Consider the following 72,089-nt stretch of genomic DNA (forward strand, 5'->3'; position numbering starts at 1 on the left):
TGGTGACAAGCAGTACCCTGCGGCACAACATTTTTTGTTATACCACAAAGGGGACAACATATTGCTAAGATTTTATTTATTTTTGGCCACAGACAGGGTACCACAAAGTAAGAGAGGAAGTGAAAACACACGCATATTAAGAGAGTCCAGGTATATTCTGGAACTGGATACTAAAGCCCCTCTGGGACTTAACACGAATGAAGAACTGCATACCCATTTGGGTTGAATACGGAGAACAGTGACTCATGACTGGTAAGAGTATTGAGATATATCTCAAAGATAGAGAATGTTATTGTTCTTTTCCTTCTCAAGTTTTTAATAATGTGTTTGGGTTTTTACATGACTTTTCCTTTGCAGGGCTATGGATGTGACGGGATAATGTTGACAGTATGCACATCTGAGCTAGGATTCTTTTTTTTTTTTTTTGGGGCCTTTTTATTTCTTTTTGCCCATTCGGGCATTACAGTTATACGTCTCTGTATACAGTGTTGTTTTGTAAGCTCAGTAATAAGTGTTAAAGTTTTCCAACATGTGACATAGGCTGTGAAGTGTTCATTGACCGCATTGGAGTGTGGCACAATGAGTTTTGACATCATTTGTGTTGGGGCAGACCCACAGGGTTTTTATATTGAAGATAGACATGCCCATGTATCAGGTTTTTCATTTGTGGGTTCTTCATCTACCAGGTTCAACGTGTGTGTCCAGCATTCATGATCAGGTAACCCACTTGGGTTTGCATATTGTTTCATGGTTATTTATTGCCCCTTTCACCTTTGCAATGCCAGCGGCATTCGAGACTCCCAAGTTGGCCAATGTCTGCTTTTCATTAATATTTTGTTGTTTTCTAGCCCACACTTCGTCAATTCAGCAATTTGGATGTGTCACGTAGACTCATTGATATAATTTATAATTATTTTCATCTATTTGTTTTTGCACATTGACTAATAAAGTTTAAGTCTGCGTGAAACACAGTGGGTCAGCTGTTGACCATCCTTTCCAACAGCAGATGTACTAGATTTCGAGATAGCCAAAGCATTCGACCACTATTTGCCAATAGATAGCTATTTATTTATGTTCATGTTTCACTCTATGGTATTTTTAAGTGTGGTTGGGGAGAACACCCTTTGCCTGTGAACAAGGAGTCTTTACGCAAAAATGTGTTGGGTGTTCTGGTGCCACTGCAGGGTGCTGGTTACCTGTGTAGATATATGGAGTAAATAAACATTATTCATGCAACTACAGAGTGTGCAATTTCTTTCTGTGCTTTGGAGAAAAGTGAGTGGTTGGTACTATTGGGTTCCTCATCCGGTCACACACCACTGCCACAAGGGTGCAGGGATGTGAGGACTTTGGTTATAATATAACTATTTATACATATGTATCTCCCTGGCCTCCATAGGTTCTTTGAAGGTCTCAGGTGCGGTTTTAAGAATGCATTTTGAGCATGGAGAGTAACTGAACCGAACGCTGACTGGTGGACAGTATTTTGACAAGGAAGTCCTCATCTTCCTAGATCGGGTACAAAGTGGAAGCCCAGGGAATGACCTTGTGGTGTAAGAGGTGGTATCATCAGTAGGAGATGTTTTGGAGGGGTAGAGGTCAGAGTCAGTATCCCCGAAGGGCCAATGTCATAGTTGTCCCACCATTTTTGTTCCTAGGACTGGGATCGAATGGGGCCTTCTTACGGATCTAGCAGGTACCACGTGCTTCTCCCATGACATGAGTTTTCTCCTTGTTTGCAAATGTGATTAAGCTACTAAGTCAGCTGCATGGATAGTCCCAAGATTATTTATTTTCTAGATAGAGTGCTTATACCTACTAAAAAAAACAACAACAAAAAACACAACAGGTATTGGTTGTATGTTGCAACCAGCTTGGTCACCTACCTGGCCAGAGGCTACTAGCAAGAGACTAAACCAGCAAGGGACTTATCCATAAACAAGGAAATTATTCCACTTCCCAAAAAATATCACAATTGTGTAGATGGAAACCCTGCAGGACATTTATTGCTCCAGACTACACAAGGCACTTTGGTGAACGCAAGAAGAGGTAACTGTTAATGAAATATTTTCCAGTCAACTCAATGTCATGTAAACTTTGGAGTGCTCAATCCAGGACTCCACTTTTGCGCATGCTGCAAGAAAGAAGAGTACCAAGAGCACCTCAGAGAAAACAAACCCACCACAGTTTCAGAGCATGTGCATTCAAGGAGAGCTGAAATCAATTTCCTGAGCAGTCCAATTGGATTAATTCTTTAGTTGATTCAGTCAGCAACTGTGCATAGCTTAAATATTTGCATACTATTTCCAGTGCTAGGATTCTGAAACTGAGCACATAGCCAGTATCCTCAGAAAGGAAGAGCCACCAGAGTCCATCTTTCAAGCCTTTGGTATTTGCAGGCACCAAGGTCTGTGTGATCACATTTTGCTTGATTTCACTTCTGAGGACATGCGAGATCATGAATCTGTACAGGTCTGCTCAGTGAATGGTCCCAATCACACTCAATATGTTAAGACATCATTCAAAGGGAATAACAGATACCTATAACTGATCCCCTTCCAAAACTCCAACGATTTCACAAAAGGAGAAGGTTATGGAATCTTCAAAGGCCAGTCACATTGCAATAAGGGAGTTTCAGACCAAATCGCAGCTCACAGAAAAGTACCAGATGTCACCATGGCATTGATGTTAAAACGCACTTGTCAGCACCTAAATGATTGAACAGAAAAAAAAAAAAATAAATCTGGCCAGTCACCCCTGCGAAGGCTCTCCACAAGGAGTCAGAGGATGCTCAGATCTTTGAGCCTGCAGGGAACACAAACGTCTTGGATGGTTGCAGAGTTCAGTTAGCTGAAATTAAAATAAAATAATAAAAACATACACATGACTTTCTATATGAATGCAATTCATGGCAAAGCTAGCAATCATGCAGAGAACAGAGTGAAACCATTGAATCATACTGCTAGTCAATGACAGAGCAACTAAATCCACACGACGGAATTAGAAGCGCTATTAATTGCTAGGAGAGACTAACAGCAAGCCCTTGTGACAATTCAAGTGTCATACACCTAGCAATAAATGATGACAGAGCAAACAATCAGGCGAAGGGAGGGCAGTGTTCACAAATCAAATGACCAAGGAAAAGCACTAATAAAAGAGACAGAATAAGCGCAGATGACACCTGGCAGTTAACTGGCAGTGTAAGAAGCCATGCAGATGAAAGAAGTGCAAGTGATTTTTCAATTGTGACCAAGCATAAAAGGACACTAATTTATTTTTGCAATAGTAGGTGAAGAGTCCTACATGCAAGTGGTGTGAGCGACTGTGCAGCATACAATAACATACATGCCCGAAAAGCTAAGCAGTGACAGAACAAGCATCACATACAGTGGAGAAAACATGGAAGGGCCACTGATGCTTACAAGTAAAGGACGGCAATGCATAGCTAAGCATTTTTACAATGCAGAGGACCAGACTCCAAAGCTGAGACTTGTGACAGAAAGCACACTCAAGCGAAGGCTGGAAAAGAGACAGAACCAGAAGTTCAGGACAGAGCAATGTCGGCATCAAATTCTATGCAGATCAAGAAAACAAATTCACAGCAAACTGAATGATAGTGAAAATGAGAGGCTCATTACTGAAAGCCGTGTTCTGTCACATTGGCCATGGTTCCAAGACAACCTTTAACACTTTCATTGCTGGGGGGTGGGAAGGGTGTGTAAAGAGTTGACACTAGGTGGAAAGACAATCAAATGGGTACTAAGTGGCCAGTTCCTGGGTGGTTTGACTTTCAGAGCAGCAAAAAGCTGCTATCCGCTCAACACAATGTGCCTGAATAGCCAAATTACCAGAATGTGGTCTCTACTCAGACAGAAAAACCACAAACAGCCAAAATGGCTCAGAAAATAAACCAAGTATCAAGATCATCACTTTTTTTTTTTTTTTTTAAGACTGTGGTTGGTGCTGCAGTGCCTAGGCAAACGCTGGCTTGGGCGAGGGGAGGGGAGGGGGCGGTCGGAGGGGGAAGAGTTATATAAAAAAAAAAGTGCAGTCCAAGGGCTACATGGTAACTGCAGTCTAAGTGCTCACAGGTCAGGTACATCCCACCCAGCTCTAATGTGCAGACACTGCCAGCTCTGCGCATTCACTGGCAGAAGACAGTCTTTTAGTTCTCCTTGAGACACTGTACAATCACAGTCAGTTCCAGGAGTTCCAGCCATCAGCTCCTACTCAACCATGCAACTCTATGCATTCGCCCCCCGCCCCCCGCCCCCCCCCTCAGTCAACACACATGCTATGGAACTATTAACAGATCCATACGCATCCATTGCAGTGGGTTCGGACATCAAAATTTTAATATATTCCTTTTAGTGCACAATGCAATCGCCCCAGGTTTGAACCAGTTCACCCCCAGTCAGTTCCTTTCACCACCCAGCCATACTACCAAGAGGAGTATGTTCATTAAATAAAGATGACCAGGTCTTTACATTTTGCTTTGGAGAACGCAGCAAGGATGCTGGCAAAAACCAAATCCGGGGCCTGGGAGGCATCCACAGCTGTGTGGATGCCCTGTCTGCTGTAGTATTCCACCAGAGGAATGGTCATCGTATGGTAGGCCTTGAGGCGGGACTTAAGAGTCACCTCATTATCATCTGAGCGGCGAATTAATGGCTCCCCAGTGACCTGTGAAATAAGAGTAAAAAAAAAAATTAAAAAAAAAAAAAAAAAAAGGTAAGGTGCAGTATCAGCACATGCTCTGCAGAAACAGAAAAATAATCAATTCCTATGACATTTGATAAACGTACAGTCTGGAACAGGAACTGCTTGTACAACATGCAAGGTGGGGGTCTGTCACCACAACGCTGCATGACAGTGATGAAGTACAATTCCTCAAATGATTGAGTCTAAGGAATGATCTACCCTCTCACCACTGCTCAAATTTACTGAGGGAGTGACTACCCCTACAACTACATGGTACAGTGAAGGAACATAAAATAGGTCTCCTGTAGCCCTCCGTTTGGCACTTGCAGTGCTGTGTGTTCACATTCGTTGCATACTCCTGCCATCTGGGGTTGGGTTGCAGACATGACAAACTATTTAGTTTTTAATCATCTGTTTTTAGATCTTGTGACTCCTTACACTCATACAATGGAGAAAAACACTGACATGGAGTATTTGACTTGGTACATTGTGATCTATGTGGAGAGTAGTGAAACAAGCAATGAAGGTGCCCTGTGCAATGCAAGTAGTAATATTAAGTGGTGATATGATTCACTGCTTGGTTCAGGGGAGGCAGGTGGCACAGTTAGTCACAGGGTAAGTAATATTCTGTTTGTAGCATGTGTTGCTGAAATCAAACATGCTCTGCATAGACGACACAGCGGTGCCTCATACCAGTTGCCAGCGACCTGATTTAAAAAAAAGAAAAAAAAAAAAAAAAAAAAAAACATATTTGCAATGCAATCGGTCTTGTATTTGTGAGAGTTAGAGCTATTGGTGGTGCAAATGAAAATGTCTTTTACATATGCAAGTGCAGTGGGTGTATACCAGGTATTACAGTAATCCTTCCAGGCCTGTCATTGCAGCTCATGCTTTGGCCCTCATAACTTTTTGTCCACATAAGCTACCCACGCCAAATTTGCACCCCCAACATCCTAGGGATTTTACAGGTACCCACCCAGACTTTGTGGGTTCCCTTGATGGAGACGAAGAAATTAGCCAAAATACAGCGAAAATTTCATTTTTTTTTTTTTAAAGGAGAAAAAGGGCTGCAGAAGGCAGACTGCGGTTTTCCCCTGAAAAGGGCATTAACAATTTTTTTTTTTTGGGCCACATTTTGAGGTTTGCAAAGGATTCTGGGTTACAGAACCTGGTCAGAGCTCCACAAGTCACTCCATCTTGGATTCCCCTAGGTGTCTTTTTTTCAAAAATGCACAGGCTTGGTAGGTTTCCCTAGGTGATGGCTGCGCTAGAGGCCAAAATCTACAGCTAGGCACTTTGCAACAAACATGTGAGATTTCAATGTAAAAAATGTGACGTGTCCATTTTGCGTTTCCTGTCGCGAGCATTAGGCCTACCCACGCAAGTGAGGTACCATTTTTATCGGAAGACTTGGGGGAACACAGAATAGCAAAGCAAGTGTTATTGCCCCTTGTCTTTCTCTACATTTTCTCCTTTCAAATGTAGGACAGTGTGTGTGTTTAAAAATAAATAAATAATCTATTTGAGAAATGCCCTGTAATTCACATGCTAGTATGGGTACCCCGGAATTCAGAGATGTGCAAATAACCACTGCTTCTCATCACTATCTTGTGCCCATTTAGGAAATACAAAGGTTTTCTTGATACCTATTTTTCATTTTTTATATTTCAGCAAATTAATTGCTGTATACCCAGCATGGAATGAAAACCCATTGCAAGTTGCAGCTCATTTACTGGCTCTGGGTACCGAGGGTTCTAGATGAACCTACAAGCCCTATATATCCCTGCAATCAGAAGAGTCCAGCAGACGTAACAGTATATTGCTTTCAAAAATCTGACATCGCAGGAGAAAGTTACTGAGTAAAACATGGAGAAAAATGGCTCTTTTTTTCACCTCAATTTCAATATTTTTATATTTCCGCTGAAAACACAAAATAGTAAAAATGGGGTATGTCCCAGTAAAATGCCAAAATTGTGTTGAAAAATTGGGGTTTCTGATTCAATTCTGCCTGTTCCTGAAAGCTGGGAAGATGGTGATTTTAGCACCATAAACCCTTTGTTAATGCCCTTTTCAGGGGAAAACCGCAGTTTGCCTTCTGCAGCCCTTTTTCCCCTTTTTTTCCCCCCACTGAGAGAATATGTGGTTGACCGTAGACTGATACAATTTTCATTCGTGACAGACTGATTTTAGTCTGCAGAGGGATTCTGCTATCTTGTTTTGATTCCCTGGGACATGTACTGTTCGCAGTATTACTGCATGCTGCTTGGCCCAATCCCAGATCTCCTGTGCTTCCCTGGAGTGGCGAAGGGATCTTTCACCTCCCTGTTTGTTAATGTAATGCATTCTAATGGTGTTGTCTGTTCTTATTAGCACCTCTGAATTGGCTAACTTTGGAAGGAACATCTGCAAGGCCAGGTGAACTGCTTTTAGTTCTAGTAGATGGATGTGCAGTGTCCGAAGCAGTGGTGGCCATTTGACACCGATTTGCAGGTCCTGAAAGAGCGCTCCCCCACCGTCTAATGAGGCGTCTGTGGTGATAAGCCATGAGCTGGTCGATTTTGAAATCAGAGGCCAATGGAAAGATGATGCTTCTGAGACCACCACCCCAGAGCCTTGATGATGGCCAGAGTGATCTTGATGTGGTCTTCGAAGCTCCCTGTGGCTTGAACCCATTGCAGGCTGAGTTGTTCCTGGAGGGGGCACATTTTCAGTCTGCAGAATGGAACAAGAGGGATGCATGAAGACATCATCCCCAATAATGACTTCTAAAGGCATACTGAAATTGATTTTTTTCTTTGAACTGACTTCGCCAGAGAAACTAGTCTTTGTCGTCTTTCTACAGTGGGGCAGGCTATGCTGGATTGAGTGTTCAGGTTTGCCCCTATAAAAGTGATCGTACGTGATGGTTGAGGTTTGGACATCTCCCAATTTTATAATTATACAAAGCAGTTGAGTGAGGCAATGCAGTTTGTTGACATGTGTGCTGCCAACAAGGTGTTTGCTTTTATCAGCCAATCGTCTAAGTATGGGAATACTTGGTAATTTCTTCTCCTTAGGAAAGCCAATATAGGTGCTAGGCACTTTGTGAATATCCTGAGGGCTGATTTTAAGCCAAATGCAAGGACTCAAAACTGAAAATGTCTGCCGCTATCACGAATCTTAGGTACTGTCTGTGGATGTATGGAATGGGATGTGGAAATATGCATCCTTCAGGTCTAGGGTAGACCGATCTCAGTGGTTCAACCGGAGGACGACGTCCTGGAGATTTATCATGCGGGATGATTGCTTTTTTCAAATAGGTGTTTAACTCTCTCAGATTGAGGATCGGTCTCCAGTCTTTCCTTTTTCTTGTGAATGAGGAATAATCTGAAGTAAAATCCTTTCCCTCGATGCAACTGTGGCACCTTCTCTATTGCACCCTGGAGAAGCATTTTGTTGATCTCCAGCTTGAGTTGGTGCGGATACTTTGGAGAACTTGCGTGAAAGATTGGGAGGAGGTATTTGGACAGACTCCAGTGCGTGTTCAACTTTCACCAGTTGAAAGACCCACTGGTTTGCTATTACTGGAGAAATAAGGACATTTTCCCTTAGTTTGAGGCAGATGTTTGGGGGTAGCCAGAGCCTTGGATGTATCATAATCTGCAAGCATAGTCTTCTGCTTGACGAGCTGGTCGTCCTCTAGAGTTAGCCCGATTGTAAGCTCCTTGTGGAAGTTGCATCTGGGAATATTGCTGGTGAAATTGTTGAGATGTGGATGTGTACAATGGATATTTATACTGTTGATAGCCTCCCCTTTATGAAGACACCCCACGTCCTCTCGAGCCATGAAAGGAAGACTTCCGAAACTGCAGCGTTCCTAAAGATTTGGCAGTCGGTGTGTCAGATTTTACTGACTGCAGTGCTTCATCAATATGCTTCCCAAAGAGCGCCTGCTCATCAAAAGGAAGGTTTAGTATTTTATTTTGTACCTCCCCGTGAAATGATGTGGCCTTCAGCCAAACTGGTCTACTGAGGACAGCTGCCCCTGTAAGTTGACGAAATGCAGGGGTGGCTATGTCCATTGCACAGTCCATGATTTCTGCCGATGTGCGTTACCCTTCCTGCAATTTCTTCTTAGCCTTTGGTTTAGTGTCCTCTAGCAGTTGTTCAATGTACTGGGCGATGTCAGCACATAATTGTCTGTCATATCTCGCTAGAACTGCAAGGGAGTTAGCCGCTATTACAGTTAGACTGGACATTGAAGAGAATCTTTTGCCGATATTGTCCAATCTTCCTTCCTTATCCAGTAGTGAAGATATTTCTGTGGAGGGATTTTTTAACCTCCTCTGGGCTACTTGTGTTACCACCGAATCTGGATGAGGGTGACCAGTTAAGAATGCTGGGGCATCTTCAGGTGCTTTATATTTTGTGTCTAAACGTAGAAGCACTGCTGACTGTCGCTGGGTTTGGCATGGCCTTTAAACCTTCTTCCCATATGTAACGGACTGTTGGCATGGAGCATATGGACTCCTTAAAGTCATAGAGAAAGCAGTCAGTTTGCTTGGATGGCATGGGAAGTGCAAATCGTTTGGCAGCCCTTTCCATAAGATTATGGAATCCTCCAATGTCCTCTGGAGGCAAGACTACCTTTAAAGTTGAAGGTGGGGCTGGAATTATATATTCATCCCATTCTGATTGGCTGTCGAGGAGCTTGCATTCCTCTTGCTCTCCTTCAGATGTGTCTGTCTTGTGGAAGGGTCATATCAGGTGTGAGGACGTTGGTAGAGTTGTAGGCCTCTGATGCAGGGTGGCTATATGAGGAGGTGCAGATATTTGTGATGATACTGACTGAGGCGGTACTTCCTCTGTGGGTGGAAACCACCTTCTATAGTCTGCCAGCATGGTCTGCAAGTATGTTATCAATGCATTCAGCATGTAAAAGTCCCTCTCGATATGGTTGTTCCTGCACATAATACTGCTGGTCATATGCTTCACTATACTAGTTGTCGTCGTCATCATCATCATCTTGGTAGTTGACTTTTAATTGTGAGGGACTGTGTGTTCTTCCAAATGGACCCTCATCAGATTCGTCGTCCCCCTTAAAAAGGTGGGTTAGTATCAAAGGGGTTACCTTACTTGAAGTATAGTCCAGTGTAATTTTTGGAGTTTCCTGCCTTATGAGCATTTTTTCACTCAGACGGTGTAACAGGGGCACTTGTCGATGCTGCCTTCATCGTTGATTTCGATGATATATTATCAGTCGATGGCTTCGTGGCTGAGGCTACCATCGATGAGGTAGTCGATGACGACACCAAGGTAACCATCATGGATGATGTATTAGTACAAGTCTTCGTTGACATCTGTAGTTGATGGTGGATAACTCGTCGGTAGGGCTGTCCTTGGGATCGATTAAGCCATCGTCGATGGTGGAACAGACCTAGTCGTTACTGCTATCGACGAGCTTGTCCTCGACAATGGGGATTTTATATATGGTCTGTCGACTGGAGTAGCAGAGGAAGCCTTCTTAAAAGAGTGAGACTACTTGAGAGGAGTAGGAGGCACAGATGATGACTTTCTAGGCCCTTCTGAAGTGCTAGTATGCCACTTTTTGAGGAGGGTTTATGAGGAGGTGAAGAAGGGCTGTGGCATTTGTAAGACCCCAAGGTGGTCTTTTTGTAGGCCTTTCTTGGCTGCCCTGTGGAGGACCCTGACCGAGGAGACCTCGCTCTTTTTAGTGATCTTCTGGAAGAGGTAGAAGAGTCCAACCTCTCAGAATCAGAGACTGGATTCTCTCTTGATTTAAGTTTTTGCAGCATTAATAATAACAATCTATCTTCTCTATCCTTCAAGGTTTTGGAGAAAAGGTGTGACATACCTTACAATCCTTTGCAGAATGGTTCTGATAAAGGCAGTATATACAGTTATGGTAAGGGTCTTCAGAATGCAACCTTTTCTTACCACAGGTTTTACAGGATCTGAATAAAACCTCTGTCAGCAAAGGCGAAGGCATTGTCAGGTATAAGTCAAAATCAGTTGAGAAGAATTACATTCTTTGGGTATCCAAAAAAAAGTGAAAAGCAGAGCAGACCTCTGTGAAGACTCCCTAGCACGACCTGCAGGAGAAATTCGGAGGAACTGGAGCGTCTCTCAGGAAGGTTCTAAAGAGTGGTGTTGTCTGATTGGTGAACTCTTAAGTTTGGTCCCTTTTCTCAAAATGACTCCGAGTGCTAAACAGAGAGGCCTAGGGCCTCTAGGTTTAACCCTATGTTAGTACTACTTGATAAAAGGTACCGGGGACTCCTATATCAACGACAGGGAATGATTCAAGCATGTGAATCTATGAAAGTTCCAATACTGGAGTAAGTAAACTCCATCTTCTTAACTTGTGTTGGCTCTGGTGTGTGTGTGTGTGTCTCATATGTAGGATGACAACGCTCACGGATCTTCCCTTTGGCAGCATGTTTAGAGTTTCAACTCAGATGATGGCTTGTTAAGGCTCTGATCCAAGCAGGTATCAGTTGATGCCACAGCTTAATGTCCTTCACAAAATTCCTGAAGCAGAGGAGCGTCTCTATGGCTCAAGGTCTTGGAGCCGGAAGCCACGCCCAAAGAGCTTTCGATGGCCTGGTCTCCACCTTAGCTGAAGACTCCTCCAGGAGTGGTGCTCTGCCTCCTGATGAGCCAGGTTGAGGCCAATTACCAAAGTTTCAGCCTTCAAATTGGGTATAGGGGAGAGGTGGGGTGAAGGGTGGCAGTTCAAGGACTAGTAGCCCAAAGGGCAGTCTTTATCCTGGGTCTGTGGATTGACTGGGTCAACAAAGTCTTCCTCAAAGTCAGAGCCCTCCAACCTGGTAACCTTGTGTGTTTCTTTGAATTGACCTCCGGCCTAATGGGTCCTTGCCTTCTTAATCTGTCTCACTAGCCTTCTCTTTTAGTAACCGGTGCTGTGACACTCCCGTTTGGAGCACTGATATCCTTGGTGCTGAATATAGCTGGAATGTCAGAGGGATCCTGTTGCTGTGGTGAGCCCGCAGCAAACTTGTCAGTAGCAAAGAATCTTAGTTTTTTAAAGTCTGGCAGGAGGTTCAAGAGGACTTGTGCTCAACACAGGTTGCAACCTGTGTTGATTGGACAGCATGTACTTGGTTTTACACATTGGGCAAAACTGGTAGGAGAAAATGCCCCATTACCCTCCCAGAAAGTCAATTCTTTGAATTATTTGTGTTCAGCAAGTGAACTGCATTTTGGAACTCAAAGGAGTGATCCCCCAGGTGAACTGTGAAGCTTGTTTAGACGATTACCAGAAACTTGGAGCTGAAGGGAACAGAAAATCAGACAAATGTCCAGGAGGTCGAGCTGAATTAATCCAATGGTGGGAAAAAAAACAATTTAGGGTGAAGCACTTGTCCTGAGGCATTGTGGGCTAAGAAAGGGAGCATCAGACAGAAGACTTCCTTGAAAAAATTAACTTGTAATGTCCACAAACCGATTCTATATGACAGGAGCATGCAGAGCACAGAAACACATACTACAAACATTGTCCTCAACAATGCATTCATCCATAGACTGAGGAAGGACTTGCTCATGCAATAGTGCACAGGCCCACATGGTTTTTACAATACAGTAAGGTGTGTTGTAAAGAAGAGAGAACACCTACTACTCCACCTGCCCAGTAAAAGAACAGCTAATCCAACAATGTAGGTTTACAGTCTTACAACACTACATGAACTGGCCTTGCATCCTTTGGAAAGAGATTACGAAAAGTAGCTTGCCAGTAACACGGTTTCTGCAGGATGGATATCATCTGCAGATTTAGTTTGCCATGAACTTTATATTCCAGCATCTGGAGCACCTCAGATGTCGAAATACTTGAATATTTTTGTAGTACCAATAAGCAATCAGGGGCATGACAAGATGTCACTTCCATCCCCAGATTCCTATTTAGAGGATTTCCTTGGTGATGATAAAAGCTTGGTTGAAAAGCTGTGAAAATATGTCAATAATGGTAAAACTCTTCAGCAGATATGTAGTTTTCTTTCTGTAGCAACAAATCTTTGTGTTGAATAACTACAGTGAACCAACTCATTGCAGTACAGAAACAAGCATTTGCAATGCAACAGGTCCCTCATTTGCTTGAGTAAGAGCTACTGGCACTGTAAATTCATAACTGGACTTTTCTTGCCATTTAAATTGGTCAACCCTGCTGCAGAATTTGGACCCCTCTGCCACAAAAATATAGTGGGCCTGCATATATCAAATGCACTTCCATTTATCTTCTTCCTCTATCTGCAGAAAAAATTAAAATATTGCCATTATTTAATTTGTTTTATATTAATATTTTGGGGTCCACCCAAATCTAGTGTGGGACCGAGAGATAACCTAGATAGAAAGAGCATGTGTGGTGAGTTATGGCAAATATGTTTTGTAAAAGAAATGGTGTGCAAAGCATTATGGGGAGATAGAGTGCAGGGTATATTGTAGTGTCTTGACTGTAATGCTCAGAAGAGCCCCTGGATGACACTAATAAAAATAGCATTTGTAAGAAAAATGATCATGTAACCATATAGTCAGTCTCTAGAGGGCACAATGACATGAAAACAGAAAAGCAGCAAAGTAAAGCAGTGTAACCATATATGCAGCCCTAGAGGTTGTAGTGCCTTACATGTTTTGATGCCTAGCTGGCCTACTGCAATACTATTACAAAGAAGGCCCTTAAAATACAACTACTCCCAGCTGTAAAACAAAAGTTCCAGCCAAGCAAGAGCTTTAAAGGCCATTGAATGGTGGAAGGTTTCTATTTTGCCCCCGCCCCCCCCCCCAACATAGGGTGGGGACGCAGAGATGACCTAGACAGAGTGCGTGTTGTGCTGACATTTTGATGGTGGTCCTATTGTCCTAGGACCACCACAGGCTGAGTTATGGGCAAAACAGTTTTGAAAAAGAAATGCCTGCAAAGCATTATGGGTTGAGTCCCCCCTCCCCCGAGTGCAGTGAATACTGTAGTATCAGCTTTCCCGCTGTGCCAGGAGAGCTGCGTTGAGGATTTCAGTTTTTTTCTACTGCTGTAACTGCTCCACTTTGCATATTCGCAAATGCTAAACTAGTGGTAGCCATATAAAGCGCTCCTTAGAAAAGGTGTGCGCTAGATGAAACTTCACTTATGTAAAGTGAGCCTCCGACTGAGTTTGCGCTTTACGAACCTTCATATACTCATGTAAAGCACTTCTTTGAGTTCGCGCTCTGAACATTTTAAAAAAAAAAAACATGAAGAAAAAAAAAACAAAGCTATGCCCAAAAACAAGGAAGAGGAAGAGGAAGAAACAACATCCGGCCACACCGCGTGAATGGGCAAGGTAAAAGAAAAATAGTGCACCACACCAAGGTATTTCACCGGTCGTGCAATAATCCATGTAATAGGGTCAGGCTCCAAGGTGGCAACAAAGCAGCCTCAAGGCGGGACAAACGTAAAGCATTTCCCTATGAAATCAAGGGAATTCTGAAAGGCAGGCCCAGGAACAAATTAAAGTGATGGGGTGAGATGGGTGTGGTTAAAGCCCACAGAATAGATTACAACAGGTCGAAAAGAGCAGTGCTTGTGCACTGCTATGCTTGACCTAAAAAAATGGAAAGTTACTAAGAATCAGAAATCTTCATCTCAGGTAAGCGCCAAATTTGGCACTTGCTTTAAAGTGATTACGCTTGTAGAACATGTCACGATCTCACAATAGCATGCCAGCAACTTCTGCTAATGGTACCTGCCCCCAAGACGGATTGAAACCATGGTAAACATACTAAAACAAAAATAAAACGGCATCTGAGCCATAAGGCTTGAAAGGAAACTTGAAACAAAATATGCTTGCATAGGGCATTATTTTAGGAAAAAAAAAAAAAAGGATCACTGGCTAAACCTCCAGGTCTGAATAAAAGATCAGGGTCAAATATTCCATTGCCAGCTTGTAAAGCATGGTTAAAAAAAAAAAAAAAAAAAAAAAAAAAAGGGGGTAGAAAAGCAAACACTGCTTCAGCTGTGGCACTTACCTATGTGTTCCCAAGCAGCAGTTAATGCTACTGAAGGGGCCAACCCAGACTTGTGGAACTTTCTCATGTACCTCAAATTACTAGTTAATTTAACAATTGCTCGCCAATTTAACTGTGGCACTTGCCAACTTGAGCTGCAGAAAAATAAAACCGAGAAGCAGGGCACTCGCTCAGGTTTGCTGAAAAGATTAAGACTGTGGCTCACCTCCAGCATTATCAATTGTGTGCTGTGTGTACTATGTCACAGGAAGCGTAAGCGGCTACTTAAAGGCCAAAGCAACTGAGTGTCTGTACATGTTGCTATCCTAAAGTGTGCCTGATTGGATTCAGCAGCTGCTCGAAGCAACCCAGTTTCCAACGCCAGACCTACTCCAGAAAGGACAACAATGACTCAGAGGGTAACCCAATATACCTGCACTACTGTCCACACCACAGAAACCTTAGAATGAAAATGGGAGGGTGCAGAGTTGGATGTCTCGAGTATTGAGGCGTTGGTACAAACTAACCTCCCCAAGAGGCCTGTACTGCTCTGCATCACTACTACAGAACAATAAGTTACTTACCGTTGGTAACCCTCTTTTTAGTAAATACTCTAACCACAAATGAATTTGGTGAGGCGCCAGATTGGATCAGGAAAATTTAAAAGGCAGTTGGTGTGTGATTTTGCATTAATGTCAATTCACTCTGCACATGACAAAAGGGGCTGCATATAAGCACCATCTATGCACGCCAACATCAGTTTCTTTCATCGGGTTTCTTGCATGATTAGACACAGAGTACAATAGCAAACTGAATGAACCAATGTGCAGATTCCTACATTGGGATCCTTTTAGAGGTAAGAGACCATACCACAGAACGGGGAGGAGGGTGGTGTGAAACCTGTGGTTAGATAGAGAATACTCCAGAAAGAAAGCAACAAGGGTAAGTATACTTGTTCTTCTGATGGGCACTTCTAACCACAGATTTGTCACCATTTGAACAGATACCAAAGCAGTAATGTCCAAGGTGGTGGGTCTATGGAATAGCTTTGACCTTTGAATCATGTATCGAAACCAGAGGCACACTTCATGGGGATCTGTCAGTCCCTACAATGTTTAAACCCCTGTTGCTTTAGTGGGCATATTCCTTGCACTGGAAAATCTGGAGGAGAGTTTCTTCACAGAGTAAAGGAGCATAGCTCTGGATCTACGTCTGAAGGTGAGATTCAGTTTGCCACATCCAGATTGGAACAGCATCTGAATGGAGTTGCAAGTAGTCACCTAACAGTGCCCAGAAGCACTGCTTTGGAGTCTTACAGTCTAGAGCCAGAGAAAATTCACAAAGTGAAGAATCTGCAGTTAGAAGCATCAGAATGTCAAGCGCTGAAGGGGTTATGCTTGGCATACTTTGCAGAGCCAGGGTAGGAAAGGCCTCTAGAACTTAAGACAACTATCCCTAGCCCCCAAAGCTGTGATCTTGGTTAGACCCAAACAGGGTCTGACAAGTTGTGTGAAACACTGAAAGTTTAGTGCAGGTATCTGAAAGGGGAAATCAGTAAACAGGGGAGAGGGCAGGAATACACATATGCAGTCTCGGAGTGCTGAATGAAAAAAAAAAATGTAGTTCCCTTAATGCAAGCACAGGATGTATACAAGTCATTCAATCAAAAGAACTCCGAAGAAGATAAGCTCCAGGGGAGGGACAAACAGAAGGAAAGCCACTGAATGAGAAGCATGAATTGAGTACAAGGAAGCCAACCAATAATAAGCAATAGGCTGCCAAGAGCTATGTTTTTGGTGTAGTCCACAAGAAGTCTTTCAACAAAAGACAGCTGCAAGCTGATTGAAGGCGAGACCTAATAAATGGTGATGTATACAACTAAACTAACATTTACTCAGACCTAAACGAGGTTCCTTCCATTGACCATTTGTCCAACCTGGGACCTCGAAAATATTCCTATTATAATAATAATAAAACCTTCCCTAGGTCACAAGTATGCATAGGCCAGAATATCAAGTAATGAAACAGATTGCTTAATACAGCATGCAATTCTGTTTAATATTCTATAATGTTGCAGTTGGAGCATGTGTCCTTCCCATCAGAACACTGAAAAATGCACAGAGAAACCTAACAGACTTTAGTTGCACAAAAGACATTTCAAGCTACAATGAAAAACCTCAATTGTGCAGCACACTCTTATTACATTAAGGTTCACACTTCCTACAACACTGACAATCAGATAAGCCAGTTCCCATAGACACAAGTGTGCATTTGTTTTTGCTCTTAGCTGCAAACTCTACTGCTAAGCAAGCAGTAAGAAAGCCTTATGACTGATACTGTGCCAAACTGCAAAATCGTGATCCAATAATGACATTTTTCCACAAACTAAAAAATGCATTTAAACTAGTGCGTGAAAAGAAGCATCTCCACTTTGTGGAGCAATAAACTATTTCTAATGGGGATGAGTGTTTTAACTCGTCTATAGATTCAAAACAGACTTTCAACATTTTCATTGTTCAGAATTTTTTTTTAAAAATAAAGGGCCCGTGTGTGAAAGGGCCCAGACGTCCATTCACACACGGAAAGCGAGTCTATTTTGATATTCCCAACAGGAATAGATCTGTGTTCTTCAAGTGCAAAGATAGATACAGGTATCACAACAAATAGGCCAGGTGGTAAACAGAATTGTTTAGCCAAATCTATTAAACTCCTATACTGCCTTTTATTACCACTGAACACAAATTCATCTGATATTTCTTCTAAAATGAGAAGGTGATCCGAAACCCTCCTATCCTTCTCTCACCTGTAAGGGGTGTAAATAGTTAAAAAGGAGGAATATGTAGAGTAGGGACATGGAGGTCTACCAGGATTTCATTTGATAGGCTTAACTGGGAGGTCCTTTTCTAGCTGACATTCTGTGCGAGCAGTTTATTTTTCTACCTCTGTACGCTTAGGTCGGATAAGCCGATGAAGCTGCTGCCATTCAAAATGATACTGCCACGGACATCCTAGGTAAAAAAGCAGACTAAATGCTTCTAAGTAACACCAGCTGTTTGGTTAATGTATGAAAGTCCTGAACAGTCAGTCTCGGTTTCTAGAGAGGAGTCCAAGTGCCTACCATAAAGGATGTTTTCTTGCTTTAACCCGTTCTGTACCGCGGACGTAATCGTTACGTCCTGCGGCACAGTGCTGCTGTGCCGAGGACGTAACCATTACGTCCTCGGCACACAGCTCAGAGGGAGCACTCTCGCTCCCTCTGTGTGCTTCCCCCCCAAAGGCAGGGATGGAAGGGGAAGCCCTTCCACCTCTCCCCCCCCTCCCCCCCCCCCATAATGACGTCCACGTGCGATCACGCGCTGGCATCGTTACAGGGTGCCGGTCGCGCAGGAAGCCATTTGCTTCCTGTACGTGATCGGAGGAAGAGGGGAGTTTCTCTTCCCGGCGGGTGGGGGGTTTCAAAGAAAGAGGCACCGAGGGAAAGGAAAGGGTTTTCCTTTCCCCCAGTGTTTCTTTGAGCATTCCTGCTGCCCGATCGCATTGCGATCGGGCAGCAGGAATGCCCACTAGACGCCAGGGATTTTTATTTTTCTGTGTTTGTTGTGTGTCGGGGAGCGCCAAGGGTCGCGCCCTTTTTTCGGGGCAAGTGGTTTATGGCCATTTCTGGCCTATTTTAGGCTGGTCTGTCCCCAATGGGGGCAGAAACCACTGGAACGCCAGGGATGTTTCTATTTTTGTTTCTGTTGGGGGGGGGGGGGGGGGGGGGTGCCCCCTTGGGCAAGGGATGCCCCCCCAAGGGGGCATAGAACTGTTGGCCTTTTGAAGCCACTTAGGCACCAGGGATTGTGTTTGGTGGATGGGGGGCGGCCCCATGAGCAAGGGTCGCTCCTGTTTGGGGGGCATGTCTTTTAGGGCCATTACTGCCCCTCTTGGGGGCAGATCAGCCTATTATTTTTAGGCTGATCTGCCCCCATGGGGGGCAGAAACCACTTACATGTACCAAGGCCATTTCTGCACCCCTTGGGGACAGCTCGGCCTATTATTTTTAGGCTGATCTGACCCCAAGGGGGGCAGAAACCACTAGAACGCCAGGGATTTTTTTTTAATGTTTATTTTTGTGTGTGTGTGTGTGTGTGGGGGGGGGGGGGGGGGGGGGTATTGACCTGTTGGCCATTTCTGACACCCCTTGGGGGCAGATGCCACTTAGGCACCAGGGATAGTGTGTGTGTGTGTGTTTTTTTTTTTTGGGGGTGTCCCCTTGGGCAAGGGTCGCTCCCCATGGGGACACACTACTAAAGGTATTTTCTGCCCTCCTTGGGGCAGATAGGCCTATTGTTTAGTAGGCCCATCTGACCCTATGGCAGAATCCACTTAGGCACCAATTTCTAAATGTTTGATGGTGGGGTGTTTGTCAACTGATGAAGTATTTGCATTTGTGATAAAAAAATGTTTCCTCCTTTTTGTTCTAGTTCAAAGCTTTTGCTTTCTTTGCTGTGGCTCCTTGTGGTTTTGGCGGTTGTTGACCTGCGGTTTGCATAGTTCATGTTTTAGGTAAGTAAAAACAATTTACTCCAAAGGAGTATTGTTGCCATGCATGAATGACATGTTTGTAGGGGGTGTACTAAATGCAGGATTGTGTGTGAAATTGTCCTTAGATTTGTGCACAATGATATTTGTTTGGTCTTATTTCTAATTTGCTTTTCTTTCTTTTTAGTGGGATATCATTGGTGATTGCTGTGTCTGTGCAGAGTAGTTGCTGGTGATTCAAGCTTTTTCAGGCAAGTGAGCGGTATATTTTTTGAGTTTATAACTCTTACTAATAAAGCTACACTTTATTACTTATCTTACACAGTGCTGGTTGTTGGTGGTGCATTTGTCCAGTTAATTTTAGTAGGAAAGATTATGGCTAGCCGCAGGATGACCGCTCAGCAGGTGGTTGGTATGCTTTTTGAGTCATTGTCTGATCATGATTATGAGACGGACTCTGCATCTGAGGCAGAGGAGGAGGTGAGAGATTCTGGCAGTGATGTTTCTGTTGAGAGGAATCTTCGGATAAGGAAACCACACTCAGTGCAGATGAAGGGCCTGTTTTAGAGGAGGACACTGATGTGCAATTAGTGCAGCAACCTGTGGCTGAAAGGTTTCCCGTTATAAGACCTGATCTCTGGGTTGCCCCAATCATGGAGCAGCCAGGGTTGCCTGCCTTTACTGGTCTCCCGGGGTGTAGCGCCAATACAGAGAACTTTTTGCCTGTCAATTTCTTTAAGTTATTCATGGATGATGTGTTTTTGGAAGAGATTGTTGAGCAGACTAATTTGTGTGCGGAGCAGCATTTGAGGGACAACGCTGCTAGACTTAGGACACACTCTAGAGCTGCCCAGTGGATTCCCACAAATTTGGAGGAGATGAAAGTTTTTGGGTTTGACTTTTTTGATGGGGTTGATAAGGAAGCCGTCATTGGCTTCTTATTGGTCTACTAGTCCCTTGATGGCAACAGCTATATTTCCTGCGACCATGAGTCGTAATCGGTATTTGCTTCTTCTTAGGATGCTGCATTTTGTTGACAATGCATTAGCCTTGCCACGAGATCACCCCGATTCTGACCGTCTTTTTAAGATTAGGCCTGTCCTTGATCATTGTGTAGATCGGTTTTCAGAGGTCTATGTTCCAGGCAAAGAGATACGTGTGGACGAGTCTTTGGTCCTCTTCAAGGGTCGTTTGGTTTTTAGGCAGTACATTCCTAGCAAAAGGGCACGATATGGAATGAAATTGTATATGCTGTCTGAAAGTAGTACAGGATGTGTATAGTTTCCGTGTCTACACTGGTAGGGATTCCAATATTGGCCCCCCTGGTTGTCCTCCCACTTTTGGAGTTACTGAGAAAATTGTGTGGGATCTTGGTAGACGACTGTTCAACAAAGGTCACCATTTGTATGTAGATAACTTCTACACTGGAGTGCAGTTGTTCAAGGAATTGTTTAAAGTGGACACTGTTGCTTGTGGCACAATTCGTTGTAACCGGAAAGGCTATCCAAGGGAGCTTGTTTGTAAAAAAAACTTGAGGGGACAGAGCTGTGCCTTGCGGAATGATGAGCTGCTAGCTTTGAAATTTTTAGACAAGGGGGATGTCTACATGCTAAGTACCATCCATGATGAGAGTACTTCCCCGTGACTGTTTGGGGCCAGGTTGCTGAAGTGCACAAACCTGTGTGTATTTTAGATTATAATAAAGCACATGAGAGGTGTAGATAGAGTTGATCGGAGGTTGGAACCTTATACTGTTATTCTTAAGTCTTACATTTGGTATAAGAAGTTAGCAATTCACCTCTTCCACTTAGCAACCTTTAATGCTTTTATTGTGTTTAAGGATAGGTCTGCAGAGTCAAAGATGACATTTGTGAAATTTCAGGAGTCAGTGATGGAGAGCCTTATTGTGGTGGAACAGGCCAGAGTTCCTAAAGAAGCAGTGGTGGAGGATGTGGCTAGATTGAAAGATCGCCAGTTTGCTGAGCACATTCCTCCCACACCCAAAAAAAGACTTTCCAGCTAAGAAATGTAGAGTGTGTTTTCGAAGAGGTATCCGGAGGGAGACTCGAATGTACTGCCCAGATTGTCCTTCAAAGCCTGGGCTGTGTGTGGGTGGTTGTTTTAAGAATTACCACACCCAGAAGAATTACTGGGAACAATCATGAGTGTAAACTCATGTCTGTTTTGTATTTTCATGTGTTCAGTTTCATGGTTAGCATTTCTGTCATGTACTTAGTTAGAGCTTTTGTGTTTGTAGTTTTGTAATTATTTCTACTTAGTTAGGGGTTCCATTGTTTAAAACAATAAAATAAAAAAGAATTATGCCATTGTGTGTGGAGTGGGGCTTGGCTGAGGGTGTACATAGTGTACATATTGACTTGCTGTTGGCTACTGCAACACACTGCCAGCCAAACACCAGTCTACACACTGCCATCAGCTGGTGTGATTGTTGTATCAGGCATGTGGGCGTATTTAAGTGAAGGGCCCTTGAGTGGCGCGGTCTGTCGATGTGAGTGTTGTAATGTGCTGGGCCCGTGGCTGGCGGTGTGAATGGTCTTGTGCGTGTCATGTATGAAAGGTGTGTGAATGGACTGTAAAGCGGTTGGTGCCTTGTTGCGGCTTTACAGCTCACGAGCTGTGAGTCACTGGTTCAGTTTTTTGCCTTTCAGTTCTTAACAGTGCATTTCATTTTTGTGAAATCTCTTGTTAATAAAATTTGATCCACTGACCCATCACTCACCCTCGTGCCAAATCCAACCAGTATGTGTGGTAAAAATGACAAAACCTTCTCCGCTGTAATCATGCGTCGCAGTACACCTGTGACACGCTAGGTGCCTCGGGTGGGACCCAGATGATGAAGCATGCCACCAACTTGGTTGGTGGGTGAGGGGTCTTTTTCACATAACCTAAGTGCGTTTCTTTTCACAATTTTAGTGTTTGGCACATCACAGACGTATGTGGACACATCAAAATGATATATTACAAAACTACCTGTGTTTCGGGGGGAGGGGGCACCTATGTTTTTGGTCCTGGGTGCGGCCTGCATCTAGGGAAACCTACCAAACCCAAACATTTTTTTAAACTAGACACCCCAAGGAGTCCAGGGAGGTGTGGCTTGCATGGATCCCCCAACATTTTCTTACCCAGACTCCTCTGCAAACCTCAAAATTTGCTTAAAAAAGCATATTTTCCCGACTTTCTTTTGTACGATCACTGCTCCAGCACAAAATTCCTACTCCCCAGTGTTCCCCCTCAGTCTCCAAGTAAAATGACACCTCACTTATGTGGGTCCCCAAAGCAGAGTCAGCCTAAAGATGTATAAAAGAAGAATATGTCCTTATAAAATCTCTGTGCTATCCCCTCTATCTCTACAAGTTTTGGGCCTTATTCTGTTGCAGGCACCTGGCCCACCCACACAAGTGAGGTATCATTTTTACCAGGAGACTTGGGGGAACGCTGAGTGGAAGGAAATTTGTGGCTCCTCTCAGATTCCAGAACTTTCTGTCACCGAAATGACAGGAAAAAGTGTTTTTTTGGCCAAATTGAGGTTTGCAAAGGATTCTGGGTAACAGAACCTGGTCAGAGCCCCACAAGTCACACCATCTTGGATTCCCCTAGGTGTCTAGTTTTCAAAAATGCACAGGTTTGCTAGGTTTCCCCAGGTGCCGGCAGAGCTAGAGGCCAAAATCCACAGCTAGGCACTTTGTAAAAAAACAGCTCTTTTTTCTTTCTGAAAATGTGATGTGTCCACGTGGTGTTTTGGGGCATATCCTGTCGCGGGCGCTAGGCATACCCACGCAAGTGAGGTACCATTTTTATCGGGAGACTTGGGGGAACACAGAATAGCAAAACAAGTGTTATTGTCCCTGGTCTTTCTTTACATTTTTTCCTTCCAAATGTAAGACAGTGTGTAAAAAAGACGTCTATTTAAGAAATGCCCTGTAATTCACATGATAGTATGGGGACCTCAGAATTCAGAGATGTGCAAATAACCACTGCTTCTCAACACCTTATCTAGTGGCCATTTTGGAAATACAAAGGTTTTCTTGATACCAATTTTTCACTTTTTATATTTCAGCAAACGAACTGCTGTATACCCGGAATAGAATGAAAACCCATTGAAAGGTGCAGCTCATTTATTGGCTCTTGGTACCTAGTGTTCTTGATGAACCTACAAGCCCTACATATCACCGCAACCAGAAGAGTCCAGCAGACGCAACGGTATATTGCTTTCAAAAATCTGACATCGCAGGAAAAAGTTACAGAGTAAAACGTGGAGAAAAATTGCTGTTTTTTTCACCTCAATTTCAATATTGTTTTTTATTTCAGCTGTTATTTTTTGTAGGAAAATCTTGTAGGATCTACACAAATGACCCCCTGCTGAATTCAGAATTTTGTCTACTTTTCAGAAATGTTTAGCTTTCTGGGATCCAGCATTGGTTTCACACCCATTTCTGTCACTAACTGGAAAGAGGCTGAAAGCGCAAAAAATAGTAAAAATGGGGTAAGTCCCAGTAAAATGCCAAAATTGTGTTGAAAAAAATGGGGTTTTCGGATTCAAGTCTGCCTGTTCCTGAAAGCTGGTGGTTTTAGCACTGCAAACCCTTTGTTGATGCCATTTTCAGGAGAAAAAAACCACAAGCCTTCTTCTGCAGCCCTTTTTTTGCATTTTTTTTTTTTTTTAAATGATCTTTTTGCTGTATTTTGGCTAATTTCTTGGTCTCTTTCAGGGGAACCCACAAAGTCTGGGTACCTCTAGAATCCCTAGGATGTTGGAAAAAAGGACACAAATTTGGGGTGGGTAGCTTATGTGGAGAAAAAGTTATGAGGGCCTAAGCACGAACTGCCCCAAATAACCAAAAAAAGGCTCGGCACAGGAGGGGGAAAAAGGCCTGGCAGCGAAGGGGTTAACACAACAAAAACACAATGAGCAAGTCTACCCTTTGTCAGAAATACGGAATCCTTTGTTGTGCATGTTCAATTCCTATTTGAGATGATTATCCCAGATGATACATGTGGGTCATTAGTAGCAAAGTTGTATCTGTAACCAAAAAAAGGTTCTATCTATAGCAGATAGGTGTTTCGCCCCTTATATGGCTCGACAGCCTCTAGGTTTGTCAAGGCTTGGCTATTAAAATTCAAACGTATTCAGTATGATATCCAGAGCTTAATAGATTTAGAATTAGATTTTGACAGGTACAATTACAGTCATGTTTTTTTAAGTAATGTCTTTTTCCATCAGTTCATTGGGATAAATCCCAGTCAACAGGACGTCCAGTGTCCCACTACAAGAACATTTAGCATGACGAAAGTGGGTCCAAACCGGAAACAGTAACTTATCCCACCGCCAGCACTAAGGGTATTACGAAACAGGAAAAGTGTGTTGGACCAATGAACTCAACTTACCATAAAGGAGGTCTGATAAACAAAGCACATAAGAAAAAAAAAGAAAAAAGAAAAACTATGTTGAGACTATTGAGATTTAAGTGAAACTCTTAAGGGAATTGTCATCATCTGTGACACGGTAGAAGCAGTTCACCCATCCCTATTTGCATCTATAGGTTTTGTAAAGTGAGGGCATAGTACCATATGTGCACTCAAGAGATGAAAGGCCAAGCCTTTGTGTAGTGGAAGGAGACCACTGTAGCATCTGCCTCGAAGCTTAAACGTCAGTGGCTAACTATCGTATCAAGAGATAGCAGGAGACGCAGACAACAGCCCTAACAATACACTTAACAGCTATCAGACGTACATCATCTTTCATGGGCTCCCGCGGAGGGTTGAACTCCTCATGGTAGGAACGGCCACTTGCACTGTGAATAAGCCTAAAAAACAAAAATAATCATACAATAAGAAAACAAAAAGGAAAAAGCTGAGGAGATGAGTCACAGCAGCACAAAGAAACATGGGTCCCGTATGGAGTATGTCCAAAGAGCCACACCACACAAGCACACCCTTACCGGCCACAGATCCTCCGGACAAGCAGAGAATCGTCCACCTTGAATTCAACTACAGAGTCCAGTTTCTCCTTCCGCTTTTCCAGAAGCTCATCTAGCTGCAGAGAAGACAATGCACATGAGAACAAGGGAGTTAGTTAATCTGCCAAATTTACCACAATCTCAAAAGCACCTGGAAAACACTAATTCCTGAATTCCTAAACTCCTGTCTAACGTTTCAGGATAAAGCCTCAGTAAGAGAGTCTTCTCCCTTCTTAAATTATAGAATGGATTAGCTTTAGGCACACTACTGGGCAAGAGCAATTTCCCACCTCTAAATCTGAAACAAAGAGGGTGCAACAGATAAGCTTTACTGCTTTTGAGAGTGCGCTGGCTCAAGCGGCTTTGATTGCACCCTAACTACTGAAGACCAAATGACTTGTCATCCCACGGTTTCAATTACATGGTCACCTATTAATTAAAGCCCACTTATTTCTGTAACCTCTTTCACAAACCTACAGACCTTACATGCCCAAAACCGAGCTCAGGCCACTGACTTACCTCACCCACATCAGGAAACAAAACAGTAATAACATTTACACTCAAAGAAGCTGTGCGATCACAATGTCACACGTCAATTCCTTTATCCAATATTGCAAACTTAAAAACGACTAATCCAGTCATGCCAATGGTCAGACTTCCATCTATTAAGTTTTAATCAAACACTCTAGTCTCTTTACAACTAGTCTGGGACAGGTGTCTTCTCCTTTTAGACGTTTACACAGAAACCAGTCAGTACTTCAAGGGCAACCTAACTAGGGTGAACTAATCAAATATGGAAACATCCTAATACAAGCTCATATGGTCAACACACAACCAACCAATCATGGAGAAGACACCTATTCCACATCCCTAGTTTTGGAAAAGAAACTAGCATCTTGTTGAGCCCCAAACTGGGTACAGGTGTTCATTCGTGCCCCAAGAATAGTTTCAGTTTGGACCACACACCATCTCAGCCTGATTGACTGTGCGTGGAAAGCCGTCCAACAGGAAGCCATTGTTGCATGGGGGTGTTTCCAGATTCTTCTCAATAAGCTCCACCACCATCTCGTCGCTCACCTGGTATAGTAGAAGAAGAGTTAGAGACATCTTACAGCAAATTGAGACTTTCCCATTCCATGGTTCAGCTGAGCTGCTCCCAGCACTGAGACTCGGCAGAGTTGGGAGCACACAAAGTCGAAGTTCTTAACTTCCCCGACTGGACCATCAAAGCCAATGCTATTGCCTTTGCCTGCAGCACCAAGGTGATGCATTTCAAGGGCAGCACCCCACCACTTACACAAGCAAGCTTCTGCTCATGGGTGGCTCATGTATGAAGGGGCATAGATTGGAATCATCTACAACCTGTAGCGCAGTTGTACCCAAGCACCCACAAAAATATGTACAGGCTCATGAAGAAATCAAAGGTACTTGAACAGCCACAGTTCAAGTATTTTGCACGCAATTTCCATGTTACGAGTTTGTTTGGTGAATTGGTAAAATCAGATTGCATAAAATGCTTCACAACTGGTAGCTGCCCTTGTACTGGGAGTGTCCAGCTGATCTGTGACATGGGGTTGGAAGTAGTCACGTCTCCTAGTCTGTAGTTTGCTCGGATTAATAACAAGCATTTGCAAGACCAACAGGTCTCTCCTATGGGGTGAACAATTGGACTTGACAATCGGGTATTGTGGGGAACAGGAGATAATGGGATGGTTAAAGGGCTACGAAGTGACCAGCGATGGTCGCTTCATAGTGAATTTTTTTCCCTTCTGTCAGTTGGGAGGTGTGTAATAAACAGACTGAGTAGGCCGAGACGGGGAGAAGAAACAGGATGTGGAGTGAGAAACGAGATAGGGGCAGAAACAAAAGGGGGTGGGGAGAAACAGGACATGGTGGGGGGGTATAACAAATTAAAAGTGCACCATTTGGGGCAGTCTTTCAACATCAAAAACACTACCACAGAGGAGCCGCAAAATGCTATAAGATGTACAATTCACAATGTAGGGAGACAGCCAAAAAATTGAACAGGCTAGAATTTCACAAGAACCTTAAACATAAAACTGACAGTTATTTTACTTAATTTTAGATGAGCACAGCTCTTAATGTCCACGAGCAAAAAAAAAAAAATCCTTTAATTAAGCTCACGAGTAGAGGAAATGTAAATATATAAAACAACTGACAAATTAAAGCTTTTATGAATGCATGATGTCAGATCACAGTAATAATTTTAGACTCCAAAAAATGAACGAGTGTAGGCAGACAGTTTTTTTATAGCACAAACTCGACCCAAAGGTATTGGAGTTTTTTTTTTTAAATATATAAAAAGGTACACAGATGTTCAGTGATTTGCCCGGAAAAATAGGATGTTGAGACAATATAGAGACTCAAACCTGGTTACCCAGTTCCAAAGTCAGCAACTCTTGCCGTTATATCCACATACAAATTTAAAAAAAAACCATCATGCACCGTGATTATCATAACTCCTTCCTTTGGAGCCCTGTACGGACAAAAAACAGCAATGTTCAAAGTACATGCATGGGCCATAGTGCATTTGATGATTAATTCCCTCCATCTGTGTCGAGGCTTTGGCATATGCATTTCTTACCTACAATTTACCCAATCAGTGAATTATTCAGTCACCAGTTCCGTGCTTTGCTAGATATGAAGACTTGAAATTCAAACAAAAATGGAACCATTAAATAAAGAATAAGAGGGCCTCTGGTCCAAAACAGGGTAAAGTAATGTTTATCAACACCTGTGACATTGGAAAAGCAAGCTTGACAAGAGTGCTAAAATGGTCATGTCCACATCCAATATTTTTTCAAATGCCTAAAAAATAGTATGTCAAAGGAGAGGTGAGTGAGGGGAGAATAAGGTGAACTTTAACAGGCAGAAACAAACTTCATTATGACGCTACAACATGAGAACTGTGGCAAAGGCACAGAAATCCATTTAGAAGAAATTAACAGAACAAGTAACTGAATTCCAGCGCAAGCAGCAGACGGTCAGCAGAGGGGTACTAATCAAAACTAATCTGCATTTGGTCTTGCGGCACAGCAAGAAAAAGTGGTGATGCACGGCATGCGCTGCCCAATGAGAATGACAAGAAAGAGCGACAATAATGTCACTGGATGGTAAGATATGGGCAGGTTCCAAGCTCATTATTAGACACAAGAATCTTGCAATAAAGAGCATATGCTCTTGCATGCTCGGCCGAAAATGCTGCCAACTCTACTGGTGAGGCAGTGAGATAAAACTTGTTCAGAAAGAACACAATCTCAATGTTCTACACATTGTCTCCAAATAAAAGGCACGTGCTGATGTCTGAAGCAGACTCACACAATAAGAGATACTTTCACAAAATAATCGGAAATTGTCATAAAGACAACTTCCTGGATGGTTGGTCAGTCTCCTACAATAAGAGGCACCTTCCTCAGCACAATGCCAGTGGGAGTCTGGAGATTTAGGTGACAAAATATCAGCTCTTTATAATAAGGCAGCAAGAGTTTCTGAAGACACTCACCACCTTCTGGCCCAGCCTCAGATTATCAGGCAGGAACAGCTTTAAGGGGACAGACTGACCTGGTTCCACCCATCTGCTATCAAATTGGAGGCAGTGTGTTTGGGGGGGCAGGTGGGGCACAGAGATGGCTACTCGCCAGTCCTTATGAAAAAAACAGAAGCTCAATGGGTAGGGTGACAGACTTGCTAAGTCAGATGACAATGGAGGTTTGCATCATGATCAAAAGGTTTCAGCCCAGCTTCCTTAAAAAAAGAAGGGGAGGTTTTTGGTTAAAACTCACCAGTTTCCCTGCATCCATGGTAGCTTTCAATTTTTGTCCCAGCTCTGACCCAGTGGCAACCATGGCTCGAAGCATGTCTCCTGTGGCAAGATGACAGACACAATACTTCTCTGCAAGCTTAGGAGCCTGGAAGAAAGTGAAACAATTATGGAACATTTCCCTACTACATGACAATATACTACAAGTGATGCCTGAGCCCCAGCCAAACTCAGCACAAAAGCAAGTGTTAGTTTTCTGCATCATGAGGAAATTACTTACCATACAAGTTATTGATACACGAAGATAACACAGTAAGTGCAGCAAGTGAGGATTTTACAATAAATCTACTATATTCAGATTCTTGTGTGACTTTCCCATTTCCAGTGCTACAAAGTTTTCTGAATGGAAGCAGAACTCTGACAAAGACAATATATTACAGAAGTGAGGGCAGAGAAATAACAGCACACACCAGATGAAAGCACACAACAGAGAGTAGGGGCATCAGGGATACAGAGGCAGCTGTAGAAGTAGACTCTATAATAGGATGTACTACACACACTTTAAAGTAATTTCACACAATTGGCAAGAGCCACCACGCCTTGGTGCAAAATCTCACTAATCTGGTGTAGGCTACATCCATTGGAGTACACACTCAGAGTGAGCTTTACACTTACTGAGTGAGCTTCACCTTTTGGCAAACAATGGCACTTGTCGAAGTTTTACATCTTAGCAGTGTCTCACTCAGATTCAAGACCCAAGCCATGGTAACACAATCATGAGTAGACTTGAAGGCCTGGTCTATTGTCCAGGTGGCCGCAAGCGTGCTGCTTAGTGGAAAAAAAATTAAAGCTGGTCAGGCCAGTTGTGAAATACTAAACGAGGGTGCTTCTGCCAAAAACTTTACAATCACATTTTGCTTAAGTATGTAAAAAGTTGTAATTACAGAGAGAGGATCCAGGAAGGACAAGGTTAAACTACACGGAGAAAATATGAGCAGCAAGGAAATTGAGGTTATTAAAAAATAAATAAATTGAAAAACTAAAAAAAAAAAAACAAACAAAAAAAAAAAACACAGCAACTCTGATCCTTATTGCAGCGCTGTGAAAGATGTGTAGGAAAGAAGAGAGCCTAGTTGATGAGGAAAATGACAAGAAGTATGGCTAATTACACACCACACACCTCTGCGGATTTCCATGCCAGTGGTTACAGTGGAACATTGGACAACATTATCTGACCCTCGGCTCCTGCACTGCAGGCACATTCTGGACTCCAGCTATTAGACACTAACTTGACTTTAGGGACACCTTAGACCCTGGCACAGGCTCAAAACAATGCTCTAAGATATGCGCCCAAGGGAAGGGGGGGACAACAACGGATAATAGCTGAAGTAAGAATGGGTGGGGAGACCTGCCGGGGCCATGGCACGGACACCAGTACACAAGGCCCTCCACAGCTTTAGAGAAGCTAATTGATAATCTACTATTTGGACGAGGGGTTTCAGATAACTTGTCCTGGGGAAGAGAAACTGGGTAGTTTTACTTTGGTTCGTTTATAGTTGGGAGCCCGAGTCATGCCCTGCTGGGATGCAGTTCCCAAATTTGATGTGGTGGGCTGGCTTTGTGGAGGGGGTGGTGGAGGAGGGAGGGGCTCATGCAGAGGGAATATGGCTAGACTTGAAACTTACAAGATTATATAATAAAACATTCAGGGAATGCACACAATGGCCAAAAGGTATAAGATGTTTTCTTACCTACTAAGGAGGGGAGTACATATAGCACTGCTTCAGGAAACTCATTTGATGGCAGTGTAAGGGAGGGCACTGAAGAGACAGTGGAGAGGCTGGACATTTTACGACCTACTCAGTTTATGCCAGAACACTGATTTGCATAAGGGCAGGGATACCCTTTCAGCACAAGGAAAACATTATTGACCCAAAAGGAGGGATGTGGTGGTGAGGGGCAGATTAGAGGGCCAAGACTTGTTGTTAATGAATGCGTATGCACCTATCACAAGGAGCTTTCTTTGGAAACCTCACAGAGCGTCTGGCCCCACAACTCAAGCAGTCCACAGTGATGGGATGCGACTAATTGTGTGGCTCAGCAAGCATTGACCATTTCCACCCTCTATTGCATGATTCCCCAATAACTAGGGCGGCTCAACACTTTACAACCTAGCAGGCACAGTGGGGGTTGATTGATGCCTGCAGTCAGAGATACCCAAACGGGCATGCTTATTCATATTTATCTCCCCTACAAGACTTGCATGTACTCCTTGACACCTTTCGCTGCACCCCAGATATGAATGCCCTTGTGCACGAGGCAGAATATTCATCCCACACTATTTCAGACCATAATCCAATACTATTACACATGCACTGCGGCCGTGTTAATGCCTGCACCCCAACATGGAAGTTGAAACACGAATCACTAGAGGACTCACACTACCAAGCAGAAGTAAGGCAACAGACAATTATTTAGCTGAAAACACTGACATGGCAAGCAATGCACCAACAGAGTGGGACGCCTTGAAGGTTGTGATGAGGGGCAGATGTATAGCAGAATCAGTAAGAGTCCGGCAAAGGCCGTTGAAAGACTCTAGAAGCGGAAGATAAACTGCAGGAAGAGAAAAACCGCCCAGGGATCCAGAGCTCCAGCCAAAATTAATAGAGTTGAAAGAGACTGTAGAGAGTCATGTAGAAAGGCTCAGTTGCTGTGATTATGCAGAAAGCAACGCCCATTTTAGGCAGTTTTACGAACACTTATATAAAAGTATCACGCCTCACGATGCAGCGGCCATCCAGGCATTCCTGGATCATCTGCGGCTTTCTGTACTCATAAGGGAGGAAGCAGAGGCACTGGGATGTGATGTCACGGTTCAAGAAATTAAATGGGCCATCAAAGACCTTGCCTGGGGAAAGATGCCAGACACAGATTGATTCCCAGTAGAGTTCTATGCTACATACCCTGAACCTCTTGGCTCAGAAACTAGTAGCCTTGTACCAAGCCACAAAGAAAAAGGGAGTGCTCCCACCTATGATCCAAGAGGCACTAATTGTCCTATTATTAAAACCTGATATTTTCTATTTCTCTACAAAGTTATGCATAAAATGGGATGTGGGACAGATTATATTGCATGGGATGAGCTTTTTGCTGCCCCAACAGCCAATGTTCACAGGTCGTATGATCTCAGAGGGCTATGCAGTCGAGAGGGGCACAAGGAAGGGCTGTCCACACTGCTGTTCGCTCTAGTTATGGAACCACGGACGGCTGTGGCACAAGGAAGTCAGGCATATGAGGGGGAAACAAATGGGGGGGGGGGAACGACACAATGTTGCATAGCCATATATGCAGATTATTTAATAATCCTTTTGGATAACATGCAGGGTAACCTGGTGGGAGTCAGGTGGAGTTGTCTGAATTTGGACTTCCGTCGGGCTTGAAGGTGAACTGGCAGAAGTCCAGACTTTTCCCAATGACATCAGAACATGAACCTCTACCTGATTTGGGCTCCTTGATCCGGGAGACGCGCTGCCCCCAACACCACTGGGGAGCTCACCTCGACAAGACGCTGTCACAAACCACTGGCCAATAAATATCAGGCATCTTCAAGGCAGTTACACTGCTCTCTAGTAAGATACACAGATATGTCTCTCCCGTTGAATGCCCTAAAACTTCAGTGGGAGGAGGACCTAGGCATCCCATTTGCACCAAGGGCATGGGAGTCTATATAAGACAGAAGACCAAAAGTCTCAAGAAATGCTAGATTTAAGTGAATACATTTTTTTATACTTCATAGGGCATACCTGACCCCAGGAACAATCAACAGGCATTTCCATTTAGCAGAGGCGGCTTGCCCACAATACATTAAAGTGGGGGCGAAACTCAAGCATATTTCTTGGGCCTGCCCTTCCTTGGGAACATATTGGGAGGACGTAACACACAGTTGCAGAGATCATAAACCGGGAAATCCCGTGTACAAAGGGCCATTGTTTACTGGAGTGGTTTCCCCGTATGGCCAAGACTAATGTGACCAGCAGGTTCCAGGGTTTGGCTTATGTCATAGCCAAGCGGGAAATCACCATGAATTGAAAAAACCCAAGGAGGCCAAGTGTGGATAAATGGAGCAGGTAGCTGGAGAGATGGGCGATTTACCAAGGAGACTCCCTCTTCAGGGAAGCCGAGAGAGGATTAGGACCCCTAGACATAGTGCAAGCATGGGAGGCCCTAGTAGACAGCATGAAAGGACTAAACACTAGATCACTTGATGCCACCCGGCCAGGTCCTAATGCAAGTAGTAATTGACTTGGGAGATCGCCTGGTCGCTTTGTGCACCTGAACCTCAAACTCCCCCACCCCACCCCATCCCCCCCACCAACACTGCCACAAGATCACCCTGACAGAGTCTCTTCATGATTCGGCCTGTCCTTGACCACTTAGATCGCTTCTCAGAGATTTATTTTCCAGGAAAGATACATTTATGGATGAGTCGCTGGTACTTTTCAATGACTATTTGGTTTTCAAACAATACAGTTCCAGCCAGAGAGCATGTTAGGGTATTAAGCTGTATATGTTGTGTGAAAGTGCCACTGGATAATTTCAGAGTGTACACTGGGAGGGATTCATCATTTGTCCACTCCCCGGTTGCCCCCTTTGGAGTTAGTGAAAAAATGTGTGGGAATTTGCCAGTGGACTTTTTAAATAAAGGTCAGTATTCACACATGGACTATTTCTGCACAGCTGTGCAATCATTCAAGAAATTGTTCAAAGTGAGAACTGTGGCACAACCCCTAGGTTAGGTTACCCTGAAAAATAATAATAATAATAAATACATTTAAAAAAGTCCAAGGGGGACAGAGCAGTGCCTTGCATTGTAATGAACTTCTTGCTTTGGAATGTTCAAACTGAAGAAACGTCCACATGCTTACAACTATTCACAATGAAAGCATTTCACCTGTGACCAATTGTCTCAGGTAGCAGAAGTACGTAAACCTGTGTGCAGTTAAGACTACAACAAGCACAGGGAAGGTACATAAGTCAATCATCTGATACAAGAAGTTGGCTGTTCTTTTTTTCTTTTGGCACCCTCAATACTGATGTTTTCAAAGATTGTTCTCCAGATTCCAAGACGAGTTTTGTACAGATTCAGCAATCTCTAAAAGACAGCTTTGTTGCAGTCAAGCAGGCAAGTGTTCATAGAAAAGCAGTGGTTGTGTTGAAATCAAAAGATTGCCACTTTTCTGAATACACTGCTCCAACACCCAAAAAGGACTTTCCTTTTCTGAGATATAGAATTGGTTTCCAAAAAGGAATATTAAAGGAGAGTCATATGTACTGCCGGAGTGTCTTTCTAATCCTGGCCTATGTGTGCCCACGGTTTAGACTGTACCATATGCAACTCAAGTGTCTGGAGCAACCACAAAAGTAAAAGGGAACCAACTGTTTCCTGTATTTTTTAATGTATATATTTGCTGATACTGTTAGACCTTTCAGCTCTTGGTGTGGTTTCCCCTGTCGTTCTGCTTCTGACCTCCTGTTTTTGATCCTATGCTGAACTTTGTTTTTGCTTGCTTTAAGATACTAGGCACTTTACCACTGCTGACCAGTGCTAAAGTGAAAGTGTTCCCTATCTAAATTGTATTGGTGATTGATTTATCCTTTATTGAAATTTTTGATTCATTAGTTAAGTCCCTACTAAAATGCACTATGTGCACCCAGGGCATGTAACAGAGCAGAGGCAAGCACACTGACAAAGGGCAACAAGTTAAGCACAGAGGCTAAGCAGAAGGGCAATAATGGGGCATAGAATTGGGCGATTGAGGGCAGGAGGATTGGGTAGGGGCATCAAGCTACAAAGGAGGCTGGTAGCCCATAGAGGAAGAGAATGCTATTGTGGACAGCGAGGAGCAAAGCCTGCATGGTGATTTTGTGGATAATCTGAATCTGCCTGGGGGAAAGATACCCGCCAGGGCAGGCAGAAGTGCTCATTCAAAGGGTCTGACCCCAGGAGAGCTGGAGGACAGACAGGAAGCTAGAAAGCACAATTTGGAGCTTGAAAGGCTCAAAATAGAAGCAAAGAAACTAGCAATAGAAGAAAGGAAAATTACCCTAGCTCATAAGCGGAGCTTAAAGGAGCTGGACCTAAAGAGCAGGTCCAGCACAGATGGTGGCAGCAGATCTACAGTGCAGTCTGAGGGAAAGATACATATACCCAAAGATGTGGTGAAAGATTTTGTTGTGGAGTATGACAGTAGTGGTTTAGGGGTTATGAAGTGGCAGTGACAACGAACAGGGTCCCTGAGAGAGATCGAGGGAGACCTCCCCCCACCCCGATCCTACAAGTTAACCACACCTACAAGTTAACCACACCTTACCACTCTCAAAGCAACAGGTTGGTTGAAAACCATATTCTGGAGGACAAGATTATAGGTCTCTCAGAACTCATGAGGCGTAAGTGGGTTATCCTGTTAGCCAACAGGGAGGTACCATAGAAGGGGGTTCGCTTCAGCCCTTTTGAGCTTCTGTATGGGCACCTTGTGAGAGGGCCTCAGTTTGGTGAAGGAGTCACCCCAGGATGTATTCAGTTACATGCTGGCTTTCAGGGAACAGACAGTCCACTTTCAGAAACTCACCCAGGAGAATCTGGAACCTAGCCAGGAAGATATGAAATGCTGGTATGACCAGAATACCACTCTGGCCAAGTTTCAGTCTGGCCAGCAAGTGTGGGTGATGGCCTTGGCCGAGCCCTGGGTGCTACAAGACCACCGGTCTGGGTCATTTGAGGTGAAGGAGCACAAGAGTAAGGTCTCCCACCTGGTGGACATGCACACTCCTAGGATGCCTTTGAGGGTCCTGCACATGAACTGCCTCAAGCCACACTTTGAGAGGGCTTAGTTGACCATGCTTGGTCACAGATGAGGTGGAAGAGGACAGCGAACCTTTCCCCCACCTCCTGTCTTACAAAGAGCAGGATGGGTCACTGTAGGGTGTGAACCTCTCCCCTACTCTGACCCTAGAACAGCAGAGGGACTGTTGCCAGTTCCTGGGGCAGTTCACCTCCATTTTGTCACTCGTCCTTAGGGTCACCCAATGGCATATCCATTACATTGACACAGGGGACAGCCTGCCTGTTAAGTACAAGTCTTACAGGCTAACTGATAGAGACTTCCTCTTTGATGCAGTTCATCACTCTAAGATGCTGTTGTTAGGGGTGATAAAACACTCCTTGGTCAAGCCCAGTGCTTCTGGTCCCCAAGACTGCTCCACCCAGTGTCAAACCTGACCTGAGGTTCAGTGCAGACTACCCAGGGCTCAATGCCGTCACAAAGACTGATGCGCGACCCATCCCCCAAGCAAATGAGCTCATCAACTGGTTGTGAGCTGCCAAGTTCCTCAACCTGTTTCATCTGTCTGGGTACTGGAAGAGCACCTTAACAGAAGGGGCCAATGAGAGGTCAGCTTTCTCAACACTAGAGGGGCATTACCAGTCCCATGTTATGTCCTTTGGGTTGAAGAACACCCCTGCCACAATCCAGAGACTGGTCAACCAAGTCCTGGCTAGGTTGGAGAAGTTCAGTGCCCCTTACCTAGACAACACTGCTATCCTCAGCTCTAGCTGGGAGGACCACTTGCACCACCTCCAAGTAGAGTTGAGGGCCCTGCAGAGTGCAGAGCTCACTATCAAGGCCAGTAAGTGCCAAATAAGGCTGAAGTCTGTGGTGTTCTTGGGACACCAAGTAGGGAGTTTCTGGGCATCAATTTCTCATCGACCTAGCACCGCAGAAAGGAACTGAGGCTGCATGTCCGGAAATCAATGCATTGCCTCCCCTGCGCAGTAAGGAACCGACACATCGCTTTGCTTCAATGCCTCATCTGCGGCCCATGCCGTCTTTGTTTTTGATGCATCCCAGGTACTTTGTGCTAAAAAGATACAACCATTCATTCCTATGGACTAAGTTATTTAAACCTTTAAAAAGATATATTTTTACTTGTGTATGCTGGACATTTATCGTTCTGATCTTGTTTTACTCTGACAAATATTGGCTATTTTTCTAAACTGGTGTGAGTACTTCTGTGGTGTTTTCACTGTGTTACTGTGTGTACAAATACTTTACATATTGGCTATGAGATAAGTCGGACTCCTTGTGCCAAGCCACCAAGGGATGAGCAGGGGTTAACTTAGCTGTGGAAACCACTGCTAACCAGACACTCCATTTCCATCAGGTATGATACCTGAATGACAGTAGTACGATGTGTTCAGTTACACCTATTGTCTATGCAGTCAAGGTTGGTATTTTATTTTCTACTAAAAAAAAATTTGTATTTGTTTTTTTTTTTTTTAAGTGCAATTTTTTTGTTCAATGTTTTATTTTCTCCTGTCTGCATTGTATGTGGAACCTGTTGATTGTAGGAGTGTTTTAGAAATTAAAGCTGAACTATGCAAAAGTGACATGCGACCAAAGTTAGATAACTGGTATCTACAATGTCATGTTCCACACAACACACTTGAAGACAAGCAGTCTGAAATTGCTCCAACTGGAGAAGACTCCCTTTTCAAACTGAGGCAGCAGGTGGGAAAGAAGATTCTGCATATACTACAGCTAAGCACACTTGGGGCCAATTCACACATACAACGCATTTTACTTGTTTGAGCTAGGCGCACCTCTTAAAAGGTGCGCCTAGCGCAAACAAGGAAAATATGCAGTATTAGCATGAATGTGCTGTTGCCAGGGCAGCCGCAAACTCGTACTGCTCTGGGGCAGCGCATTTATGTGAAAAACATAGCAGCTGCTTTAAAGACGCTATGTTTCTTACTGTGCAGGCAGCACCCCACCTGCAATTTTAAAAGGGACTAGAGATCCCCTTGCGGGCAGGTGCAGTGAGTGACTGCACCCAACTGCAAGGGGATTCATGGGATCCTCTTCCCCCGCTACAGATGGCTGCAATCAAGGGGCGCAATGACAGTGTAGCTCCTGACAGCTTCTTTGCCTCTGCATCTATAATATAGCGCAGAGGCAAAGAGATTACCTTATTTGCATCGGGCCATTCACCCATGCAAATGAGGTAACAGCCTCTGGGGATAGTGCTGGTGCGTAACGTGGGCCAGCACTATTGGTATTCGAGAAGGGGGCCCACAGACACTTTTGCTGCCCCCTTCTTAAAACTAAAGTACCCTCGAGGGAGGGGAGGGGAGGGGGCTGGCAAAGCAGTTGCACGTGACTGGTGCTCTCCCAGGGGACATCTGTAATATGACCCCTGGTTTCTACAGCCTATTTCGGTACGAAAACTGATAGCTGTATATTCAAATTACATAGACCTTACTCACTCCACTGTACTCAATCATACATATTTCCATATGCACGCACTCATAATTTAACAATGCTTTTTAAATAATTTTACAGACTTATCCAGCAATGCACAACAATGCTAAAGTCTGGATATACACGTCCAGGCTACTCTACTAGCATGATCAATTTCCTTTCAAATAAGAGTACATCAAGCTGGTAGGGAACAGAATAGCCTATTTTGACTCTGGAAGATATGCTCCTTATAAAAATGCAATCTGAGCTTTCCCTGCATGTAAGAATTCTTTCCAGCAGATGTGAAGATCGGCCAATCATGCACTGTGTGATGACAAAGAATGTCTACTGTCTGAAGCGGTTGACTGCTCAGAGACATGGGGTGCATTTACTCCTAGTAGGATCCTCTCCTGCTCTTGTCATTCTTTAACAAATGTGTTATACATTCTTGCTAGTGTCTGCTGCTTGTGTGCACATCTTGGTTCTTGAGTGGTCAGGTCAAAACTTTATTCAGCAAAAAAATAGCAATAAGAGCAGGTAAGACACAGATGAATAAAATACAATAAAAAAATACATTGAAACTACATTTTTTTTTTAAAAGTACTCAATTACAAATTCTATAAATAGTAATAAAAAATGATGCACAAGTCACATTCGATATTTCAACTGTTGACCAGCACAACATATTACTTAATCTGGACACACAGACCTCCTTGGATGGACTGAAGCCTAGAGGAATGAAAACATGGTCTGCAAATGGCATCATCTACCAACCCCAATAAAAAGTGAAAGGCACTTAGGTAAACCCGAAAATTCCTATGACTCAGAAGAGGTTCAAGTAATCTTTTGGTATACATCATATAAAAAAATAATAAAAGAAAATCACAAAAGAAAATGTATCACAGTTTGCTTGTGCAGATTGCGGCTAGGGCATACTTTAGAGTACAGGTTTGACTGAAATCCAATAGTTGAGCAGAGGGAGTATTATACAATACCTGCTTGAAACCTTAACAATAAGGATCGTGGCCAACTTGCATTATTATTCCACAAATAAGTGGTAGACAGGATCCCCGGGTTAAGGTATAAATAGTTCTTTAAACTTATCTTTCTGTCCACAGCCTTTCTTCAATGGCACGCTCCAACAACAGCTCTTGAATGCGCCTACTGCCAACAGACACCCCCTGCATTCTGTCTGAGAAATACTCAGCTAAACCAACTGCCTCCAGAGCTTTATAGACCTAGGGGCTAACCAGGGTATAACGAAATCCTTGTTGCGTGCCAAGAAATATGGAATTATCTCTTTAGTTAATACAGTTTCTTCTGCGCTCCAGACAGACAAACGCAATAGTACAGTATGCTTCACACAAAGTCACTCAGATACCCTAGACCAAGTTCATTAGGACATATAAAGCAAGAGAGTGAGTGTAGAATTATTTGACCGAGTATGATGCTGCCTCGCATGGATGTTTGGGCTACGAGTCCTCCTTGTTTCAAAGGGTTTCGATGTGAGCTGTTTTTGTGGCGTTGACCATATAAGGGCTTAGCTGAAGAAATTTAGAGCTCCTTGGGTGACATTTATGATTGGGATAAAGGTATACTAAGTACTGTGAGATTCCTGTAATGTTACTAAGAATAAGGCAACTTAAGCATATGAGCAACGTATGGACTATAAGTCATCTAACCAATATATCAAGTAAATGGTTTCATTACTCAAGTAACATAAAATTCCACCTGGAGATATTAATGTTTCCAGCTAGTTTTATAGGTTTTATCAAGCCCTTCCAATATGTGCTGGCACAACTTTTGGAAGGGAGTGCCACACACACCAAAGACTTAAGACCATCTTTACATCTCAACCATTTACACACTATCCGCACTCTAATAAAGGGTGTAATCTTTCCTATAACTGTACAACACACCTTGAACCAGTCCTATCTCCTTAACAGAATTTAATTTTTGCATGTTTGTGCATTTTATCCCATAAGTGGGAGAATGACTCCTGCCTCCTAATACTCCATGCACGAGCACATCCAACCATGACATCAAGACACATAGGATACCACAACAGAGGATAAAGTCACAGGGACCGGAGGCTAAAGACAGGGGGGCTCATGCTTTAGAGTAGGTCATCGTAAGTTTCTAAACCATGCAAGGTCTCTTTACCTTCCTTTACATGGTACTTTTGCATTCACCCTCTGCCCTCTTGCTCACTGTCCTGACTGTCATCTACACTGCTTCTTCCACACAATGCACTCCTCGCCTCCCAATGTGCAGAACTGATCTGAAATGTAAGAAAGACAAGGACATGCAATAGCCACTCAGATATATCACGTAAGTCCACCTTTGTATTTCAACCGTTTACGCCCCATTCACACTCTTATAAAGAAATTTATCTTTAATGAGTGTAAAACACGCCTTGAACTAGTTCTATCTTAACAGAATTTCATTTTTTTCATGTTTGTGCATTTAGGGCCACATGTAGGTACAAAACAAGTTGCGACTTGCAAATTACGAGTCCTTCCGACTCGCAAATTGCAACTCGCAAACTGGTATGCAGAAAGGTGTCTCAGACACCTTCTGCGACTCGCTATGGGGTTGCAAAGACCCACCTCATTAATATTTACGAGGTGGGTCACAGTTTGCGACCCCATAGAGAGTCTAGGCACTCACGGGGATGGTGGCCTGCTGGAGACAGCAGACCACCAAGTCCGTGACTGCTTTTCAATAAAGCAGTTTTTTTTTCTCTTTGCAGCCCGTTTTCCTTCAAGAAAAACGAGCTGCAAAAAGGAAAATTACCGAAACCTTTTAGTTTCGGTTTTTTTCAGAGTAAGCAGTGGTCCATAGGACCACTGCCTGCTCTGAAAAAATGTTTTTTTTTTTGCATTCACAAAGGGAAAGGGGTCCTCTACATCGCGATGCGGTCGCAAATAGGAAGGGACCACCCCTTCCTATTTGCGAGTCGGTATCACATTTTGCGAGTCGGTACCGACTCGCAAAATGTGATTCTGCATCGCGTAAGGGCTTTTGCGCCTCGCAAACGGCGTTTTTCGCCGTTTGCGAGGCACAAAAGCCTTCCTACAGCTGGCCCCAGAACCCATAAATGTGAGGATGGTCCCTGCCTCCCAATACTCCTTGACCTCTCAACTGATTTGACGACTTTGAAAATTCAACCATCAGTGCCCTTCACTGGTACCTCTCCTACCAATCAAACCAACACCAACAGTTTGTTCACATGGAAACCTCCAGGACCGCAAAGATCGCAGAGGGTTCTAAATTGCCCCATTTCTCTTCAACCTCTACATAAAGCATCTTGGTGCTCTTCTCACAGATAACAGCATCAAGATGCCAACTATACACACTTATGTGAAAGTCTCTTCTGCTTCAAATTCACAAAACCTCAAATAGTCCCTGCACATCATCCAGACCTGGATGTTCACTGCCTTCCTGAAGCTCAGCCAAACCAAGACAGAATCTCTGCTATTTGGCAAGAACAGTAAACAAGAAATAGTTCAAACCTGTCTTTATGACATGAACCCTGACTGTTTCGAACCCCAAATTTTAGTGAATACCATTCACCCTGGGCACCAACCTGACCTTCAAAGAGCACATTGAAAAAAACGTAATCCTGCCTAGTACCAGCTCTCACTTCTAAAGAAGGTGAAACCCAAGCTTCAGTACTTTAAGCCCTCATACTCCTGTTTGAGGATGATGGTAACACCGTACTCCATTACCCACAAAATCTATACTAGCACCCCTTTAGGGAATCCTACACGCCGCACTATGTCTGACCCAGGGCCTGAAGAAATATGATCACCCCCAACCTGATGGAACTCCATTTGCTTTCCTTATCGACCCACAACATCTTCAAAACCAGTTGCACCATTTACAAAGCTATCATGATCAGCACCCCTGCTGATCTTGCAGACAAGCTCATCTCTGGTGGTGCTCGAAACAAAGGCAGCCAGGACACCATCATACTTTACAGAAGTGTGGAAAGGAAAAAGGCAGCAGGCCGTTTCCATCTTTACACCCAGGATCTGGAACAACATGCCTGTATCCATGAAGACTGCCCCAATTTGGAGATACCTATTTGAAGAGCACTGGCTCACAAAGCAATAACAATCCAAAAAGCGGCTACCTCTTCCATGACATGCTGACTTTATGCTGGTTTTTGATCCTGTACAGCACTCCACTGTCATTTGTCTAGGTTTGCTCAATAGAAATACCACATACAAAATAATAAACTACAAATTCCAGCACGTAAAATTCTGATGGTAAAAAAGTTGGGATGGGTTGATCTAATCAAATCTTAGTTGACATTTTCAGGAAGGTATGCACCATGATAATTTATCTGGGTGATGTAGAATGCTTGGCAAATTTACAGGTTTAGATGGTAGACCAGCACTTTTTTTTAGCAATCCCTACTACATACTGCTTTTTCATACAATTACTCCAGCTTTGTAATGGAGGCACTGGTCTGGAGCCAGCGCATATGCAGCTGTAAACAAGCAGGTAAAAGCTAAGACTCAGCTGAGGAGGAAAAAACTGACCTCTGATCATGCAAACCTTTCAGTCAACCTCAAGCCAAGCCTGTCTGAGGTGAGGCAGCTTATGTCTCTGGGCTTTGCTAAAGAGACTCCGCTGAGCCAACAATAACCAACCTTTGGCCGACTTAATTTTCTCAATCGGAGTCTCGAGCCAAAAACCCTGTAGGAGGTGGGGCAGCTCATGTTTTAGGGCTTTGCAGAACTCTGGAGCAATAAGCACACCAGTCATTTCTGCAAGCTCCGCAGGTACCAGCAGCCTCTTGTCTGCGTTCAGATTAACAAAGCACCAGTACTATGCCCAGACTAAGCCTAGGGAAAGTTAATGCTTTAAGATGTCCTCGTGCTGTACTACAGTTTTTTTTTATTATTATTTATATTTCCAAACAGGCGGTGCCTGCTCTTAATAACGCCTGTCGCACCCTTGAGAAATACCCCTTACCATGGTTTATCAAATTAGTAAAAGTTTGCCAAACAAAACATTTATCACAGAAAAGCATATAGGCGTATGGGAATAGGTTCAGAGGTTTGAGTAAGGAAGTTTGTAAGACTTGGCAATGTGGCTGGGTGAGAAAGCTCTGAAAGAGTAGTAGGCCATACGAAGTGCAGCTGGAAGCAGACATGCGCAAGGAAGCTGCAGTGGGACATTCTAGGCTGACTTATGGGGGAATCAGCTTCGCCTGCGGAGCTAAAGGATGGAAGGGCATGCTAAGGCTGAACAAGTAGAAAAGAGATTATTTCTTTGGAGATTGTGTGTCCTTTTAATTCTAATAATAATAACGAACAAGTCAGAAAAAGCTTTTTTCAGCATGGGACTTGCAACAGAAGTGCAACAAGCAAAAAGAGAGGAGAATACATAAGTATATGGCTGCATAGAGAACGTTCCTCTTGCAAGTTAGACAAAAGCACAGATGTTGTCTCTCGTCTCCATTACGATTGGTGCTGTGTTTTACTGCATATGGATTCTAGCATGATTCATTTTAAATGGTCCCCACAACTCAAATCAAAGTGTTTTACCACCATACTAGGACTGAGGTTGATATCTGCACACACGAGTGGGGCCTAGCACTTTCTGCTTAACTGTTGAGCATGTATCTTAATGCTGAATTCTTCCCAGCACTACAGACAGTTTAATAAAATGTCCTGTACAGATTCATTTCTGTGCTATGCTTTGGTACATATACCTAATTAAGAAGCCCCTAGATTTCCCGCAGCAAGCCAAATAGTGACCTAGTCTCAAATGTTAGCAGTGGTTACGCAGAATGAGAACACGAAAGTAAGTACTTTGGAAAAATTGTATTTGTGAATAGTTCATATTGTTTAATGAAGGTTGGGAGTGACCCACGCGATTGTTTTGTTTTATTTAGTGCTCTTATCTCATTTTTTGTCATGCGTTAACACTATGTGGGCAAAGTTTCACCTCATTACTACCAGTTTGACACAAACTTAGCAATAAGCAACAGGGGACCAATCAACCTTTGTGAAGGGCCGTCCACTGTGCAGCAACACGTCTCACTGCATTCTTAGTAATTTTTAATCTGTTTGAGCTAGAAAGAAAATATTTGTTGTTAAAATCTGTAGATTGTGCAGCAGATGATGGACTATGTGGCAAGTATTTCACATATATAATTATGCAGAAAATGCCACAGCCGCAAATTTGCATAATTCCAATGGCCCTGTGTACAAGCTAAACAGCAAGTACATTAACCTTTGGTACTATATAATGATAATTGGTCAAATGTGAGACTAGACCAGCAAGCGCAGTAAACAAGTCATCTAATTATAATAATCTGGAAACTGCTACACATACAAAGATCTCTGAAGCAAGTGCCTCAACGTGAAAAAAATATTTAAAATGCAGTCTGCTTGCGAGAAAGTGGCGTAACGCAAAAAGATGGGTTCTCCCCTTCAGTATGTGAAGAAAGGCCCACGAGCCTTCCATATATTTACTAACCTTTAGATGGATGGGCTTCTCTGAAGGGGTGCCCTATTTGCAGGGGCAAGTGTTACGCTCCTTCTTATAAACAATGTGCCCTACTTGCAGGGGTGTTACGCTCCTTCGTATGAACAATCAGGTAAGCTATAATAGATTTTCTATTACATTGTCAGTATTGGCAATTTCTCCAGAGCAGATTTTTTTTTTTTTTTAATTAAATGTTGAGGTCTACTCCTAATAAGATCCTTCTACGGGACGCCACCATCTTTCTCTATCACCGTTTGCTCCCAATCTATGGCATTCCAAAGTAAAATATGTCCCATTTCCAGCACTGCTAATTGCCATTTCTGAAACGTCTACCTTTTTTCAGTCACATATTGGGAATTATGATGAACATGACTGTTACTTACCAGTAATTTTCATTACTCCCGAGGTCAGGTCCTTCTCGTCACAGTACTTCCTGAGTGAAAGCAGGACAAAGTCGAGGTAGACGGACAAGGGGGTAATGACATGAATCAGTGGTTCTGGGGCGGAAGAACCATTCATTCTTTGAAGTGGGTGGGGGGGGGGGGGGGGATCACCCATCGTAAGTAGTCTTTGTTGAATATGTCTATCATAGCAATTTCCAATGAGTTGATCCCTAACTAATTGGTCACGAAAAGCACCAAATTGGCACTGTGCGCACAATTTACGAAGTGCACTAACAAAATCGTCTACCGATTCATTTTGTAGCTGGATCCTCTTGAAAAATTTGTGGCGCAAAACAACAAGACTGGGTTGTTTATCAAATCTCACAATCAGCTTCTTCACTGTTTCCTGATATTCATCCAACTCTTCATTATCAGTCATTTCAATTTCAGGAAGATGTTTCAACGTCTCACGGCCTTCAAATCCCAGTGAATGTAACAACAAAAACTTTTTCCTTTCTGGTCTATATCGTGATGCCCCAATGGCTCCCAAATAAGTCTCAAAAGCATCAAACCATTGAGACCAGGCCACTGGTGGTTCCCCAGGTGTTTCAAGAAAAGGAGGAGGAGCCGAGACAGATTGCATAATTACAGCGTATAATTAGACAATCTGGTGGTAGAAATGAAATATTAATGCTACGCAACCTTACCCTCTTTTAAAAGTCACATTAAACGCTAATACACCAGAATGGAGGACACTTTGCACACCTAACATAACGTCTAATGCCATGGTAGGTCCCCTTGACTCTGCTTTCCACTGAAGTCTTTCTGAACGCCAAGGTTACAGCACAAGAGATTATCCCCGCTCCGCACGCCGTTACCAGTCAAGCGCGGCGGCAACTTTCACTCCACAAATTCTGCGGTTACCTGAGTCCCTTTGCCGGCCCCGGGCGGACCCAGCAGTATGGCTCTAATGCCTTCACGCACAGAATCCTGAAGTCGCTCCGAGGGGGACGCGTTGGGAGCCATTGCGTAGCTTTCTGGAGCAAGCAGAAGGAAAGAAGCAGGTGGCGGGGAGAGAGGTCAGAGCAGGGAGAGACGTAAAGCACGCACGGTCAAACGTACAGAACGCCCGAAGAGGCGTACATCATGTACATGGCTCGCAAAGGGAAACAGCGCGGTCGTGGAGGTCCAGCTAGTGAAGAACTAGAATGCTAACCTAGCATCACAACGCGTGAGGAACGGGCGCCATCATGTATGCGGAGGGTTGTACCGTGTGGAGAAAGGACCTGAGACGGACTGAGCCCCACCGTAGCCTACACAAAACATTCAAATGTTTTCTTTTTTTTTTAGCATGCACAATTATTTTTTGTTAAATCCATTCCACTTTGCATTTCTGTATATAAAATACCCCGTTTCTATAGGCCTACTTCTATGAACACATCATCACTTCGTCACGGGTAGTAAACGCGGTATAAATTACAATAAGAAAAGGTCGTGGTTTTTAGAAGGTGGTATATGCCAGTTTCATAAGCAATGTGTCTCTCCAGCACTGGTCGCGAAACTGCCGTAAAAGAACAGTAAAGCGACTATTTTGCAATGTGAGATGGATGTGCTATTTTAGCAATCAGGATATCCCCTTGTGCATTATATAGATGCCGACTGTATATGCAAAAGTATGCAACCATGTCACCGGGACACCATTAGTCCACTCCTGGACTTTGCTTTTACATGTCAGTATGCCCTGGGAGTTGTAGTCTTGGTTCATTTTAAGTGAGCTAATTGAATCAACACAATTTATAAAAATAGTATCATACATGCCAATAGACCCGATTCAGACGGGACATTCCCGGTTTTTGAAGTAAAAAAAAAAAAGGGCTTTATTTTGACTGTCTCCTGCCTGAACTTACTGCTGCTTCAATAGAAGTCAATTCAGGAAATACATTCTCCTGATGATTTTTTTTTAAAATCTTCCACTTTCCTCTTCTAAAATGTTGGCATGTATGTAGTATGTGAAAAATAAATGCCATCAGACTTTATTCCGATAAAAGACTGTAGTTTGTTTAAACGTAAAATGGCTTTATTTTAGTTGTTCCCCCACCCCCTTACATCTCCTCCACTTCAATGAAAGTCGATGGAGAAAATATCAATTCCCAGATTTTGTTTTTTCAAAAGCTCCCAATTACCTAGTTTAAAAAGCTGGCATATATGTGTAAATGCAAATTCTAGCAATGGAAAAGTGGTGTCCTGGTGACATGAAGCCATCTATTCACCATATAAATGGTTCTTCATTCATAATGAAAATGGAAAAGTGCATAGATGTGCCATGCCGCCCTACTGCCTGGCATGCCAATTCTTCCCTCAAAAATCATTTTCCACCAACTGCTTTATATGCACAGATGACCAGAAGGGTGGCACTATGAAAAGGAGTGAGAGTTTATAGAAAAATGCAACAGTTGAAAGAGTTTCTTCTTATATGAAATGTTTTGCATTAGCACAATATTAACACATAGATACAGTGATTCTATTTGTTGAGAACAATAATGTTGAATCACGTTTAGATTGACTGCAGCTAAAGTAATCAAACCACACAGGGTATTCTATAGCCTGTAATGCTTTGAAATGGTACTCCAATCCGATTAATACAAGGAATGCTTGACCCAATGGAAACCTATCATTTTTTTGTTAGACCCTTACACATTTTATTAGAGGCATGCTTCATCATCAGGTCTTATCCTGGTCCCTAAGAGCCAGGAAAGGCTCATCTGTGTTCCAGGTAGCACTTTAGTTAATATCCTGCTGGGGGTTTTTAAGAGCTAAAAATCCCTTGGAACACCTAGGTATCCCTTCCATTTTAGCAATTACGTTACACAGCTACTGAGTCCATTCGGAGCCAAAAGGTATTCATTCTAAAACTTGCAAGACACTACAATGATGACCCTACTTCCTCTGCATTGTCAATATGCTTCAGCCATTTGCCACATGGCTGCTGAAATGCACAACTAAACCAAGAATGCCCAAAATATGTCAAGGATGACATTTATTATGACAGAGTTATTACTAAGCTAGGGAGAGACAATTGTGCTAGAGACAAAACCCTTATAATCGAAAGCAACATACACTCTTAATGCCAAACATACACACAGCTAAACATACACATAAATGTACACACAGGCATACACAGAAAAAGCTCAGGGATGTGACATTTAATTAAATATCTACTTGTCCATGGGACAGGTTGCTTCTTAAATAATCTTGTCCTGTAAAAAAAAATCTACTTGTCCCTTTGGTGCCATGTAGTGCTGCAACAAATTATGGCCGCAATCTCATCATATAAGAGCCAGGCCTCAAAAAATCATAAAGGTTACTAGACCTGCAGGTCGAGTAGCTTGAATAATCTACTCTCTTAATTGTAATGACCAGGAAACGGGTCTCAAATTGTGTGATCCTAGGCAAATATTGTATTTTACAGTCACCTTTTTCTTCAGTCTCACATATGAGTGCACCTTCAAATATGTGAGTTTAGCATTTCTGCTGTAAAAAAAATTCCTGTTTTGTTTGATTAAATACACTAAACATTTGATCCGTCTATTATAAATCTAGCCCACATATAGGGTACACATGATCTGTGCATGACTTGCCTCTTAGTTTACTAATAGCTTTGGATCAGGGCAGGAGTGTTTCTCAGTTTATGTTTAAACACTCACTTTTAATAAATATATTATTAAAGCATGATGTGGTAGCGCACTGACATTTACAGACAGTAAAACCTTCCCATTAACTTGCAGCTTTACTGATAAAACTATATAGTGTATTAACAGCAATCTGTGAAAATTGGGTTTCTGAAAATATTTATCATTTGCACCTCACCAAATAAAGTATTCTGACTTTTATTTCATTCTATTAAAATATTATTTTCATCACACAGAAGTTGAAAAATGGTCTTTCACAGCTACTGAAATATATTTTAAAATGTTTGTAAAGTTGACTTAATTATATAAATGTGTGTTAGGAAAAGCCTCATAACAAAAGCCTTTCATTTTACATAGGTCAGACAGTTCACCTTACAACATTGTGGAACTGTAGTCACAAGGAAAATTATTTGCATTGCAAGAAGACAAACTGACTTTTGATCTCTGTCTCTGAACACAGAGCAAATGTGACAAGAATAAGATTTAAAGGCATCTTAATTGGTAATTCAGTTTCTGACTAAACAGAACACCTGTGGGTTGAGTGGAATCTAAAAATAGCTTGACCTCCTAAAATAAAACTCACCATAGCGAGTGGTCGAGTAGATTTTTTGAGCCCTGAGAGCTCTGATAATAGTCTCTCTGATTATGTCCAGGCGTAGGGCTTTAATGCTTGCAATTTTAATCCCTACAATAGCAATTTCCTTATATTGCTGCCTTTCCGCAGATCTAAATGGTGAGGCTGTAGGAAGCAGTAAACAATAGTTCCAGGGCAGGAAAGCCTTTGTGTCTACAAACCTACTAACTTGCATGCTTTGAGGATTTTCACCAGCTCTTCTCTAATATTTCCCCATAATGAGAAAGGTTGGACATTTACTCCTGACAATGGCAGAATAGAAGTTCTTTCAAGGTTGGAAAAAAAGTGGTTGGAGGGAAAGTAATCTTGTAAACACTCTATAGATTTTCATATCAGTAAATCTACACATGCATATTTGCTTGTGCTAAATTACAGCTCACAAATACTTTTCTAGGAGTCCAATTTCCTAGTCTACTTCTGTAAGCGTGTGTGAATTTATGAAAGCTGCTAATTCAAAGACAAATACCATGGGTGCACTTCTGTGACTTTCTTTAAGAATTGGGTCCCTAATTAGGTCTGGCATTAACAAAGACATTTTGTTTTTATTAAACTTTTATTTCTCTCTCTATCTATCACCTGTTTACTGTGAGTGATCACATTCTGCTCTACCACATGGAGCATACTGGCACTCAAAGTAGCTTTGTTCAGTGCCAGGAACTACTGTGGCAATCAATGGCCTAACAAAACTTGAGCCCCCCCCCCCACTGCAAAGAACAGGGAGGCCCCCCCCTCCAGACTCATTCATGGCAGGTGCTGTGCAGAGGGGGCCCCTGGAGAGGGGGTGCATGGCCTTTATTAAGCCACTGGTGGCAATGTGTGCTTTTTGAGACCAAAAACGTTTTTTTTTCTTTTTGCCATTGTTTGCCAATGGTGAGGGCCTGGCAGCTCCCACAACAATAAAGTGTTACAAAAACGATGTCAAAACAAGACACGCATTGACGAAACCAAAAGACTCACAAAAAAATTCCGACTGGTTAGCTTTGCCAGTGCTTGTTTATTTTCAACCTTCCCATAATCCTGTTCAAAATGGTTGCACTGAATTTCCATTAGGAATATTTTGGGGAAATACTAGCATGCATCAACACGTTTTACCAAATGACGCTTCAAAGAAACAGTGCTTAAAATTTCATAGTAGCGAAACTTTTTTTTCATACTTGCATTTTTTTCTGAACATTTTATTTTGAAAGCAAAGAATCCTCACTCTTGCTTACAAGCGTCTGCAAACATTTGCATCTGATCAGAGAGCATTCTGGGAGCATTATACTTAGCCTCATATTGTTAAACCTTTCAAACATGTGTGTACACTTTTTTTTTTACTTGAACCACTGTCAGTTGTGCAATGTAACCTTAAAGCGTAAATTTACAGCACTCACCCCAATAATAAAGGCTTTTCATTAATGAACCATAAATACTAGTTTGAACAGCAATAACACATCGACACACACATTGCCTCAACTGCAGACATTTCCCTTCTCTGTAAATTGGCAGCCAAATGGTTTGTGCTGAAGGGGGTTGGGCCTACTTGTCTCAAGGACAAAATGAACATGAAAACATGTTGCCTGTGACCCCAGATAATAGGTCCCGGGCCATAGGAATTCCACTTCCTTGAAGCAGCATGCACAGTGAGGCTCAAAAGAGGATCTCAGCTATGAATTGAGCCCCTGCACTCTTCTGCTTCTGGACAGTTCATGCACCCAACTCACACACTTTATGCCTGACTCATGTGGGCCCACACTTAGATGACCCAGCTCTGGCTCTTGCAGTGGCCACTGATTGCACTCTTTCTTCCTGATCCATTGTTCATACACATAGTGGGGCTGATTGTGAGGCCAAAAACATGTCCAAACCCCTTGGAACTTGGCAATATTGACAGTGGATACAAAAGATCATGTTGTAGGCCCTATACACCAACACAGTGTGTGTTTATTTGTCAGCATGAGGCCGTGCCATTGGTTTGGCTGGCAACCACTCTTAGGGCCTCAAGATAAGGAGTGTTACTTTCTTTAATGTGCATAAAGGGCTCAATGTTGTTACACCTCCTTTACAGCTGATTTAGTTCCCTGCAAAACCATAGGGTAAAGGTGGGAATAGACATGGTGAGTCCCTTCAACTTTCTACCCCACCATCAGAAGTATGCTTTTATGTTAATGGATTACTATATCAAATGGCCTGAAGTGCGTTTTTTTTTCTATGCCCACTGGGAAAATGCTGTGACATTTGGCTTAAGAATATATTTATGAGGGACGGCTTTCCAGAATATATCATCTCTGCCAATGGTCTACAATTTATAAATCAAGTAATGGAGCTTTTCTTGAAAGAATCTAGGCTGAAACACCTTAGGATCTCTCTCTACAATCCCCAAACCAGTGGGTGAATGTATAAATGGAGTAGAAACAATAGCTATGATATTGAAGAGGCTGTTAAATTGATGTGGTGGTTCTATCGCATTACTCCACATTCTCTCACTAAGGTGGCTCCATTTGAACTGTAAAGAGGGCGTCAGTCTATGTCTGTACTTCACCCAACTTGTTGTCCAAATCTGTACAAAGGGAGTTCACAAGAAATGTGGATCAGAGGGACATAGCTACCAGAGTACAAGATGAACAGAAAAAAATAAAAGTGAGATTTGTGGTTAAAAGTCCACAAGATTACAAAATTTAAGTAAAGGAGACCTGGTTCGGATAAAGAAATCCACTTTTGTTAGGAAAGGGGATGCCAGTTATGGTGAGCCTGTAAGAATGGAAAACGTGTGTTGTAGTGCAGTAAAAGAGGAAGGTGGCCACTAGTGGAATGTAGGTAAGATTGTAAATGTACAAAGGGATATGATAAAGGGGTTGAGTGATGTTGCAGCTCAGGCATCTAATGTGGAGCCTAAAGGTCGTACTGATCTATCGGAAAAAAATATTCCTGAATTGGGGGCAACAGGCAGGACACCACACAAATCAGCTCGGGGGAGACATGTACCATGGAAGTTGAGGTAGTGTGGATGTCACACATATGTATATTGCAGAGAACACTTGTCTTGTAGTGGTCAATATCTAGAAGCCAGCCTCAGGTATTATGGCAGTCATATCACAGTTCCTTTTTACAGTATATGCTTACTGTTTATTGGTTTCATGATGTCTCTATTTTGTTTAATTGGTGGAAATTTTTTATTTCTGTATCTATGTACATTCTATTGTGATATGTTTAGATTGTTATAATTTAATTCTATATTTAGTTCTATTTTTCCTTTGTGTTTGTCTTAAACAAAATAAAAAGAGATGTTATGTTATGCTTTAGCTTCATGCTGGCTCTGCGTCAGCATGTAGAATGTTTGTATATGTATTCCACTCTCTGCGCTCATGCAGGGAACGTTCCACGACTTGTCAGTTGGGAGCGTGTCCTGACGAGACAACAGCAGTGGCTTGTTGACAGAAGCTGAAATAAACATTTAGGCCCTCATTACAACTCTGGCGGTCGGTGATAAAGTGGTGGGAATACTGCCAACAGGCTGGCGGTAAATACTGCTAAATTATGACCATGGCGGAAACTGCTCACACAGACAGCCACTTTAACACACCAACCGCCATGGCAGAATTGTCAGGCACCATGGCGGTAACCGCCTACAGCCAGACAGAAGCCAATGTTACGCCCACTGTATTAAGACACAGGAAACCGCCACCTTTTCCGGGGCGGTACCAACAGCATCAAAAGCCTGGCAGAAACTGAGCTCAGAAGTCAAAGGACTCACCTGTGGAGACTCAGGGAAGAACCACAACACCATTGAGCCCGAGCTGCACATATTCCCAATGTTGATTTATGTCCTGCTCCACTACGAACACCAACGACAGCGAAGATGACCACAGTGACTACAGCCACCTAGCACACAGGGGAGGGGGGTAGGAAAAAGAGAGTGACACACACAAGCACAACACACTCCCCACCCCCAGCACCATACACACAAGCAGATGCAGTAACATAACATATTTACCTTATACCCTTCAGGAAAAATGCAAGGACAACTCCAATAGATAAACGTGAGTGTAATAAGATAAATATAGTAGAAATACGTGCATTCAAATAAAAAAGTATATACATATTTACAAATTAAGGGACACTACCCAGTCCTCAATGTTCGTGGGCCACAGGGCGCATTACAAAGTCCAAGGCCACACTTCACTCCTGCAACAACACAGAGAGAACACTGCTGGGGCATCAGGTAGAAAATAGGCAGGCACCTCAGGGGGACAGGGAACGGGGGGGCATCTCAGCTGGCAGATGGAACAACTCCACTGGTCCTGGAGGGGGCAACATGCCCTGTGCTTTGTCCTGGGGAGTGCAAGGCCACAGTCTCTCAAGTGAGTGACTTGCCCACTGGCTCTGGAGGGGGCATCGTACCCTGTGCTTTGTCCTGGGGAGTGCAAGGTCACAGTCTCTCAAGCGGGTGACTTGTCCACTGGCACTGGAGGGGGCATCGTGCCCAGTGAGCTTCATCCTGGGGAGGATGGCGTGAGTGGATGGCTTCTCCACTGGTTCTGGAGAGCGCATCGTGCCCAGTGAGCTTCATCCTGGGGAGGATGGGGTGAGTGGATGGCTTCTCAAGGGAGCATCGTGCCCAGGGAGCTTCATATTGAGGAGGATGGGGTGAGTGCATGGCTTCTCCACTGGTTCTGGAGAGGGCATCGTGCCCAGTGAGCTTCATCCTGGGGAGGATGGGGTGAGTGGATGGCTTCTCCACTGGTTCTGGAGGGGGCATTGTGCCCTGTGATGCAGATCTTGGGAAGTGCAAGGTCACAGTCTCTCAGCTGGGTGTCATACCGACAGGATTTGCAAGGGGCAGGCCACTCAACAGCCCATGAAGGGAGGTTACAGAATGTCTGCAGGGGGTGACGGCTGTTCAGTGGTGGCAGTGGTGCTGCTGCTGGTAGTGGTGGGGGGAGGCTCCAGCCTATCCCCTGCATCCTCAGACGGCTGCCCACCAGCGCTGCTGACGGAGTTGGTGGTGGTAGTGGTGGGGGGAGGCTCCAGCCCATCCCCTGCAGCCTTGGACGGCTGCCCACTGGTGCTTCTGGTGGTGGTAGTGGTGGGAGGAGGCTTGAGCCCATCCCCTGCAGCCTGGGATGGCTCCTTGCTCCTTTTGGAAGCAACTTGGGGTGGCTCTTTGCCCTTCCTTGCTGCAGCTGGGGGTGGTTCCTTGCCCTTGCTTGCTGCAGCTGGGGGTGGCTCCTTGCACTTCCTTGCTGTAACTGGAGATGGCTGCTTGCCCTTACTTCTTGCAGCTGGAGCTGGCTCCTTGCCCTTCCTTCCTGCAGATGGGGCTGGCTCCTTGCCCTTTCTTGAAGCACTTGGGGCAGGCACCCTTTCCGTCTGCCTGGCTGGTGGCCTGGATCCTTTCCCACCTGGAGTTGCTGGGGACACTACTGTGCCCGTGGACTGAGGTGCTTGCCTGGGTTCTGACCACCCTGGCTTGACGTGAAGGACATGGGGGAGGAGGAGTAGGGAAGAGGTCAACGGTGGAGAAGAAAAGCTTCTTAGGGACATTGGGGCGGGAAGAGGGAGAAGGTCTGAGAGTGGAGGAAGAGGGAGTGGTTGTAGGAGGTGTCTGCTGTGTTTGGGTGCAGGTGCATGGGTTGGATGCTGTTGTGAGGTGGATGGCTGTTGGGTGTCTCAGTGCTGGCGTTTGTGTACTTTGGGAGGAGGGGGCACAGACAGTGAGAGAGGACACAGGGCATGGATGTGGGGGTGGTGATTGCCAGTGAGGTGTGTGCTCTGATAGGTGTGCTGATGATGGTGGTAGTGGAGGAGGATGTAGTGCATGCAGGTGTGAGTGTAGACGGAACTGGGAGGGAGGTGGAGGACGAGGATGGTGTTTGTGTGAGTGCCTGTGAGATGAAGTGTGGTGCTTGTGTTTGCCATGTCCACTCTAGTGTGTTGTCCTGTGTGCATGCTCGTCTGCCTGTGTGCTTGGGATACGTTGGGGTTGAAGGAAATGGGACTGGGAAGAGGAAGTTGGAGGGGGGAGGATGGAAACTGGGACAAGGGCTCCTGGGTCCTGTGGGATGCAGCTCCCTCCGTCGCCGGTGCCTCTGCTCCTCCACCAGATGATGCTAATGCACATAAGGACAGGATGACAAAACAAAAAGGGGGGGAGAGACAAAGGACAAAGGTCAAAGGCGGCACAAACACCACAGTTGGCGTACACTCACACACAGGGAACAGCCCTATGCACTAGGCAATGCACTACCAGTTACAATGCTAGCCACCAGGCCATGGGAAGGGACAGATACTGCCAACTGCAGCATACCTGGGACCCACACACCCCTGCCCAGTAGTGGATGCCTACTAGCTAGGTTGGAGGATTTTCACATCAGAACCCTGCGGACCTACTCTGCAATGTCAGGCCTGGCCCAGGGGCACCTACAGGCCCACATCCCCCACCCGGATACCACGCCACCAGGCGTAAGTAGTAATGAAGGGCACTGTACTCACCCCTTTGTTGCTGCTGTAATGCACCCAAGCTCCCATCCAGCTCCGGATAGGCCACCGCCAGTATGTGGACCATCAGGGGGGGTCAGGGTTCGACGGGCACCCCTTCCTCTTTGGGAGGCCATCCCCAGCTGGGCCTCCGCCGTCTTCCATGCCTAGCGTCTCAGGTCCTCCCACCGTTTTTGACAGTGTGTGCTCCGCCTGCCGTAGACCCCTAGTGTCTGCATGTCCTTGGCAATGGCAAGCCATATACCCTTCTTTTGATGGGCGCTGACCTGCAGAGGAAATACACACAGGGAAAGGTATTAGTCAGACCGTCCTGCACGTTACCCTCATGGCCCACCATGCCCCTTACCATCCCCATTAGCACAGACAGGCCCCAGCATACATGCTGCACGCTGCCCAGGGCCCATCCACTAACCAACTCCCTACACGAGACCTTCACATAAAGCACTCCATACATTCATGACCCATGCATCGTACTCACAGTGTACTCACCTTTTGGTCTGGGGGCCCATACAGCAGTCGGTTCTGGGGTAGGACAGTGGAGAAGTGTGGCACAATGGTTAGAGCGGCAGACCCTGATGAAGATATCTGGCCCGGGACCAGGGTTCAAGTCCCGCCTTGGGCTCAATTCCCTTGGACCAGATAATACTCGCCTCGGTGCCTAATCTAATTAATGGGCCCCACTCTGGGCAATAGCTTACTTATTCTCGACAGCGCTTGGATGCTTGGCTTCACCCTGGGGGCTGCCCAGGAGTGAGTGCCTCACAGGGTAAAGCCAGGAGGGGTTCCACAGCGGTATGCGTACAGCGCCTTGAGACCCTAATGGGTGAGTAGTGGGCTATACAAGTACGAAATTTATATTTTACATTTACATCCACCAGTCTCTCCAACTCCGCCAAGGTGAAGGCAGGGGCCCTTTCCCCAGTCACACGAGCCGTGGTAGGATCCAGACACAGGTCACAGCAGCACATGCAGTGTAGGTCCTCTCCTGTTGAAGGTCAGGTAGCAAGTGAGTGAACAGATAGAAAATGGCGGTGACGTCAGCGGCGGTGCATACCGTCACTGCCAGCGTATATCACCATTGGCCACCGTATCCCATAGGGCCCAATAATAATCAATGAGGAGTTGCACGGCGGTTCCCGACCTCCTTCCACAATGGCGCACAACATAAGCTGAATTATCTAATTTCCACCTGTCCCTCCATACAGGACAGGCGGATGCCATTTCAGGGGGGGCGCAGGCCATGGATCCCAACTGCATCACAATTCACAATTTCACTTTCTGGACATATGCCACCAAAATATTGTAACAACCACAATATGCATTGTACTGTAGTGGTTACAATGTACAGATTATGACCAGCTGCTCACTCTTTTGCCCCATAGATTGCAACCGCTGTGGATGAATAGGAGATGGAGACATCCCCCCATGTACAGGCACCTTGTGGACTTGGCAACAATGGAGGACCGGCACATTATCCTCACCCACAGACTTGACAGGGCCACAATCAAAGAGCTGTGTGCCCAATTGCAGCCTGACCTGATATCTGCTATCCGTCACCCCTCTGGCATGCCCCTCTTGTGCAAGTGCTATCAGTGCTCCATTTTTTGGCAACAGGTTCTTTCCAAGTGACAGTGGGCTTGGCAGCAGGAATGTCACAGCCAATGTTCTCAATAGTGTTGACCCGAGTGTTGGGTACCCTGATTAAACACATATGCAGCTACATTGTTTTCCCCCAGGTAGAGGATTTGGCCACAGAAAAGGCTGACTTATATGCAATGGGACATATCACCAACATCATTGGTGCGATTGATGAGACACATATTAAATTTGTCCCCCCCCCCACCCCCGGCAAAATGAAAAATGAACAGGTCTTCAGAAATCAAAAAAGTTATCAATCTATGAATGTGCATATGGTGTGCCTTCCGGACCAGTACATCTCCCATGTCATTGCTAAGTATCCAAGCTCAGTGCATGATGCTTTTATCCTGAGGAATAGCAGCATCCCAAATGTGATGGCCAAACTCCGGAGGCACAGGGTGTGGCTTATAGGTGAGCCATGGTTCCCACCCAGTGGATGTTGGTTTATGAGTATGGTGTGGGACATAATGTTAGTGTGTGGCTAACAGTTGACCCTCGATATTTGCAGTTGACTCAGGTTACCCAAACCTCTCATGGCTACTGACCCCTATGAGGAATCCGAGGACAAGGGCTGAGGAACATTATAATGAGGCACATGGGTGAACAAGAAGGATTATTGAACGTACCTTCGGCCTCCTGAAGGCCAGGTTTCAGTGCTTCCATCTAACAGGTGGACTGTGCTACTCACCCAAGAAGGTCTGACAGATAATCGTGGCATGCTGCATGTTGCACAGCCTTGCCTTGAGACGCCATGTGCCTTTTCTGCAGGAGAAGGAGGCTGGAGATGGCTGTGTGGCAGCAGTGGACCCTGTGGACAGTGAAGATGATGAGGCAGAGGATGAGAATGAGGACAACAGAAGTGCAGTCATTTGTCATACTTCCAATGACACACAGGTAAGAAAGTGTTATTTCACATTTCATTGACAGTTTGATGTATGACATTGTCACTCGCAGGCTGTGAATTACTATTTCTATGCCCATTCACTATACCCATTGGCATCTCTTTTTGCAGATGTTGGTGCCCCACTATTGCTCCTGGTGTGTTCACTGCAGCCAACTACAGGTCTTTACAATGTATACATTATTGTACAGTTGAACTACAATGTTTAAAGCAAGTTAAATGAATACACACTTAAATCATTTGACATACTCCATGCTTGTATTTTTCCAAAGGGTGTTTATTTAAGTGCTAAGGAGTAGGGGGGCAAGTGCATTGGGCTGGGACGATGATAAAGGAAAGTCCAGGGTATAGTCCCAGTCTATTTGTAGCACAGGTGATTTGTCCAAGGGGGCATAGGAAGGGAGCAATGGCAGTTCAAAGTGGACAGGGTGACAGAGTGAGACACAAGGTGACAATCAGGAGAGTCTCATTTTCTGGTGGGGGTCTTGGCAATAGTCTCTGGCTTCTGCCTGGATCGCAGGGAACATTTGCAGGGTGGTTCTCCTTCTGCAAGGGGAGGGGTGCTGATGGCCTGTTGGTCCTCTGGAGGGACCTCTTGTCCACTAGCGGCAGCGGAGGTGGAGGGCTGTTCAGTAGTCTGGCTAGTGTCAGGGGCCTGCTGGTGGGCCACTGCCTCCCTCATACTGTTGGCCATGTCTGCCAGCACCCCTGCAATGGAGACCAGGGTGGTGTTAATGGACTTCAAGTCCTCCCTGATCCCCAGGTACTGCTGCATGTTCTCCTGCATCTTGTCCAGGATCTGGCCCAGCGTATCCTTGGAATGTTGGTATGCTCCTAAGATCGCTGTGAGTGCCTCCTGGAGAGTCCATTCCCTAGGCCTGTCTTCCCCCCGGAGCAAATCAGTCCTCCCAGCTTCCCTGTTGTCCTGTGCCACTGTCCCCTGAACCGTGTGCCCACTGCCACTGACCCCAGGTCCCTGATTGTCCTGCGTTTGTGGGGTGCCCTTGGGTCCCTGTAGTGGTGGACACAGTGCTGATTGACGTGTCCTGGGGACAGAGGTATGGGCCCGCTGGGTGGGTGCTGTGGTGGTGTTTCCTGAGGGGGGAGGCTCTGTGGTGGTGTGAGACTGTGTCTAGGTAACCGACTGTCTGGAGGTCCCTGATGGGCCAGGTTGTCATCCAGATCCAGGCGACCAGAGCTGCTGTCATCACTGTGGGCCTCTTCTGTGGGGGGACTGGATATTGCTGGCACCTCTTCTCCGTGACATTAGCTGGATACCTGTGGGGATGTAAATGCAGTGTTATTGTTTCTGTGTGTGACATATTGTGCATGGGTTGGTTGCCCTCTATGGTTGTTATTGCCCTGGCAGCTTTGCCTTGTGTGAGTTATTATTTGGTAGGCTAGCTGATTGTCTCCAGTGTGCATGCTTTAGTGATTGGTGTCCATGCAGGGCTGTAAGTGGTGTCCATGCATTGGTGGGGCATGCAGGGCTTGGCATTGGGATGAGTGGGTTGTGATGGTGGGGTGTGTGGTAAGTGGTGGAGTGATGGGAGTGAGGGTGAGGGTGAGGGTGGGGGTATGTGATGGCATGCAGGTAGGGGGGTGATAGTAATAAAGAGTTGACTTACCAGAGTCCAGTCCACCTGCTACTCCTGCCAGGCCCTCAGGATGCATGATTGCCAAGACTTGCTCATCCCATGTTGTTAGTTGTGGGGGAGGGGGTGAGGGCCACTGCCAGTCCTCCGTACTGGGAGCTGGTGTCTTGCTGCAATGAACGCACATCCCCCGTAGGTCGTTCCACCTCTTCCTGATGTCATCCCTTGTTCTGGTATGCAGTCCCACGGTATTGACCCTGTCCACAATTCTCTGCCATAGCTCCATCTTCCTAGCAATGGATATCTGCTGCACCTGTGATCCAAATAGCTGTGGCTCCACCCAGATGATTTCCTCCACCATGACCGTTAGCTCCTCCTCAGAGAATCTGGGGTGTCGTTGTGGTGCCATGGGTGTAGTGTGAGTGGAGTGGGTGAAGATGTGTTGGGTGATGTGTTGGGGTGTGTAATGTAAGGTGTGTGGGTGGTGTATAGGTGATGGTGGTATGTGGCTCTGGTTGTGTGTGTGCTCTTGCTGTCTCTCTCTGGTGGCAATTATTAGTATTCGTAAAGGGTTGTGGGTAATGTGGGTGTGTGTTTTATAGTGGTGTGGGTGTGGTATGTGTATGGGTGTCAGGTGTGTGTAGTTTGAATTGTCCAATGTGGTGCTGTTTTTTTAGTGTGTGTGTATTTTGAGCCCGGCGGTATGTACCGCCAATGATTTACCGTCATTGAATGTCTACTGTGGTGATTCATGGGTCATAATGTTGTGGGTGTTGTTCCGTTGGCGTAAGAGTGTGGGTTTTGCTACCGCCACTTTATCACTGACCTTTGGGCTGGCGGATTTGTGTGTGTGTCTGAATAGTGACGGATTGGTGTGTGTGTGTCATAATATGGTTAGCGGATATCTGCTGCAGCTGTGGTATTTTGTCGGCAGTCAGCATGGCGGTAAGTGGGATTTACCGCCAATGTCATAATGAGGGCCTTAAATTGTAATGCAGTACACACATGTCAGAAGTGCTTCACAACAAACTCCCAACAGGCAAAGCTACCAGAGCATCCTGTGTGGCCAGGGAGTTGTTCTATCACCAAAAGTGCAATATCAGGAGGGTGAGATGATAAAATCCCCTTATTATGGTGCATATTCTTCTGACTCTGGCATGTGGAACTGTATTCAAATGCATCTGTATTCCACGGTGAGCCTGTCAATGACATAGGCATCCAGCATCACCTTGGAGTTGCGTTGTCTGGTAGATGCAAAATGCAGTGGCAGCACAGTGCTGTGATGTGTTTACATGGCATCATTTTGAAGCTGCTGGTTGTAGTGCAGTGTTGCAAGGTAAACACCTAAACACACAATCAATACACAATTCTTGAGGTGCATCAGCAGTTTGGCTTAATTGAAGAATCTTTCTTTAAAAATATTTAACAAGGTAAATCACATCTATTTATTTGTTGGTAATGTGCTGTCATTGATATTGGATGGTATGCTCCACAGGATGGTTGTATTCAGCAGTTGAACTCATATTCACTAGCAAAATAGTGATGTGAACACCAAACGTGATATTTTCTTAGTTGAGTGCACTCATTGGGCATATTGCATTGTAGCACATATTAGTGATTTGTTTGCTAATAATAATGCTCAGACCAAACAAATGAGATTCTCTATTTCCTGTACTTTGCTACTCAGTGTGCTCATTAATGTTCAGTGATGCACACACCATTCTCTAATTAAAATGTAATTCCATACATTAGTGGAGCGTAAATAACAGATGCCATTTGCAAAAAAAGTGCAGGTCAGGCTAGAAGTAACTAAGTAGGTGGGCGTTTGTGATACATGAATTCCTACTATTGTATTATTGTACAATACTTATTGTAGTTCCTCCTCCACCTTTTCTACCAGGTTCAGAGGAACCTGTTATACAACTTAAGGAAGGAAGAAATTGATGCATACTTCGGTGCTGTTGAGGCGGCGGCTTTCACTGAGAAAAAGAGCATGTCTTGTTAGGGCATTATTTGGGACATGAAGGCATGGAGGTACTGAAGCACTTGCCACAGGAAACTGTAATGGGGAAGGAGATGTGGGAGGTGAGTATGCATATATCATGAACATTTTAGAATCATGTTATAATCATCACAAAAATGTAATACTTGAGATAAACACATTTTGCAAAAGACATCATGTTCATAGACAGCCTGTCGGAGGTTTTGTGGGAGCTTCAAAATTTGTTCTGCAAATTTGCAAATATAAAACTTATGAGTAAGAAATTATTAGGGTTCCGGTGGTGGGAAAAAATATTGTTTAATTCAAAAGACTCTTTCTATTCCCCATAATTTGAATTTGGACAAGCCTACAGCAATTTCATTGGGAAGTAAAAGTACTGCATTTTATATAGCAGACATGTGTTTGTCCCAGCAGCCAGGTGTTCACACTGTTAATACTGTTTCTAAGCACAGTAAGAAGAAGGAAAATTGTTCAGTGCAAAAGCCACGGATTTTAATGCTACAGATTTGGTAGCAAGAACCATCTGGGTCATGTTCAGTGCTGTCTGCCTTCCAACTATGTTTGTAATAAATGTATAAAGAAATACCATTTCGCTAAAGTATGCAAAACTGTCAAGGATACAAACTCCAAATCATTTAATACTCTAGGTGACATGGTGAAAGCGTCCGAGGAAATTGATTCAAACAATGAAAGTGTGGTGTTATGTGATGATTCAAATGGTAACAATCATGTTTTGCAGGTGGGCAGCGATCAAAAGGCCACATAGAGAAAGATGTCACAATAAAGGTGGAAACGTGTAAGTGCAGAATGGACAGTGTGGACTACCTGGGTTACAAACTGTTTGCCCAAGGTGTAGAACCAAAAGAAAGCATTGTTTGTGAGACTGCAGTTTCCGCTATGCTCAAGAGTAAGAAGCAGTTGTGATCATTCTTGGCCCACTCAAGTGTTCTGTTCATTTCACTTCTAGTTGTGCAAAGAAGCTGCATTCTGTGTGTGAGTTGCTTAAGAAGGGAGAACGATTTGTCAGGTAAAAATGTTGTGAGGATGAATTCGTGCATGTCAAAAAGGATTTTGTAGAGGCTCTCCTACTCAAGCCTTTTGACATTCATGACTCAAGCATTGTAGTGGCTGATACTGATCAGTATGGCCATGGTGCTGTTTTAATGCTGCATAAGAATGCTCAAGTGGTGGCATTTGACAGTAGGAGCTTGAGAGGGACAGAGGCATCATACTCAGCTGTGAACAGAAGACTCTGGTGTGTTGGTGGGGTCTTGATAATTTTAGGCAAAATCTCTGGGGATCTGAGTTCAAGATCTGGGCCGACCACAACCTTTGGTTGACCTATTTGCAACCCAGGATGCTGGTAGATCTATGCCAAGAATCACTCAGTAGCAATTTAGGCTGAAGGAATTATGGGCCAGATGTAGCAAAGGTTTTTCCCCATTCTGTGTCTATGGGAAAAAGTGTTCGTACATATGGCCCTATGTTCCTAAATTGTCATCTACTTCTTGAGGAGACTGAATACCTCATCTGTGCACATTCTTTACAGATCAACGTGGTTGATTTCACACATGAGGACCATATTGACATGAAAAGAGAAGGGTTAGAAAGTTGTTGTGGTGGCCGAACTGGATAAGTCCATCCATTGTCAGAGAATGTTCATCAAGTGCTATTTGTGACAAGTTGGAAGTCACTGTTCCAAGCGCTGTAGAGTCAGTTACAGTACAATAGAAGACCTAGGCCCTCATTATGAACACAACGGTAAACACTGCACCGCCGGTGGTGGCGGTAACAACCGCCAACAGATGTGCGGTCCGAACCCCCAAATAATGAACCAACTGAAACACAGGCATCCTGGAAACCACTCACTGCCAGCAGAGGAGTGCTGACAACGATGGCAGAGCCCACCCACAGGCCGACGGAAAGGCCCTACCCGCCCATCAAATGATGAAGCACTAGACCGCCGTCAGTTCCGCGACACTACCACGCAAAGCCAGGCAGAAACAAAACAAATATAATGAAACACTCACCGGAGGCCCGCACAACACGCCTAAGCAGACATGGAGAGAGAGTTGCAGATCATGCCAGCCCTGCTCCTTGCCATATACCTCCACGACCGAGACCGCCGACGAAGATGATGACGGTAAGTACCGCAACCTACAACACAAGGGAAGAAAGGGCACAGTTACATACCCACCCACTCCACCCACCCTGCAACGCTCCCACAATCCTTCACAGCAGCACAAGCCATACACCCCACAGCAAGAGGTACTTACCTGACACAAGGCAAATCCAACCTGCCCAAAGTACATACATGTGCCCCACACCCACAAACAATGAAATGAGAGACCACAGATCCAGAGTGTGCCTAAAACAACACAGGCCACACATTAACCTTTATTAGGCTCACTGAGCAACAGAAGTGCTTAGAAGGCCAATGGCCAGTCCTGATGGAAAGAAGTCTGATGGGCCACAATGGCCCCAACTTGACTCCCACAAGTGCTATGGTACTCCACCTCATAGGGGCAACAATGGGGCACCCAGGCACCTCAGGGAACAGGGTGAGGGAGTGGTGGTGGTGGGAATTTATGACTGGGGGTTTAGTTGGCTTAGATTTTTGTTTGGAAGGTGGAGGGGGTTTGGGTTTGCCCTTAGAAGGTGGGCTTGGACAAGGGGGTGGCAGATGGACCTGGTTCAGCACAGGGCTTCTTCCTCTCTGGGGAAGGGGCACAGGAATGGGAAGGGCGGACAGGGGCGGGTTGTGACGTGGGAGGAGTGGAAAGGGTAAGGAGGCGTGCACGTTTAGGGACGAGATGGGGTGGGCCAGTGGGTTGGAATAGGTCAACACGGGAGAGGAAAAGTTTCTTAGGTGCAATTGGGGTGGACCTGGAGGAAGGCGTGGGAGTGGATGTGGAGGGAGTGGTTGTGACAGGTGTAGGTGTGCGTGACATGGCTGCAGGTGCCTGGACAGAATGCTGAGCTGTGGTGGATGTGTGATGGGTGTGTGTTTTGGTGCGTTTGAGTGTCTTTGGAGGGGGGGTGGACACAGTGGGACAAGACAGGCTGCCAGTGTAAATGGATGTTGTCTGGGTGTCTGCAAGTCTGGTGAGTGTGCTACATGTGTTAACTAAAGTTGTTGAGGAGAGTGCAGGTGTGGTGTCTGGGGTGCATGAATGGATGTGTGCTATTGTGGTGAGTGCAAGAACAGGGTCAGCAACATTGAATGAGGGTGCAGTGCCTGTGGGTGTACATGTATAGGGGACAGACAGGGATGCAGAAGAGGTGGACACACTGGGGGAAGTGGATGTTGGTGTGTGTGCATGTGTATGTTGGCTGTGTGTATGCTTGTGGTGGGAGATGTGGTGCTTGTCTTTTGAAGTGTGCTTCTTGTGTGTTGAGGTGTGTGCCTGTGTGCCAGAATGTGTGCTTTGGACGGGTGAAGGGAGTGGGGTGCTGGAAGGGGTAGAGGTGGTTGGAGGGGGGACGGAATGACCAGGGACACTAGCTGCCGTCCAAGAGGAAGCCAGAGCCTGAAAAGATCTCTGTAGGCCAGACACAGCACTGTGAATGCCATCCAGATAGGCCTTGGTCTGCTGCACCTCTGGCGCTAGCCCCTGGGTGGCATTGACAATGGTTGTCTGCCCTACAGAGATGGTTCTCAGGAGGTCAATAGCTCCCTCTGTAAGGGCAACAGGGCTGACTGGGGCAGGGGATGAGGTGCCTGGCGGTGATGGTATGGTGGGTGGCGGAAGATGACACAGTAGATGAGGGCCCTCTAGGGTCCGCCACCGCCATGGACCTCCCATCGGTGGAGGTATCGGAGTCACTACCTCCAGTGGTAGTTGCCTCCCCTGTGGTACTCCCCTCACCCTCCAACCCACTGGTGCACTTGACGTCGGACGACTCTGCCTCCGAGGATCCGTGGGCCGCTGCATCCCCACTCGCTGGTGCCTCAGCTCCCTCGCCAGATGATGCTTATGTATACAGACAACACAAGAGAACAGGGATGGGGAGGCAAAACAGGAGAGACACTTGTAAATAGCTGAATGGAGGTACATTAGTAATTCACACATACACCCACCCAGAAAACCTTCCACCAGGCAGCACCTACCGCTATACACATGGCTATGCCTCTGACTAGTGGCCAGAACCCTGCTCTACAGCCATTCCTCATCTAACTTAAGGACCCGACATACTGCAGACTTGACCCAAACACCCCTACTCCCCACAGGGGACATTATGTAGATGGACATCCGTCATAGTTCAGGGGTGTGGAATTTATTAAAATATCTACTTGTCCACGGGACAGGTTGCTTCTCAAATCTACTTGTCCTGTAAAAAGATCTACTTGTCCCTTTGGTGCCATGTAGTGTGGCGCCAAATTATAGCAGCAATCTCATTATGTAAGAGCTCTGATAATAGCCTCTCTGATTATGCCAGGGCTACTACCATAGTAGGGCTTGAATACTAGCAGTTTCAATCCCTACTGTAGCAATTTCCTTATTTTTCCACCTTTCTGCAGATCTGCATACTGGGGCTGGAGGAAGCAGTAAGCAATAGTTCCAGGGCTGGAATGCCTTTGAGTCTGCAAACCTACTAACCTGCATGTTTTAAAGATTTTCACCAGCTTCTCTCTAATATTTTCCCATAATAAGAAAGGTTGGACATTTACTCCTGACAATGGCAGAATTAGAACTTCTTCCAGGGTTGGGAAGAAAGTGGCTGGAGGGAAAATGAACTTGCAAATGCTCAATAGATTTTCACATGAGCAAATCTACACATGCGTATTTACCCATGCTAAAATACAGTTCACAAATATTTTATAGGGGTACGACATATACCATGGGTGCACTTTTGTGACTTTCTTTAAGAATTTGGGGCCACATGTAGGTAGGTTCAGATTTGTGACCCGCAAATTGCGAGTCGCAAATCCGAATGTAGGATGGTGTCCCTGACACCATCTGTGATTCGCAAGGGCTTCGCAAATGCTCACCTCATGAATAATCATGAGGTGGGTCGCAATTTGCGACCCCCTTGCGAATTGGGGCCTCACAGGGATGGTGGCCTGCTGGAGACAGCAGACCACCATGTCTGTGACTGCTTTTCAATAAAGCAGTTTTTTTTTTTTTGTTGTAATGCAGCCCGTTTTCCTTAAAGGAAAACGAGATGCATTACAAAAACGAAAAATGAAACGTTTTCGTTTCATTTTTTCAGAGCAGACAGTGGTCCGCAGGACCACTGCCTGCTCTGAAAAAATGTTTACAGTGACATTCACAATGGGGAAGGGGTCCCAGAGGGACCCCTTCCCTTTTGTGAAAGTGTTAGCACCCATTTGAAATGGGTGCAAACTGAGATTGGTTTGCGCCCGCATTCGCAAAACAATCCTACATTGCACTGCGAGTCGCAATTAGGAAGGGAACACCCCTTCCTAATTGCGAGTCACAAACCCGTTTTGCGATTCGGTAACCAGGTTACCGAATCGCAAAACTGGGTTTGTGCATCGCAATGTGCTTTTTGCACGTCGCAAACAGCGAAAGTCGCTGTTTGCGACATGCAAAAAGCTACCTACATGTGGGTCATGGTCCCTAATTAGGTCTGGTGTTAACAAAGACATTTTGTTTTTATTAAACTTCTATTTCTCTCTCTTTCGGCTGGCTTTACTGTGAGTGATCGCATTCTTCTCTTCCTCAAGGAGCATATTGGCACACAAAGTAGTTTTGTTCAGTGTCAGGAACTACAGTGGCAATCAGTGACGTAATGAAACTGGAGGGTGCCCCTTTGCAAAGAACATGGAGGAGCCCCCTCTCCAGACTCACTCAGGGCAGGTGCTGTGCTAAAGGGGCCCCCTGGAGGGCGGCTGCGGGGCCTTTGTTATGCCACTGGTGGCAACATGTGCTTTTAGAGTTCAAAAACGTTTTGGTTTTTTTTGCCAGTGTTTGTTACAATGTTGAGGACCTGGTAGCTCCCACAACAATAAAATGTTACAAAAGCCATGTCAAAACAAGACACGCATTGATGAAACTAAAAGACTTATAAAAAATATGTCAGATCAGTTGGCTTTGTCAGTGTTTGTTTATTTTCATGCTTCCCATAATCGTGTTGAAAATGGTTACACTGATTTTCCATTAGAAATATTTTTGGGAAATACTAGCATGCATCAAAACATTTTACTAAATGACACTTCATTTGCATATAATCAGAGAGCATTCTGGGAGCATTATACTTAGCCTCATAGCCTAAACTTTTCAAACATGTGTATACACGTTTTTTTTTTTTTGTACTGGAACCAACGTCAGTAGTGAAGTGTGACATTAAAACATTTATTTACAGCACTCACCCTAATAATGAAGGTTTTCAAATTATGAACCATAAATACAAGTTCGAACAGCATTGTCTCTTGGAAACACATTACCTCAACTGCAGAGAGTTCCACTCTCTGTAAACAGGCAGCCAAAGGGTTTGTGCTGCAGGGGGTTGGGTCTACTTGTCCTAAGGACAAAGTAAACATAAAATCTTGTTGCCCTTGACCCCAAACAAGATGTCCCGGGCGTCGGCGATAGGAATTCCACATCCCTGATAGTTCCTGCCACTAGACAGCATAAATACGAATGCACACAAAATATGGTATATGTACTCACCCGCTTGTGACTGCTGTGAAGCCTTCAAGCGCCCATTCAGGTCCGTGTACGCCACTGCCAGGCCAGTTGCATAAGGGAGGACTTCCCCAGCTGGGCCTCGCAGATCTTCCTTGCCCAGTGCCGCAGGTCCTCCCGCCTCTTCCTGCAGTGGGTGCTCCGCCGGTTGTAGACCCCCAGGGTCCACACTTCCTTGGCGGTGGCATGCCAAAGTGCCCTCTTCTGGTGGGCGCTGACCTATATGGGACACACAGAAAATTAACACTGAGGTCAGACACTGGCCAATCATATACAGCTGGCTATACGTTCACTATGGTACGGACATTTCAAACAGCCTAACAGCACACACACACGCAGCATGTCAGTATTGGACAGACATTTCAAACAGCCTAACAGCACACACACACGCAGAATGTCAGGAACCCTGGACCATACAGTGTTACAGGTGCACACATGTATGCAGCCAACACCCACCTTTACACACATCCATGACCCCCAATCCTCCTACTCACCTGTACCTCTGGCTGACCGTAGAGCTTGGCGTACAGGGGCAGGACCCCATCCACAAGCTTCTCCAATTCCTCGTTGGTTAAGGCCGGGGCCCTTTCTCCTGCAACTCGTGCCATTTCCATGACCAGAGGCAGGGCACAGCAGTACACTCAGTGGAGTACCTGCATGCACGAGATCAGGGAGTCAAGTGAAGTTGGGGTGACGAGTTTGCATACGCACCGCGGCGGAGTGCACTGTCACCGCCAGCGGCGATCATGATACGCCAAGATTGCCCATTGGCAACCATGTTAACCAATGAATTTGTGCACGGCAGTAAACACCGCCTTACGCTATTACGTCAACCGCTAGCAGTGTGAGGTCACTTCCACCACAACACTTCTAGATTACAGTGGACAGACATTTTGGCCTTAACTACGCAGTTGTAAAACCCTCATCAGCACAATGCAGGCCCTATTCAATAAATCAATGAAAAAAATTAGTAGAGCGCACTACTCACCCGTGAGGGTCTCAAGGCGCTGGAGGGGGGGGGGGGGAATCAGGTGGGGGGCAGGGAGGGTCACTGATCGAACAACCATGTCTTGAGGTTCTTTCTGAAGACCAGGAGGTCTTTGGTTTTGCGAAGGTCGGTGGGGAGGGAGTTCCAGGTTTTGGGGGCGAGGCAGGAGAAAGACCTGCCTCCTGTGGTGGTGCGTTGGATGCGGGGGACTGTGGCTAGGGCAAGGTCGGCTGATCAGAGGTTGCGTGTGGGAGTGTGGAAGTTAACTCTTTCGTTGAGGTAGGTTGGGCCAGTGTTGTGGAGGGATTTGTGTGCGTGGAGGAGGATCTTGAATGTGATTCTCTTGTCTATGGGGAGCCAGTGAAGGGGTTTGAGGTGTGGTGAGATTCGTTTGTGGCGGGGGAGGCCAAGGACGAGGCGTGCGGCTGTGTTCTGGATTCTCTGGAGTTTGCGTTTGAGTTTGAGTGTGGTGCCGGCGTAGAGGGCGTTACCGTAGTCCAGTCTGCTGCTGATGAGTGCGTGGGTGACTGTCTTTCTGGTTTCTGGGGGAATCCATTTGAAGGATTTTTTTAGAGTGCGGAGTATGTGGAAGCAGGAGGAGGTTAGAACATTGATTTGCTGTGTCATGGAGAGAGAGGGGTCAAGGATGATGCCGAGGTTGTGTGCGTGGTTTGCGGGGGTGGGTGCGGGGCCTAGGATGGTGGGCCACCAGGAGTCATCCCATGTGGTTTTGTTGGGGCCAAAGATGATGATCTTGGTTTTGTTTGAGTTGAGCCTGAGGTGGTTAGTGGTCATCCAGTTGGCGGTGTCGAGGAGAGCGGCGTGTAGGTTGGTTTTGGCAGTGGTGGGGTTGCGGGTGAGGGAGAGGATGAGTTGGGTGTCATGTGCATAGGAGAGGATAGTGATTCCGTGTGCTCGGAGGATGTTGGCTAGGGGGATCATGTAGATGTTGAAGAGTGTGGGGCTGAGGGAGGATCCTTGGGAGACTCTGCAGGTGATCTTGGTAGTGTTGGAGTGAAGGGCAGAAGGCGGACTCTCTGGGTCCGGTCAGTGAGGAAGGGGTGAGCCAGTCTAAGGCTTTGTGGCGAATTCCTATGTTGTGGAGGCGTGTGCGAGGTGTGTGGTGGAAGACGGTGTCAAAGGCTGCGGAGAGATCTAGGATGATGAGTGCGACAGTCTTGCCTTTGTCGACTTTGGTCCTGATGTCGTCAGTGTAAGCGATGAGGGCGGTTTCCGTGCTGTGGTTTTTGCGGAACCCGGATTGTGAGGGGTCAAGAGTGTTTTTTGCTTCGAGGACGTGGGATAGGCGGGTGTTGACTAATTTCTCTGCAACCTTGGTGGGGAAAGGGAGGAGGGAGATGGGGCGGTAGTTGGAGAGGATCTCCGGGTCGGCTTTTTTTTTATTTTTAGGAGAGCGGTGATTTCCGCGTGCTTCCAGGGATCTGGGTAGGTGGCGGAGTCGAAAGAGGAGTTGATTATGTTGTAGAATATGGGGGCGATGGTTGGGCTAGCTTTGTTGTAGATGCGGTGTAGGCAGAGGTCAGAGGGGGAACCAGAGTGGATGGAGTTCATGGTTTTTTAGGTTTCTTCGTGTGTGATGGGGGTCCATGTGGAGAGTGTGGTGGGGGGTTCATGAGTGGGGGTTGGGTTGGGTGAATGAGGGGTGTGTGTGGTATGAAGCTGTTGTGGATGTCCAGGATTTTGTGGAGGAAGTGGTTGGAAAGGGCGTCACATATGGGTTGTGCGTGTGTGTGTGTGGTGTCTATGTTGCTGGCTTTGGGGTTGGCGAGTTCATTGATGATGGTGAAGAGTTCTTTGCTGTTTTGAGAGTTTTTGTCAAGGCGTGTCTTGTAGTGATCTCTTTTGGCGGCGCGGATGAGTTGGTGATGGGTACGAATGGTGGTTTTGAGGGTGGAGAAGTTGGTTGTGGACGGTTCTAGTCGCCATATTTTCTCAGCTTTGCGGCATTTGCGCTTGGAGTCTTGGAGTTCAGGGGTGAACCAAGGGGCATTCTTGATGTTGCGGGTGGCGATGTGTTTTCTGAGGGGGGCTAGTGTGTCTGTGCAGGTAGTGATCCATTTGGAAAGGTTGTGTGCACCTGTGTTGGGGTCGTTGGCGTGGGGGGGGGTTTGGGCCAGTTGGGAGTTTAGTCGTCCTGTGGGGATCTTGTCCCACATGTGGTAGGGTGTGGTGTGTTGATGGTAGTGTGTGGGGGGTTTGGTGAAGGAGAAGTGGACGCAGTGGTGGTCAGAGTCAGAGGAGTTCGGTGGTGTGGGTGTAGGCTATGTGTTGGCTTGCAGTGAAAATTGCGTCGAGCATGTGTCCTGCTGAGTGGGTGGGTGCGGT

The 72,089-nt window shown here is 44.9% G+C and overlaps 1 protein-coding gene across 2 annotated transcripts; it reads right to left on the reverse strand.

The window, feature by feature from the left end:
• Positions 1 to 1,772: 1,772 nt before the first annotated feature.
• AK2 (adenylate kinase 2) lies at positions 1,773 to 46,307 on the reverse strand. 2 transcript variants are annotated; one of them, XM_069223404.1, is made up of 7 exons: positions 46,091 to 46,305; positions 29,003 to 29,128; positions 26,166 to 26,276; positions 25,182 to 25,276; positions 24,974 to 25,046; positions 4,488 to 4,683; positions 1,773 to 2,850 (listed from the first exon to the last, which is right to left on the reverse strand). In XM_069223404.1, exons 1-7 carry the CDS (start codon positions 46,190 to 46,192, stop codon positions 2,843 to 2,845), a joined length of 711 nt encoding a protein of 236 aa, XP_069079505.1. In that variant the 5' UTR covers positions 46,193 to 46,305; the 3' UTR covers positions 1,773 to 2,842. The 2 variants fall into 2 exon arrangements, with proteins under 2 accessions (XP_069079505.1, XP_069079504.1); XM_069223403.1 differs by lacking the exon at positions 1,773 to 2,850 and having other exon boundaries at positions 4,334 to 4,683; positions 46,091 to 46,307.
• Between the last annotated feature and the right edge of the window lie 25,782 nt (positions 46,308 to 72,089).

The sequence above is a fragment of the Pleurodeles waltl genome, chromosome 3_1 (assembly GCF_031143425.1).
Source record: "Pleurodeles waltl isolate 20211129_DDA chromosome 3_1, aPleWal1.hap1.20221129, whole genome shotgun sequence".
NCBI classification, from domain to species: domain Eukaryota; kingdom Metazoa; phylum Chordata; class Amphibia; order Caudata; family Salamandridae; genus Pleurodeles; species Pleurodeles waltl.

Excerpts from the sequence above, each read along its gene's own strand:
- AK2 (XM_069223403.1), bottom strand. The coding sequence starts at position 46,192 with ATGGCTCCCAACGCGTCCCCCTCGGAGCGACTTCAGGATTCTGTGCGT. Across the intron at positions 25,047-25,181 it reads GTCCGGAGGATCTGTGGCCG|GCTTATTCACAGTGCAAGTG; the intron begins GTAAGGGTGTGC and ends TTTGTTTTTTAG. Across the intron at positions 4,684-24,973 it reads GGGAGCCCATGAAAGATGAT|GTCACTGGGGAGCCATTAAT; the intron begins GTACGTCTGATA and ends CTTATTTCACAG.